The sequence below is a fragment of the Crinia signifera genome, chromosome 2, assembly GCF_055691185.1.
Source record: "Crinia signifera chromosome 2, ASM5569118v1, whole genome shotgun sequence".
Classification (NCBI taxonomy): domain Eukaryota; kingdom Metazoa; phylum Chordata; class Amphibia; order Anura; family Myobatrachidae; genus Crinia; species Crinia signifera.
The window spans coordinates 85,769,128-85,841,216 of NC_139218.1; the positions used below are offsets into that span (position 1 = coordinate 85,769,128).

Here is a 72,089-nt window from a genome sequence, read left to right on the forward strand (position 1 = left end):
TTCATTCCTTGTGAAAATGAAAAATTTTGAGCCAGAACTGCATTTTTGTGTAAAAAATTTTATTTTTCATTTTCACTGCCCAGTTGTACCACAATTGGTGAAATCCCTGGGGGTTTGAAATGTACACTATACCCCTAGATGAATTCCCTGAGGGGTGTAGTTTGCAAAATGGGGTCACTTGTGGGGGGGTTCCTAACTTTTAGCATCTTATGGTGCCTAGAAACCTACATGGTGCCTAAAAAATAATCTCCAAAAAAAGAGGCTCCAAAATCAAGTAGGTGCTCCTTCTATTATGAAGCCTGTGGTTTGGTCAACGTGCACACTAGGGCCACATATAGGATATTTATGAAAACAAAAGAATTGGGGGAATCAATTTTTAGTCACATTTCTCTAGTAAAATCTACTGTGTTCCTTAGAAAAATGTATTAAAATTGAAAATCTGCAAAAAAAATGAAATTTTGAAATTTCACCTACACTTTGTTTTAATTCCTGTGAAACACCTAAAGGGTTAACAAACTTCCAAAATGCTGTTTTGAATACTGTGAGGGGTGCAGTTTTTGAAATGGCATCATTTTTGGGGGTGTCTCACATACAAGTCCCTCAAAGTCACATCAGAACTGAACTGGTCCCTAAAAAAATCAGTGTTTGAAATTTTCTTGAAAATTTGAGAATTTGCTATTCATATTTTAAGCCTCCTAGTGTCCAAAAAAATTAAAAGGAGGTTGAAATAATAATGGAAACACAAAGTATACATATGGTCTATGTTAGTTATTAACTATTTTGAGTGGTATGATTATTTGTCTCACAAGCAGAAAATTTAATATTTTGCAAATTGCAAAATTTTCTATTTTTTTTACGACATTTTGGTGTTTTTCACAAAAAAACACAGACTGTATCGACCAAAATTTACCACTTACTTGAAGTACAATGTGTCACGAGAAAACAATCTCAAAATCACTGGGATAAGTAAAAGCAAAAAAAAGTTATCCCCACTTAAGTGATACATGTCAGATTTGAAAAAAAGGGCTCTGTCAGAAAGGCAAAAACAGGCTGCGGCGGTAAGGGGTTAAACAGTTAGTTTCTATCTCATATTGAGATGCATCAAACAATATTGCATCGCTCATATTTTACTCCAACATTAAATTTTATTATTGATGATACCTTGACTTCTAATGGTTTTATAAATGTTGGTCACCAAATGCATGGTCTTGTTCTCAGGTACAATCTCTGTGGCTTCGTCTTCAGGATTATATTAATAACCAACTGAAAATAACATATTTACTTTAAGGACAACACCAACAAATGATCTAATGGTCAGCATTAATTATTAGTTAAATTGGCAGCTGCCACTAAAATAATATGTTATCCCAATTGTTCACTCCTGGATCTGTTCCCATAACTATATATAACAGAATATTATTTCTATTTCTCATGGACTGGATGGAAGCTATGTTACATTAAAAAAAAAATGGTAGCAACATTTTTTTTTGACACGTGGCTCATTCCACTACTTGGAGACTCTGGGGTGAATCTGGTCTGGAGCTGTAGTGTAATGGAAGCTGGGTTCTATAATCAACTTAGACCACATAAATGTAGACCTTTGATATATGTAGGGTGAGTAGGAGGCCCAAAGGCGTGACTGCTAGCAGGGACAAACGCAGGAATTTCAGAAGGGGGTTTCCAGAGGGGCGGAGCAAAGCAAGGAGATGGACAATTAGATGACCCAGTATATGCGGGCACAGTTAAAGTATTATAGATAGACCAAATGTATATAAATAATAATCCCCCCCCCAAAATGATATATATATATATATACATACATACATACATATATATATATATATATATATATATATATATATATACACACACACACAATGTATTGGGGCCCCTACTGATCCTCCAGCGGTAGGGGTGGGGGAAGCTTTGATGTCCCGACATTTTAATGGAATTAAAAACTAGAGAATTCCACCTACCAAATGGTATTGGGGACTAGGGGATCAGAGTTCAGGAGGCAGAGCAATCTGCCAACTAGCATATAAAACTACATACCAGGTGTGTGGGGCTGGAGCAGTAACCAGCTGCTGGAAGGCTGATATCTTTGGTTCTGGGAACAGTAGAGACAAGCTTCTAGGGTCCCTCAAAGGGGGAGAGTTTTGGAATATACCCTCAGAAAAACTCCAAGTCAGACAGAACCTGAAATATCTGAGTGGGAAGAGCAATAAACAGGCTTGGATGGGGAACACTGCTTTGAAGTTAGATATCTGCGGTTCCCAAGGGCCGATTTTTAAATGATTGTACCTATGGAAAGAGGGGACCCTCAGCTAGGGCCCTTAGACTCCTGGGGGGGGGGGGGTTCTGGGTAATCAGAAACCCCCCCTGCGTGCTCCACTGGCTAGGAGTTCTGGAATTTGGTTTGAACCAATGGAGTACTGGAACCAGGAGGGAAAATGTAAGTGAGACAAAGAATACAATACTGGAGATTCTGGAGTTAGAAATAGGTCCTGACTGATGTTGATCATGGATTGTGGAAGATACACCGAGGAACACTGCAGGTAATTATATGGCTCAGGCAGATACCACTAACATAGGCACAGGAGAGGTCCACTGGTGATGACTACAACCGATGTTTATGCAAAAATGGTGGAAATATTGATGTTGACACTCTCAGATGGTGGCTGGTAAATAGGGTGGTACTGAGAGCAGATAGCAATTGAAGTGAGCAATGAAGAATAAAGCATGATGGTATCATGATGGTAACACGATGGTAAACAGGTAACCAATGTAGGCACAGATAGACTTGGATGGCAATTCCCAGTTTGGACACTGGAGGGAGTCAGGCTGCAGTAGGTGGAAGTGCTGTAGGAAGCAGGATACACTCGGGAGCAACAGGAGACACTGTTACTCTAAAGACATCATTGCACTGACTGTTTAATCTAGCCCATTTCCAGTAAATGTATAGGAAGTGGGTGCATCGGATTGGTTGTTGCAGGATGATGTCAGAATAGCTTGGACCAGATTGGCTGAGAATCTTTCTGTAGGTAAAACCAATATGGCTGCACACATGCTGAGAATTGGAGGAAAGTTTGGCATGCATGTGGTATAGGCCAGAGGCCTGTAACTTGTCTGGGGATGAATACAATGGAGAGTACTATCAGAGAGGCCGCAGGTCATGCCAGTGGCATCTGCCAGGATGACTATTGGGGAGCCATCAGTCACACACAGCTGGTGCTGGATGGAAGCAGATTGTCCACAGGAGAGAGTCTCTGAGCAAGCCTGGAGAAACACCTGGATGGTACTGTAGGTAAGTTTTTCTCAGGCACTGGATCGTGACAGGTACAACCTAGAACTACTTAATAGTGGTCCCTGGTTTTGATATATTATGTTTCTGTTATTAAATTGTTGGATATTACATTTCTATATGCACTATTATTTTGTTCATTGCTGTATTCTGTGGTTCTACCAGTCTTACCGATGGCTACTGCGCATATTGGGGGAAATTTACTAAGCAAAATACGGTTGGATTTGGCATATTCGTATGCAGTCGTATTTTAATAGGTCCTCGTATTTGTATTTTTGAAATTTACTAATGGATAAGTACTTTAGTATTTTGCCTTTTAACGGCCTATAATACCAGTCATATTTGTATTCCTGTTGGTATACGAATATATGTACCATCAATATAATACAACTTGTATTTTCCATTTACTCCATGTAATTTAGAAATTTACTAATAATTTGTAGATGAAAATATGTACGTATATGAGGCATAAACCATGTGATGTACTGTCAGATGGGCCAAATAAGATTATGGGTCATGAAAGTGGACATCAGCAGCCGGTAGTACAGGTAGCTTTGAGGCTGCGTTGGTGTAATTTGTTTGGACATGTGTGTTTAAATACATCTAGTCTGCCCCTTTTACATACATTGGGCCATGCACAGATGTCAACAGGGCTAAGGTAAACACTGTGAAAATGTCAACATGGCAAAGGCTGACAGGGTGAAAAGCTCCACACAAGCATTTTTTGCCATTGGGAATGTGTACAATTGTAAAGGTTAACAACATGTGCTGATGTGTTTATATTTGGACACTAATGTGGACATAATGTACATATACATCCTACTGGTTCCCTGCATCCCCTTGCATGCCTTGCTGTGCTCCCCATGCTTTGGATGCAGGGCCTTCCTCTGATTGGAACACAATTATATTAGCCCTCAACGCCCTAGTGGATGGCAGTGCATTCAATAGGTTCTGTTGCCACATGTCGCTGGACCTTAAATTTGAGCCATGCCAAGCTTGTGTTTCTGTGCACCTCAGCCATGTTGACCTTCAGTGTTGATTAACTAAACATTATTGTTTGAAAATATCAATTGACAATTTCTACTTGTCACAAATGTAAACATTTACATACTCCATACCTACATTTCACATGAGATGTTGCTAAGGACAACCATTAATAATTTATTAGTGTTTATATTACAAACATATACAATATCATGTACGCATTCACGTTGGTTGCTTATAGCAACATCCCATCTGAAATAGAACTCCCATCTTAGTAAATTTCCCCCTATGCCTCACTAACCACTTTAATGGTGGAAAACCCCCAAACCATACCTAATACTATTGAAAACCAAACATTAATGGAATATTTTATGCAAACACAACTTTTGCTAGCATGAGGCAATGGTATGAAAAACACCATACATATGATCCAGCATATTATGTAATTTTATGACACATGCTAATTACAATACACAGACATGATAAATAATACTCACCAGCATGCTGCACATCTGTGTCTATGATGCCAGGGGGGGGCTGACCACGTTGGGAGGAATTAGATCACACATTTGGCGCTCATATGATGTGAATCTGATGGTGGAAGGTGCAGTCCCACCTGTGTGGCGCTGCTGTCTGTTTTGCCTCCCCGGACAGCTTCTTTTTCCCCAGCCGCTTGATATAGTCAAACAAAATGGATTTTTACATTTATCAAGCAACCAGCGCACACTATCAATAACACACTTGATAGGTTCAGCGCTCCACCATCTTCTTTTCTTGTTTTTCTTCGATTTTTGAAACAGGGGACTGAAACTCCCCCCGCCCCCGCCCCCCCAGGTGTGAGCATCTAGCTCTACATCCATCCTACAAGCGCCTGTATTGTTCATCTAGGTGAACAAACCTTTTTTCACAACAAAACCAGGGCACACTGCCCTCCATATTAACAGCAGTCACCAAGGCCTTTTCCCATATGGTGGATTTCCGGCGCACAGAGACCTTCTCTGAACCGAACCAACAGAGGTGCTGGTGGTAGCAGCTCATGATCACACGGAGCAGGGAGCAACTCTCTGCATTGCTAAACTTAACCATGTGGCGTTTCTTGCCTCTGGCTGGAGCTCCCTCACCTGCATCCTCCTCAGCAGAGAAGGCCTCCTCCAGCTCCTCCATCCCCACCTCACTAACCTCACTCTCAGACCTTCAGACAAACAAAACACAAATAAAATGACACACAAACACACAGCACACTCCCACTCAGGGGCACCGATTTATGTATTTTCTGGTGGATGCTCCCACAGACCCCCCCGGGACTCACCCGCTACTCGACGTCGGGTATCCTGGCAGCGGCAGTGCCACAGCGGGGTCATAGCAGTGGATATGCCATCAGCAGCAGGGTCCCTGCGGAAGATGGGAACTAGCAGCGGTATTAATACCACTACTAGTTCCCATCCGCTGCAGGGACCCTGCTGCTAACGGCATATCCGCTGCTGGGACCCCGCTACCGTGGCCTGTGGGTGCTCCTCACTTTCTGTGGGTGCTCAGGACCTGGAGCACCCACGGTTTCGGCGCCTATGCTCCCACTCCTTACTGTGCACACACAAACACACACACACAAACACTCACAATTAAAGACTAGAGACATTTAAAAACCCCCACAAAAGACGAGAAATCAGACAAACTTTTAAATATACTAAACAAACAAGAAGACAAGACACCAAACAGCTCAATACCCAATCAGAAATCGCAAAATACACTACTAACCACCACAAAAATACTCACACACCTCTCCACCACTCCCTGCACCATGCCCAACATTACTCAGGAAAAACGCTCTCATCTCCACAGCACTTGCTTTACGCTGAGCCGACTGCTGATATCTCCTCCAAGCCGCCGATCACATCACTGTCCACGGACGCTGTGGCAGAGCGCCGTGTGATTCTCCAAGCGGAGAAAGAGGCAGGAGAAAGCGGTCACCGTCAGACATCACCACCAGCTGACCGGCGACTCTCGATAAAGCCGAAACAGACGCTGACTCAACAACTGACATACCCTCCAAGCCGCCGATTGCACCACTGTCCACGGACGCTGTGGCAGAGCGCCGTGTGATTTTTCAAGCATAGAAGGAGGCAAGAGAAAGCAGTCACCGCCGGTTATTAATACCAGCTGACCAGCGATACTTATTGTAAAACCGAAGTGGAGGACGGGGAGAGCGGGCACTGTAGTGTTGAGTTTTCCACTCAGTGCAAAACTGAAGAAGAAATACGCCAGCAGATCAACCACTGGTAAGAGCCTGAAAGGGACAGGACGGACACTGTTTCACTGCGCCACACTATTAAACAGAAGTCCTTGCTCCCAATCTCGCTTCAACTGTACTATTGCTTTGCAAAGCTATGTTCGAAAATATTGAGTGTGCACACTAGCGATTTAAATATAAAACCGGTTTCAGTCAAACAACTGAACTTTTAAACCTTCACAAGGAACTGCACCCAGTAGATTCATATATATCTATCTGCCAGACCCCATTATAGGGTAAAGGAGATCAAATCCACATTGGTGGATTACGCCAAGCTAGCATTTGCACCTTAAACAGTTGGATGTGCTGTTATTTATTAATTGCAAAGTTCAATGTAAAACTTATCATCTAATTTGCATTTTTATGTTTTATTTCGTCTTTCTTTACATTTATCATTTTGCATTTAATATTTCCTTCATTTTTATTTTTATTTTTATTTTCTATTTTTATTTTTATTTTCATCTTTTTATTTTTATTTAATTCTAATTTTTTATTTTCATTTTTTAGAGATATTTGGTACCATCTGGTATGTGTTTTTCATGCAATATTGTGTAATAAATTTGTGATACCTTTTAAAAATTGTGTTGATCAATCCTTTTTATCATCCCGATACCTAAAAGCGCCCCACATTTCTGTTTTGGTGTCTGTATTTTTGGAGGTTGGCAACCCTCCTACGTGGTGGCTGCTGGGCATCGAGTTGCATCACAGTCATTCCCAGCGCCTAAGGCAAATCTCCCATGCCCAGCTAAACCCACAAGCAGCTTTGGGCATGTAGGGTGCTTATATATAGCTGGGAGAACACTCCCGATTTTGAAATTTGAAAGTTCAGCCAATACCTACAGATGGAGCGCCTCTCTTCGTGACTGGGGATCGCTAGAATGTCCCCGCTGGCAATCGCCAGCGGAGAGGTGCTCCATCTGACTGGGATGCGCGTGCGTCTCACACGCATGCACATCCCCATTTCAGGATGGCTTCAATGTGGGTCTCTGCCCATCTCCCCTTCAGGGAGGCGGGCAGGGATAGGGGGGACAGCGGGGCAGCGAGGGGCACTGGGGGAAGCAGCGGGGGAGGCGGCAGGGACCCGTAGACAGCTCTATAGCCACAGGACGCACAAGCGTCTCGTGCACTCCCCTGGTGGGAGCCGGCCGCTGGCGGGGCTGGCGATACTATCACCAGCTCCTGCAAGAATGAGGCCGGCTCCATCTGTAAGTTGGTGGTGGTTTGTAAATAATATGGCCGTATTTATGAAATAGGTACATATCTTTAAAAAAAAAAAAACGTATGTAAAACTAGTCATCACTCATGTGTAAATCACTGAACAATATGCACAAAAACAAAAATACGAATACGTATGACAAAATACGACTCCTTACGACACCATACACCATCGAAAAATATGAATTGTAAAAAATACGACAGGTTAGTAAATTTGGGAAAAAAAATATGACTAACAAATACAAATACACTACCGATGACAGTCGAATTCAGTCGTATCCAAAAAACAAATATGACTGAGATGTAGTCGTATTCTTAGTATATTTTGCCCATTATATTTTCCCTGCCTTTATATTTTCCATACCCTATAATCTAGGTGGTTTTCTGCATTGTTAAATATGTATGAACATTACAATGCATATGCTTACTTTTTATGTGCTTTGTGTATGTTGATTTTATATCTGACTGTCTTAATATATATTTGTTAGGAAGAGGTACAGATGTAGCACCTGTCATTCTTGCAGGGGCTGGCATTCGGATCGCCAACCGCCAGCCCCTGGAAGGGGACGCTTGTGCATCCCTTTACAATGGAGCTCCCTGTCGCCTTGCCGCCGGTCCCCGCCGCCCGATCAAACCTCCTCGCTCCCCCCCTAACCCTCCCTGTCTCCCTGAAGTGGAGATGGGCAGGGTTTGCGTCCTCCGCAGTCCGGAAACTTGAATGCGCATCCCAGTCAGATGGCACGCCATCTCACCAGCGGGGGGCATTCTGGCGAGCCCCGGCTGAAAGGTGCTCCATCTGTATATGGGTGTTAGAAAGAGAAATATGAAGTGGAGGAACTTCAATCTGGCAAGGACACATTTCCTATAGTATCAATACATATGTAATCCAGAATTGCCTACCCTCCCGCATTCAGTGGGAGGCTCCCAATTTTTGCTTGAGCCTCCCGCTGCCCCGCAAACCCCCTCATACCTCCCAGTTTTTAAAATTCCTCCATTGAAATTCGGACTGCGCATGCACATGTCCAGAACTGGAGTGGGTCGGGCCTGTATGCAAAAGTCACAGCTGGCCACCACGGGGTTGTGGGTAGCGGTGGCCGAACTGCTGTGCACACAAACCAGAAGTCTGTGCATCAGGAGCAGAGAGCTGGCAGTCAGTGCTTCCCTGAAACTGGCCCCGCCACCACATTCAGAGTGGGCTTCGTGTAACTATCAGGCCAGCTCTTCCTGCTCCACTCCTCTGCTTGTGCTGTGCTGTATCCCGCACCACACGGCTGGCTCCCTGCAGGTCCTTGGAATGAGCAACACAGCCAGGTGAGTGCTTAGTATACTGAGAGAATATACTGAGGTGTAATATCGTGTTTGTGTGTGTACTAGGTGTAATATGGGGGATGTGAATAATGTACTGTGGTGTTATGTGCAATACTGGGTGTAATATGGGGGGGCTATGTATAGTGCACTATGGTACTTGGTGTAATATGGGGGGGCTATGTATAGTGCACTATGCTACTTGGTGTAATATGGGGGAGAGCTGTTTGTAATATACTATGGTGTTGTGTACAATGTGCTTAGTCTATAGGGTGTAATATGGGGGGGGGGGGTTGTATAGTGTACTATGATGTTGTGTGCAATGTTCTGTGTATTATGGGGAGCAGAATTGCCTACCCTCCTACCTTTTGCAGGAGGCTCCTGCTGCCCTGCAAATTGAAGCACAGCTGTATAATGTAGCTGTGATGTCAGGTCGTAGCCCTGCTGTGTAATATAGATGGGATGTCAGGGTGCAGCCAGTACTGCGCTTTGTACTTTAGGACAGTAGTGAGTGACAGAAGACACACCCTTGGGTGGAGATAGACACGCCCCTTTGGTAAAATGTGATATTCCCTCTCAACGGTGCTCCGTACAATGCCTTACAGTGCGATCTATAATCTCCCTGAAACTACTTTTCATAAGTAGGCAAGTATGATGTAATGTGCCTTTAGGAACTTGCTAGGGCAGGGGTGGCCAACCGGTCAGAGGTAAAGAGCCGAAAAATTTCGGTTGTCAAGCTAAAGAGCCGACATCATTTGCGCGCCGAAGATGCATGCGCCAAAAAAAGGGGCGTAGTCTGTTTTGACCCCTTGGGTGGGTGTGATACAAATACAGTATGCCTCCAATAGTGCAGTGCCATATATACATATGCCCCCCAATAGTGCCAGATACACATATGCCCCCCACGATGCCAGGTATGCACCACACGGTGCCGGGTATGCCCCCACAGTGCCAAAAAGCTGGTATGCCCCCACAGTGCCACAAACTGCTATGACCCCACAGTGCCACAAACTGCTATCCCCCCACAGTGCCACAAACTGCTATGCCCCCACAGTGCAAATTTCCCAGCAGCAGCACTCACTGTTGTTGCTGCTGCTGCTGCTAGACGGGGAGAGGACAGTCTGCTGCTGCCATGCAGGGAGAGGACAGTCTGGTGACAGCCTGCAGTCCTCCTGTCATGTCACCAATGGGAGGAGAGCACAGCACACCGCGTGTCTCCTTCCCCCTCACTTCCCTGTGACTGGGCTGCCCACCAATCAAAGCTCGCTGACCGGCTCCTGATTGGCTGCTGGCCCACGAGCTCTGATTGGCGGATGGCCCAGTCACAAGGATGCACAGTAAGGGGTAGGAGAGATGCGCGATGCGCGCTCTCCTCCCCTCAGAAGGAGAAGGGATTCAGGGAACCGGCCGCAGGGGGGGGAATGGGACAGATGGTGGGCGGCGAGCAGCAGTGGGAGCAGGAGCCGCACTTTACAAGGGGGAGAGCCGCATGAGGCTCAAGAGCCACAGGTTGGCCACCACTGTGCTAGGGCATCACAGGCTTATACAGTTATATTACCTATTACTTGACATGTCACTCACTGGTTCCCCCCTCATGCACCTGGCCACAGACATCTGCTGTCTAAATGCCAGAGTTCACTCTCTCATTTACGCTGTTCTACTCACTCTCTTTGTATTTAATGGAAGACACGGGCATTGCCGCATGCTGGGGACAGGACAGCCCATCCAATAACATTATACAGATGGATTTGGTAAAACAGATATACAGTGCAAACGGTAATAGGGTACAATTTTTTGTCATGTTTTAAAATTGCACTAAATCGCATGTGAAAAAATTCACAATATTTAAAAAATTTGCAAATGTAATAGGGTGTGATTTTTTTAGACAAAGTCGGAATTCGCATACGATTTAGTGCGATTTTTAGCAAGGAAAAAGTGGGATTTTTAGACATGTGCAATTTTTTTAGACATGAAAGTGTGCAGTATTTAGTAAAAAAAATGTGTGGGGTCCCCCTCCTGAGCATAACCAGCCCCTGGGCTCATTGAGCCAGACCCGGTTCCTAAAATATGGGGGACAAATAACTTGGTGTCCCCCCTACTTCTGAATCCAGCCCCAGACCCTTTGACCAGTCCTGGTTCCAAAAAATATGGGGGTCCCCCATATTTTGGAACCAGCAACGGGCTCCAACAGCACGTGGTGTCATGCCACAGCCGGGGAACACATTTTACGTAAGGTCCCCTGTCCGTACCATGTGCACTGTGGCTGGTCAGTCCTGGACGGGGTACCTGAAGGAGTGGGGGACCCCCCTCAATAAAGGGGTCCCCCCAGGCTTCACCCATTCAGAGCTGAAGCCCGGGTCTGTCCCCAGCATCCCTACGCTTTTTGTCCCCTGTATTTTTGGAACCCGGTCCGGCTCAATGAGCCCGGGGCTGGTTATGCTCAGGAGGGGGGACCCACGCCATTTTTTTTTATTATAACTTTTACACATCTTTTAAGACAGAACCATGCACAGATCTCAATTTTTGGTAACGTTTAAAAGAAATCGCACCCTATTACATTTGCAAGTTGTATACTTTATAATTTGAAAACATCTGGATGTGTATGACATAAATTGTCATACTTATAGTTGGACCACGCTTATGTTTATAATCAGAGCCCTATTTACTAATGATTAATAGGGCACTACAAATACATATTGGTGGTAGTTGATTATGCCACCAGGTACCAGTAGGCTATACTCCTGCATAATATGAAATCTGGCACCATTGCTAGAGAGCTACTAACAATGTATACCTGCTTAGGAATACCGAAAGATGTCTTAATGGACCAAGGTACCCCTTTTGTTTCTAAACTTATGAGGGACTTATGCAGGTTTTTAAAAGTAGACAGGATTACCTGGTAGTTTGGAGAGAAATGCACACTCTACATGGGGTTGGGGTGAAAGAGGGTGGTTGTATGGGTGCGTTGTGTGTGTAATTGAGAAACTTGACGCTTGGTGTGGTCAAAATAAAATGTATTGTTTTTAAATGGGGTAAATGTGGAAGCCCCAACTGGGGATAAGTGTGTCGTTCCTGAGGGTTAGGGTCTGTGGTTTCCACAGCTTGGCCACCACAGAGTCACACTTGAGGGACTTGGGTGAGGGGAAAGGGGGGTTCTTTAGGGAGCCCTTTATCATAGGATCCTAACCTGGATCCTATGTTCCCCCTGGTGATTGATTGGTGGCCTTATTTATGAGGGGTGGGTCAGTCCAGTTCAATTCATGCCAAAGCCCCTCTACCAGGTGGAAGATTGGGGAAATAGTTCAGATATCAGTGCAAATGTCTAAAAGTGTGTATGCACAGCGGTGTCCCACTTGTATATACTTACCCTTCTTTGTGTTGGTTTTTCAGATTCCATTCTGTTGGTGGGAATGGCGGGTCATCAGTACTTCTTGGCGGTCACCGTTGGCGGTATAGCAGTAAGGGTCTTGCATCCTCTGTCCCCTTCTTGTTGGTAGTACAGTGTGTGACATTCGTGCCAGCCGCTGCTGTCCCAGCATGTGTGCTGGCTTCGCTGATTTCCTTTTCCTGCGCGCACTTCTGGGTTTCACAAGATGCTGGCATACTCTCGCTATGTCACACACCGGCTGTGCTTGTGGACAAACCCTGGAATTGCAGCACCAACCCATCCCATTCAATGCCTAGCTCTGCTCAACTCCACCGATCCCCAGGTAGAGTGCAATACACCAACACCCGAATCATATCCAGACAGGATTACCACCTCAGTGTACCACCTTCAAACAGATGGCTTGGTACAAATGTTTCATCAAACCCTTAAGCAAATGATAAAGAGCACCGTGTCACAAGAAAAACAAGATTTGGATCTGCTCCTACCTTATTTGATGTTCACAGTCACAGAGGTACCCCAATCCTTTACAGGGTTTAGTCCCTTTGAACTCCTCTATGGGAGACAGCCCAGAGGGATTCTGGATCTCTTAAAAGAAGGGTGGGAAGCGCAACCTTGCCAGGACCCTAACATCGTTTGATTTGTGAAATAAATAGAAGAGGATATAATGCACAAATGCAGCCGTTGGGATGGATGTAGAACAAAGGGGTGTTCTTAAGCACTCCTCTAAACAGATAAATTGCAAGGAAAAAAGTGTATAAACCCTTCGCCAGTGCATGCAAGTGTGTTACCTCCCTATTAATGGTATCTGGAGGTCTCTTGAAATTCAATGCAGAAATATCATACAGGTATCCCCATCAAAGCAAAGATACATCTTAAGAAGACAGATGGAGGAACCAGAAGGTTTTTTATAGCACGCTTTTGTTAAGTATAGTGAAAAGAAAAATGAGAAATGAGTGTCGATAAGACTTAACTTTTATTACACTTATAAAAAATAGTCACTTTTTTATATAGAAAATAATAATCAATAGCTATAAAACATAGTCAAAATGTAATCAACAATCAAAATTTTTAATCAACAATATACACTGTTACAGGCAAAAATTATTAAAAGGTGGGTTCAAATTATGGGTTTTATTACCCACAATTAGTATGCAGCCCTACTGATAATCCAAATACTGTATAGAGCTATATCACAAATATTTTTGCATACATTAAACGTGCTGATCACGTATAAATAAATTGAACAATTTTTTCATACATACGATGATACTTTAGGTTATATAACAAAGTCCACTGATGATCTGATGTTGGAAGATAGGGTGTAGTCAAAGGATAGCGGAAATGCTTCTCATTAGAACATCACGTGCTTCTGCTGTCTGGATACAAATACAGCACCGCATATTGCCTAATGGTCCCCCAGAAGGTACCGCTCCGGCCAGTCACTGCTTAGCTGCTGAATGTGGACTGGATAAGGTGGCACAGTGATGTATGGCAGTATTCTTGCAGATAAGAGAGAGCCCCACGATGACACAAGCAGCTAAGTGCCACTTCTGCTGTTCTACGGATATATATGTCCAATGAATGAGAGAGCAGCAGATTGAGGAGTGGATAGAAATTAGCAGGAATAGCCTGGAGGCTGAATAGTATTACAACAACTAGATTGCACACAATGTAGCCAAGATTTGATGAGTTACAAAAACTAGATTATACAGAACATCCACCATATAAAATGCTTAAAGCAGATATTCACACACTGAGTGCTAAACACATTATCTCCTTTCACATGCATTCACAGAGAGAAAACGGTTCTGTATAAGACAGGGTCCCGTCCCATGCACATTTAATGGCAATGCAGTAGGTACCTCCCTATAGCGCATAGCTAGAATTGCTAGTGAAACTTGCGATCCCTCTGGTTGAGGTTGGGAGTGCCAGTGCGAGGTTGGGTATCAAAGGACCTCCTGCCGAGGATCCAGACCAGGTTTTGGAGCAGTAGCAGAAACAAGGATGAGTAATAAGCAACACCTGTGATCTCCTGATTTAAGGGTTTGCAGGGCAAACGGTAAATTCTCTTGATGGTGGATTAGCTGCCCAAGTGTGGAGGAGTATGGCAGAGGCAACATATCTCCACATGAGAGTAATGTTGAGGATCCAGACCAGGTTTTGGAGCAGTAGCAGAAGCAAGCATGAGTAATAAGCAGCACCTGTGATCTCCTGATATAAGGGTTTCCAGGGCAAATGGTAAATGCTCTTGATGGTGGATTAGCTGCCCAAGTGATAGGCTGTGGTGTGGGTTATGGTAGGGACCACTGGACCATTTGAAAGAGTCTATTCTTTTCTGGATTTCCTGTATACTGTTGCTTATAATTATGCTTGCCTATTGCTGTGTACACACGGGGTAATATGATTGCTGGGGATATATTGCTAGCAATATATCCCCAGCAATCATATTGCTCAGTGTCTCCTTTTCATCAGCGATGAAAAGGAGACACTGCTACGGGGCGGAGGGGGAGCGCAGCAGCAGCAGATGCTGCTGCTGTCACTTTGATGGGAGGAGGGAGGGAGCAGCGGCACGGGGCTGGGGAGATCAACGCTGATCTCCCCGGCACTGACCTCCCGGCACAGCGATCGCCAGGGAAAGCCGCTGGTCGCAGGAGCATGCTCCTGCGACCAGCGACCATTAGGCATGCACACGGGAGCACGCAGCTGGCGATTTATCAAATCACTGGCAATATGGTCGCTCAGAGACCATATTCCAGCGATTTCACATGAAATTGCACCCGTGTGTACTCACCTTAAGGAATTAATCTGGTATGCTGTGACCTTCTTTATAAAATAAAGATCAAAGTCTTGATTTCAGTCCCCATGTATGTGATCCTTTTCACACAATATATATATATATATATATATATATATATCCTATATATTTGGCTACATCTGTCACTCAAAGTGGGTGTCTGTGTCTATAACGCTCTGTTCCTGGACTTTCCTCTTAATGTGTGATTGCCTTCATCTGTGCTGAACACCTTTCTGAGAAATTAACCTGTTTAAAACAGGTGATGGCAATCATACATTAAGGGGAAGTCTAGAAACAGAGCATTGTGTCCCTCCTGGAGAGGGTCATGTTGGGAGGTATGTGACAGAGAACCAGCCCAGTGAGCCCACAGACAGTGCCAGACACCCACTGCCTTCCCATGTTGCCCAGCACTGCTACTCCACAGCCACCAGGTGAGCGCCCCCCTCCCGCGATTTGCGGCAAACCCCCCCCCGCGCGCCCCCCCTCCCGCGATTCGCGGCAAAAACACCCGCTCCCCCGCGACCCCCCCTACCGCGATTCGCAGCAAAAACACCCCCGCGACCCCACCTCCCGCGATTCGCTGCAAAAAGAACCCCCCCACGACCCCTCCCGCAATTCGCGGCATAACCACCACCCCGCGACCCCCCCCTCCCGCGAATCGCGGCAAACCCTTCCCCGTGACCCCCCCCGATTCGCGGAAAAAACACCCCCCCCGCGACCTCCCTCCCGCGATTCGCGGCAAAAAGACCCCCCCCCGCGACCCCCCCTTGCACGATTGGCGGCACCCCACTGCGACCCCCCTCCCGCGATTCGCGGCACCCCCCCGTGATTCGCGGCAGCTCCAGAATTAAATTGCACATGGAAAACACTGACATGGCTATGGTCGACAATGAAAAAGGTTGACATGAGTTTTTGAAGATTTATTTTTAATTTTTTTAATTTTTTCATATTCATTGTCATGTGTCGACATGGACACCAATGAAGTGCCACACTTATGTCAACATTTACATGTGTTGACCTTTCTGTGTTGATTTTTTTCTTGTGGCGATTTGCGTCACACCCCCCGCAACCCCCCCTCCGGCGATTCGCGGCACCCCCCTGCGACCCCCCCCCCTCCCGCAATTCGCGGCAACCCCCCACCGGAACCCCCATGAACCCCGCTCTCCCGGGATTCGCGGCACCCACCACCCGCAACCCCCCCCCCGCAAATCGCGGCACCCCCGCGATTCGCGGCAGCCCCAGGATTAAATGGCACATGCAAAACACTGGCACGGCTATGGTCGACAATGAAAAAGGTTGACATGAGTTTTTGAAGATTTATTTCATTTTTTGAATGTTTTCATATTCATTGTCATGTGTCAACATGGACACCAATGAAATGGCACACACACACCCCCCCCGCGATTCTCAGCACCCCACCCCGTAACCCCCCTCCCGTGATTCACGGCACAGCCCCCGCGACCCCCCCTACCATGATTCGCCGCAACCCCCGCCCCCGTAACCCCCCTCCAGCGATTTGCGGCAACCCACCCCGCGACCCCCCTCCCGCGATTCTCTGCAATCCCTCCCCTCCCGCGATTCGCAGCATCCACCCCCCCACAACCCCCCCTCCTGTAATTCGCGGCACCCCCCGCGACCCCCCCTCCTGCAATTCGCGGCACCCTCCGCGACCCCCCCTCCCGCGATTCGCGGACACCTAAGTTGCAATACAGGGCATCTTTCATACAATTCTAACCATATTTCTCATATACAAACGTTCACAAATTAAGGGGGCGCAGCCCCTTACGACGGTGTGAAGAGCGCCCGTAGGGCGCGATGAATCACCTAGTATATATATATATATATATATATTGCTGTGACCTTCTTTATAAAATAAAGATCAAAGTCTTGATTTCAGTCCCCATGTATGTGATCCTTTTCACACAATATATATATATATATATATATATATATATATATATATATATATATATATATGAATACAAACATATAGATTTAACATATGAGTACACAAACTAAGTTCTCAGAATATGCGGATGTGTCAACATTCTTCTGTAAATATACTCTTTCTAGGAGGAAGTTGAATTTCTCATACAAGACACCTGGAAATAAAAAAGAAAATTAGACTGTTGCCAGCCAATCAGTGCTGAGCCCTGCTTTTTCACTGTGCCCACCTGCTGTAGCAGCAGTGTAGAGACAGGAGTTTGTAACAACCACAGGTGAGCAGCAACTGCAGAACATCAGAATACATAATGACATCCTACATCAGGCATGTCCAGCTAATTGGCTTTGAAGAGAGAGCCCTTCCCAGCCAGCATTATGTAAGTACATTTTCTATACATTTCTTATTACTTTATTAACATTTCCTTATCGACAAAGTGATATTTTTCAATGGTATACAGTCGTTAGGTTGACACAGTTAAGGTCGACATACATTGGGTCAACCACTGAAGGTCGACATGGGTTAGGTCAACACCTGAAATAGGTCGAAATGCTCAATGTCGACATGGTTATTAGGTCGACACAAGCATTAGGTCGACAATGTCTAGGTCGATAATCAAAAGGTCAACATGGGACGTGGTGCACAGATGTGGTGTCCATGTCGACCATGTCGTCATTCAGGACAAAAGACCCATGTCGACCTTAAGCATGTTGAACTATTTCAGATGTCGACACCTTCAGTGGTCGACCCAATTTATGTCAACCTTTAGTTTAGGCATGTCCAAACTATGGCCTTCCAGCTACAAGTTCCATCATGCCTTGCCAGTTTTGTTATTAGGGAATGCTAAAACTATGGCAAGGCATGCTGGGATGTGTAGTTTCACAACAGCTGGAGGGCCACAGTTTGGACATGCCTGCTTTAGTTGGTCGATCCAATGACCCTTTACTATTTCAATATAACAGCAGGCTCTTACTATTTGCCCATACCTCCCAACTGTCCTGCTTTCCTTGGGAACGTGCCGTTTATTGGGGACGTTCTCGTGTCCCGTGGTGGGGTGGGGACTCCAGTGGCGTAAATATAAATTTCCCTCCCCCCTGCCATAAAATTTTGTGGCAACCCCCCCCCCATATAAAAAATACAGTGCACTCCGAAAGAAAGACATGTCATCTCACAAGGAATGGGCATGGTCACACAATAGTAATCCCATTCCAAATTACACCACACAGTAGCACAGCAGAACCAGTGGCATAACTAGCCCTGTTCCAGAAAGGGAATTGGTGAGTGCCCCACCACCATACTTAAAATAGGAGAGTGTGCGCCGAAGGCACTCGGCAAAATGTAGGAGCGATGCTTCATGGGGAAGGGGCGTGGCCATATAAAAGTACTAATAACATCGTAATGACCAATATGTATTATGCCACACAGCGTAATGCTCCTTACACAATATGCCGCACACCATATAATATTACGACACACATTATGCTCCTCGCAATGCCCGAGTACACCTACATATGACTACATAATGCCCAGAGTTACCGGCAGTAGTAGCGCTGCTTTTATATATATATATACACATATATATATATATATATATATATATATATATATATATATATATATATATATATATATATATATATATAGCAAAGAACAATGGTCCTGGTATTGCGCTATTAGTATTTGTGAGCTGCAACCCTAAAACGTCTCTCCTGTTAGTGAGAGACACGGAATCATATGGACAAAAAAGGGGGTGGTTTAGAGTGCGCTCAAATGGTACCACTTAGCATGTGCATGCAATCACCATGATTTCACAATCACAATTTCTCTGGAATACAATTCGACTGTTTTCATTAATAAAATGTAGACTTCGTTCTGGTAGAAATTCTTTATTAAAATATTCCAACGCGTTTCGTCAACACGACTTCATCAGGGGCAAACGCAGTTCATAGAATAAATGGTATAAAGAGTGATCTTTACATCAAATAGCAAATATAAAATAAATGAAGGTAGTGGGAACGATCTAACCCCAAGAAAATCATTCAATGGGCCACAGGCAGCAGACAATATGATGCCGTATTACTGGGATAGGATGAACCCACTATAGGGCATTAGCTTAAAATCAGGATTTTCCCCGCAGTGAAAAAGTAGTCCACAATTCGAACAAACAGTCAATTCCACTGCAGATATATACATATATATAAAACGCACACAGTTACTGACAGTAGAAGAGCAACTTATACTGTACATAAGGACCACATCAGTTGCAGACAGCAGTAGCGCTGCTTATACATAATGCCCACACCCGTTCCCGAAGTAGTAGCGCTGCTTATACGTAACACCCAGACCAGTTGCCAACAGAAGTAGTGCTGCCTATACATATGCCCACACCAGTTGCCAACAGTATTACTGCTGCCTATACATATGCCCACACCAATTGCAGACAGCAGTAGCGCTGCCTATACATATGCCCACACCAGTTGCCGACACGAGTAGTGCTGCCTATACGTATGCCCACACCAGTTGCCGACACGAGAAGTGCTGCCTATACATAACATCCACACCAGTTGTTGACAATAGTAGCATTGCCTAAATGTAACACCCACACCAGTTGCCAACAGTAGTGATGCCCATACATATGTCCACACCAGTTACCGACACTAGTAGCACTGCCTATACATATGCCTACACCAGTTGCTGACACTAGTAGCGCTGCTTTTACATATGCCTACACCAGTTGCCGACACTAGTAGCGCTGCCTATACATATGCCCACACCAGTTGCTGACACTAGTAGTGCTGCCTGTACATATATCCACACCAGTCGCCGACACTAGGAGCGCTGATTATACATATGCCCACACCAGTTGTTGACACTAGTAGCGCTGCCTGTACATATGCCCACACCAGTTTCCAACAGTAGTAGCGCTGCCTGTACATATGCCCACACCAGTTGCCGACACTAGTAGCGCCGCATGTAAATATGTCCACACCAGTTGCTGACACTAGTAGCACTGCCTGTACATATGTCCACACCAGTTGCTGAGACTAGGAGCGCTGATTATACATATGCCCACACCAGTTGCCGACAGTAGTAGCGCTGCCTGTACATATGCCTACACCAGTTGCTGAGACTAGTAGCGCTGCCTGTACATATGTCCACACCAGTTGACGACATTAGTAACGCTGCCTATCCATATGACCACACCAGTTGCTGACACTAGTATCGCTGCCTGTATATATGTCTACACCCATTGCCGACACTAGTAGCGCTGCCTCTACATATGTCCACACCAGTTGCCGACACTATTAGCACTGATTATCCATATGCCCACACCAGTTGTTGACACTAGTAGTGCTGCCTTTACATATGTCTACACCAGTTGCTGATACTAGTAGTTTGAAGAAACTCAGGAGCCCGAGGTGTGCTCCCTACCACCAGTGCTGTGCCTAAACACGTGCAAAGGGGGCCGTGCGATCGAATTGGGCCATCTCCTGAAGGAGACGGGCCCCGTTTTTCCCCTAACCCCTCTCAACCATAAGGCCGAAGAGGGGAAAATAGGGAACGGTGGGTCCTCTTCGCCGAAGCTTAGAGAGACCCTCATTCCTCAACCCCCGGAAGGGTTAGGACGGTGGGTCCTCCGCACCCGAAGGTTTGGAGAGACCCTCAGTAGACTTCCCTCCGCCTTGCGGCTCGGGGTCGTCCTCGGGGGGCACGAAGCTCTCCACAAAAGGTGAGAGCTTCGGCACATTGGGGAAATGGAAGGCCCGAAAGGGTCGACCACACTACCCAAAAAAACGTGACAAAACTACAAAAAACAAGGAACGTGAAAAGTGACGAACGTGAGAGGGGAAGAGAAATAAATAATAAAGATACCCTAGCCAGAAGGCCAGGGTGGGGGTGTGAAAAATTGTCCTACCCCATCCAAAAGGACGGGGTAAGGACGTGAAGCGCTACCTGAAGGGAAGTGCGCAGTGCAAGTGCCATACTAGTGCATGGTGATAACAAAAGTGCATGGTGATTTTGGGATCACCCGTGCATGTTTGGCACCCCCGAGTTTCCCCAGGGGCACAGTGCAGCCTCGGACTCCAAGCAACTGACCGATCAGCGTCCGACCAAGGTTTCTCTGTTCCCATCGTAGGGCATTTGCTGATACTAGTAGTGCTGCATTTACATATGTCCACACCAGCTGCTGACACTAGTAGCGCTGCCTGTACATATGTCCACACCAGTTGCAGTACACTCACATTTTACTCAAGTAGATCAGGGCATTTCAGGCTGCCAGCTCATCCTGTCCTTCTTTTTTCCATTAAACAGTCTTCCTTCCTTGTAGCTCTGTCCCCTCTGCCGTTAGCCCCACCCCTTTTCCGGTCCCTGCAGCGGCGCTGACCAGGGTGCTTAGGAACAGGGAGAGAGCCTCTGTGCTGTCAGCGCTGCTGCCTGTAATACAGTGTGACACAGGCGCAGCAGCTGCGGAGGGGAGAGTCATCAATAGGAAGAAGGCTGGTCGGGCCATTGGCGGGTGCTGCAATCGATGATTGTCAGTGTGCTGGTGCCCGGCGCCCACACAGCCCCCGCTGCCACTCGCGCCCTAAAGCGGCAGCAGGGGCTGCCTTGCACAAGCTATGCCACTGGGAGTCCCCCATGTCACCCGCTTAGCAGCAGTCCTACTATAAGGATTCAGAAAGTTGGGAGGTATGATTTGACATGTCGTGTTGCCTTTAAGGAAAGTGTACAAAATGCAAATACTTAAAATATGTAATCTTGCTAGTGTAAGCAGTTACATTTCCTAAGTAATATCAAATTAGAAGTTAATATCGAACTAGAAGCTTGAACATGGTAGAACTTTATGATTGTCCTATAGCTGTGTATATGTGTATATATTAGGGATGTGCACCGGCCACTTTTAGTGTTTCGTGAAACGTGTTTTGGATCTGTAATGCAGGCAGTGTTTTGGATCTGGATCTGTTCCCAAACACCACCCTTCAGTGTTTCGGATCTGTATTTTTTTTAAAAACCATGAAAAATCGCTATAATCGCAGAATTTGTTTATTTTTTTCCTCCTATGCAATTATTAACCTCAATAACAATAATTTACACTCATTTCCAGTCTATCCTGAATATATTTTTTTAAATAACCGGAGTATATGACAAGCAATGGATTGTTAAATTCGTAAATATTTTCGTAGTGTGTAATATAAAGTAAAAGGTGGTCCATAATTTTAATTAAAATCACAATAAAATTTATATATTAAGATTAGTCTTAGTACCAATAATATTTTGGGACATAAGGGTGCCTCCAAACAGAGTTTTCCATTTTTCTCTTGTTTTCTCTTGAACTTAACAGTCTCATATCCTGAATACCTCACACCTCACAATGTTGTTTTTAGGCCAAAAGGTTGCACCCAGGTAGTTGGATGTCTATGCTAAGCGACACAAGTGGGCAGCACAAACATGTGGCCCATCTAGGAGTGGCACTGCAGCTGCAGACAGGATAGCAGTTTGAAAAACTAGGCCCCAAAGAGCACATAATGCCCAAAAAAAGAGGTGCAAGATTGAATTGTCCTTGGGTCCTCCCACCCACCCTTATGTTATGTAAATAGGACATGCACATTGGCTTTAACAAACCAATCATCGCAATTTTGTGAGCCACCGCAAGCATCTCCTGCACGCTTCTGCCACTTTTGAGGAAATGCCGCACCATCAAATTTATACAAAACATAGCACAAGTTGGAAATTGCCCATATGTGATGCCCGCACAATGTTACTGGCGTTGTCCAATACCACAAATCCCCAGGAGAGTCTAAGTGGGGTAAGCCACTACGAGATGACTTCCCTCAGTTTCTCTGAGAGGTTGTTGGCGTTTTGCCTCTTAGTGAAACCGGTTATACACAGCGTAGCCTGCCTTGGAAGGAGCTGGCATTTTGGAGATGCTGCTGCTGATGTTACTGCAGAAAGCGATGCATCTACTCAGTGGGCAGTCACACTCTTATAGTCCTTAGTTTGCCCTGAGCCACTTGTCCACATGTCCTTGGTTAAGTGGACAGTGGGTGCAACCACATTATTCAGGGCAATGAGGACACTTTTTCGGATGTCTCTGTGCATCCTGGGTATTGCCTGCCTAGTGAAGTGGAATCTAGATGGGATTTGGTACCAGGGACACAATACCTCCATCAATCGTCTAAATCCCACTCCACTGGTAGCGGACACCAGACACACGTCTAACACCAACATAGCTGTCAAGGTCGCAGTTATCCACTTTGCCATAGGATGACCGCTGTCGTACATCGTCCTCATCACAAACGACTGTTGGACATTCAATTGCTTAGTGAAAGACGTAGTGGTGTTCCGACTTCTCCTCTGGGATGATGAACGACTCCCAGCAGCAAAAGCAGTAGCAGCAGCAGTAGGCGTAGTGCTGCAGGATCCCCTGGAGGAATCCCGGATAGAAGAAGAGTCAGTCATGCCGGTGACATGGCCTGCAGGACTACCTCCGATCCAGATGGAGAAGGAAATTGATGAGGAGTGACATGCTGGTGTGGTTTTTAGGTGCTTGGATATAACAGGATTAAGGGATTTAGGGGTCCCTGGACTGCTTACGGTCCTAGCCACAGTTTCTGAACTAAACAGTGACTTATGAACGGACTTCGGGTGATGCATAAGCGAGGATGTCCCTAGGTGGCCAACGGCCTTACCCCTGCTTAATGCAGCATTACATAAGCCACATATGGCGAGACAATTGTTGTCCGGATCTGGATAAAAATAATTCCAGACCAAAGAGGTGGATTTTTTGGTCTTCTGCCCAGGAATGGTGACAGCCTTTTGCATCCCACGGACAACAACTGTCTTGCCCGGTGCCTCATATAAGCAAACCACATCACCATCAGCAGCATCCTCCTCAACTTCCTCCTCAGCACCAGCTACATCAATATCCTCCTCCCGGTGTACAACAAAATCAGGAACTGGACTGTGGGTGATCCTTCCAGCATATGCAGAGGGCATGCTGCAAATGGTGGAAGGAGCCACCTCTTCCTATAAAGTGATGGGAAGATCAGGCATCGCAACCGCCAACACCTTTGGACTCTTCTTGGGGATTTGTGATACAGTGCCATGCAGTTAGTAGGCACAGTTGCTTGCTGCTATGTTTTTGATGACAGCTTAACTCACTTAAAATTTCTAAAGGGAGGGGGCGGGCTTAGGTCGTCATATGAAGCTGAACCACTAGTCATGAACATAGGCCAGGGCCTTAGCCATTCCTTCTGTGTTGTAAATGGCATATTGGCAAGCTTACCCTTACTCATCAAATTATTTTTAAAAAAAATTCAAGTTACTGAACTTTGCCATTTTGGATTTTACATGCCTTCTATGCTGACATTGTCCATTGGCAGATGACGTATCTGGCATTTCATGTTCTATGTCATGTCTAGTGGCAGCAGCTTCAGCCAGGCCCAGCAACATGGGGGTCAAAGGGGTTAGCTGACCCAGGCCCCCATTATTTGTGGGGCCCCAGAGCCATCCAACAGCTAAGCTCCCTGTCTTGCAGCCTTCTGCCATCAGGCAGCTCAATCAGCCAGCCACAGGGTGAGGGAGTGTGTTAGTGTGATAGAACACAGGCCGCGGGCGAGGGAGTGCATCAGTATGCTAACACGCAGACCGCGGGGTGAGGGAGCATTTCAATTGACAAAGCACAGGGTGAGACAGTGCATCAGTGTGCTAAAGCGCAGACCGCGGGTTGAGGGAGTGCATCAATGTGATAGAGCACACCACTCCAGTAATGGACATGCGCTTCCAGTTTATGTCCCAGCAAAGGGGGTTGATAGTGTTTGAGGGGGAGGGGGGTCCTCAGAGATACCAATGTATCTGTTGCTGGCCCTGGCTTCAGCACAAGGAGGGAGTGGTTCTTATTCTTTCACTATTTGATCCCCCAAATTTTGGTTCTCCTTTATTTTAATGAAGTATCACTGGACTGGAGTTATGCAGCAATATCACAGGACTTTAATGGCTGTATTACTGGACTTATGCAGCAGTACCAATGGATTTTAATGTCAATGCCACTAGACTGGACTTATGCAGCTGTATCACTGGACATTAACAGCAGTATTACTGGACTTATGCAGCAGTACCAAGGTACACGATGCCCGCGATGGACCCGATTTCCTTTGAAATCAGGTCCATTTTGCCGGCAAAGGCAAAATCGGGGGCATCGCGTCGGCCCCCGGCGCGATGCCCGCAATTTTGCCATAGGCTTCAATGTTAAAATATTTTTTAACATTGAAATCGGGAGCATCGCGTCGGTCTTGTGCCATTATAATGGCACAAGATGAGATGGACTTGATTAAGTCCATCTCACATAGGAAACAATGCGAAATGAGCCAATTTCACATTGTATATGGCCCCGTCGTCACCCCACGATTGACGCCAACCCGAAGCGTGGCGAGCGGCGGCGGTGCGCGTCCTCCGACCTTTTCATACCCCTACTATCCACGTCGGTGTGGAGTTGAGAATATAAAGTGTGGCGAGCGCAGCGAGCCACCGAGCCCGAAGCGTGGCGAGCGCAGTGAGCCCTGCGAGGGGACGCGTATACCTGTGAAGTTATACGCGTCCCCTCGCGTGGCCCGCTGCGCTCGCCACGCTTCGGGCTCGGTGGCTCGCTGCGCTCGCCACACTTTATATTCTCAACTCCACGCCGACGTGGATAGTAGGGGTATGAAAAGGTCGGAGGACGCGCACCGCCGCCCCTCGCGGGCTCGATGCGCTCGCCACGCTTTGGGTTGGCGTCAATCATGGGGTGGCGGCGTTGAGGGGGTAAAATTGGGGGGCTGGGGAATATTTTTCATTGAATCCAATGTAAAATAGGGTCCCAGGGACCCTATTCACATTTGATTCAATGTAAAAATCGGGTCGATCGCGTCGGTCGCATCGCATGCGATTTGGTCGCATGCGATGCGACCGTCGCGATTTTTCCGACACGACCACCCCGATGCAAATCGGTGTGGCCGTGCTAGGAAACAAGTACCAATGGCAATATTACTGGACTTAGCAGTACCAATGAACTTTAACGTCAGTGCCACTGGACTGGACTTATGCAGCAATATCAAAGATAAACAAAGTGCAATATAGCCTTAGAGGGGCTAGATGGTGTATCCCACGGTTATCTGCAGCGCTTAGTGATATATGTAACAGACTTCTGGTAGGATATGCAGGAAAAAAATAATGTATACATTTTTCCCAATATGGGTATTTTCTGGATACACAGTCTCCACAATATCCTTTTTTTTTTTTTTAACATCAATATTTTATTGAAATTTTTGATGGGGGGTTACAGAATAAAGTAGAACAAGGAGTGGGAACAGGGGGGGACAAAGGGGTGGGGGGAGGGTACATAGACTCTGTGCATAAGTAGGCAGGCAAGAAATATCGTCATACGGTACACAATGAGAATTCAGTAAGCCTAAACAGAAACATCAGGTAAAGTATTTAACTATAATAGTAATGTAAGCTATATCTATGTTAGCCAAATACATCTAGCAGTAAAAATAGTTAGATAAACATTAAGTACGTAACGCAACCACGCAAACAGGTTATAGAGTGGAGAATTAAGGGATCAAGAAGAGTCTGTAGATTCTGCTTGTCTCTCGTTAAGGCTGAATTGGAGGGGGTCACATTGGGGTGATTTGGAAATGTGCGATGTACCTGCTCCACTAGTAACATATTCATGCCAAAGCGACCAGCGAGCCATTGAAGCAGATACAGAGCCGGAGTGGGAAGCATATTGTGTTTCCATGGTGAAGTTAAAGTTAATTTTCTGAGTAACTTTTGAAAGTAGAGGAGGGGCGTTTTGTTTCCAGCACTGGGCCAGGGCTGCACGGGCCGCAATGAATATATGGCCTAGAACATAGCGTTTGTTAGGTAAGACCGTGTCGGGAAATATATTAAATAAGGCTATTAATGGAGTGGGTAATAGTGCTGTGTCTAAGACCTGATTTGCTAGGTCAAATACTTCCTTCCAAAACACAGTGAGAAGGGGGCAAGACCAGAATATATGGTATATGTGACCAGTATTGCCACAATGTCTCCAACAGAACTTGGAACATGTGGGCCAGAAGGAGTGTAATTTGGCTGGGGTTAGGTATAATCTGTATATTAACTTTATGTGCATCTCGGTATGGTTCATACATTTTGACATAGCATAGGAGGAGAGAAAAATTTTGCTCCATTGAGCGTCCGAGAGGGTCATATCTAAGTCAGCTTCCCATTTAATCTGTGCATTTGACTTAGGGGAATTTGGAATGTCTATCAATGTTCTATACCAGAATGTAACATCCCCTTTCGAGTTTAGTAGGTTAAGTCGGGAGTAGATATTTGAATCAAGGTATACTATTAGACGGATGGGCAGTATTCCACCAGTGACAGATTTGAAAATAATGCAGTAGTTCAGATTTGGGGAGAGAGAATCTCTGCTGGAGAGGGCAGAGAACGGGAGGATATGCTGGCCTTCCAAAATATCACGTAGTTTAGAAATACCTAGCGTGGTCCATCTGGCAAGATGTAGATTGGGTATTAGTTTGGGTAATGATTTCAATGAAATTAGTGGGAGTTGAGATATGGGGTGGGGGAGTCTAGAAATCAATGCATCCCAGGTTGCAATAGAGGCCCTAGTAGTTGGGAGGAGTGAGGAGAGATCAGGTCGGAGTTGTTTAGGTATTCTAAACAGATCATCGATTGGGGTCGTTGCATGCGATATCTCAGGATCTACCCACCTTGATTCTGAGCGTGCTTCAAAGAAAGTTTTTATCTGGGCCAGTTTGCAGGCATCATGGTATAAACCTAGGTCTGGGAGGTTCAATCCACCTTTGGCTCTAGGGAGGGTCATCTTAGAGCGAGCCAGTTTAGGGGGACCTGAGGACCAGATATATTTGAGCATGATTGAGTTACATTTGGCAAGCTCTTTTTTCGGGAAAGTGTAGGGGATCGTGCGGAAGAGATACATGAGTTTAGGTAATAGGGACATTTTAAAGGCAGCCATGCGTCCCATCCATGAGACATCGAACGCAAGCCAGGATTTGGAAAGAGATTCTAATGAACTAAGAAGGGGTGGTAGGTTAACCTCAAGGACCCTCCCAGTGTCTGATGGGATATTTATACCCAGGTAGCGTATAGACACTTTCTGCCAGTTATATGGAAATTTAGAGGACAGAATTGGGTATGAGTCAGCTAACTTAATGGGTAGGGCATCAGTTTTTGTGGTGTTTAATCTGTAGTATGAGGCTTTACTAAAACTGTCTAGAGTATCGTGTAGGTGGGGTAATGTACGGAAGGGATCAGAAACAAAAAGTAAAATATCATCCGCAAAGAGACTTAGCTTATGCGATGAGGATCCTGATTGGAGACCGGGAAAATCAGGGTCAGCACGAATTTTGGAGGCAAGGGGTTCAATAGATAGCACAAATATTATTGGGGAGAGGGGACAGCCCTGCCTTGTTCCATTGGAAATGGGAAACTGATCTGAGAGAAAGCCATTGCTAAACACCCGGGCCGTGGGGGTACTATATAGTGCCAAAATAGAAGACATAATCTGATTCCTAAACCCAAATTTAGAGAGGACAGTCTGCATATACTCCCAGTTTAAGTGGTCAAAGGCCTTCTCCGCGTCTAAAGACAGCAGCAGAAGGCCCTGATCATCCGTGAGAGAGTCAATTAAATTAAACACTCGACGAGTGTTATCAGACGACTGCCTCCCTGGGACAAACCCCGTCTGGTCCGGGTGTACCAGCATAGGCAAATAATTTTTAATTCTGAATTTGCAAAAATTTTGAAATTGGGAGTTTAATTTGTGCACCTGCACCTTTGACTTTGTATGTAATTCTGAGAGCTATAAGTTTTGCGAACAATTTAGTGTCGCTGTTCAGCAGAGCTATCGGACGATAGTTCTGGCAGTGGGCTGGATCTTTTCCTGGTTTGGGCAGGGTTATTATTTGTGCTTCCAGCATTTCCTTGGGGAGGGAACCTAAAGATGTGATAGTATTAAAAAGATCAGTCAGATAGGGTGTGAGGGTTTCGCGGTAAGTGATGTAAAAATTATTGATAAACCCGTCGGGGCCTGGGGCTTTGCCCCTAGGTAGGGATTTAACAGCAGCATCTACTTCAGACGGAGACCACGGGGCATTTAGGACTTCTAACTGATCATTGGATAAGGAAGGCAAATTAACTCCTTCTAGGAAAGAGGATATAGACATTTTAGAGGGTTGGGGGGTGTCTGGGTCTAGAGATAGGTTATATAGTTGAGAGTAATATTTAGCAAACTGGTTAGATATATCCTTTGGGTTTAGGAGTTTCTCCTTAGATGGGGAATGTATGAGCTTAATCCTATTCTTGGCATGCTGCATTCTCAGTTTACGTGCTAACATTTTCCCAGATTTATTCCCTGATAGATAGAATTTTGTACGGAGTCTGTTCAAGGCCAACTGAGTTTGGGCCAGGAGCATTTTCTGTAATTGACTACGAGCTTCTGAAAGCTCTTTCCTGAGGGCAGCGGAAGGGGAGGTTTGGTTCTTGCAGTCTAAATCCCTAATTTTATTTTCTAAGTCTGTTTGTCTTTGAATTTTTTGTTTCTTGAGGGTAGCCCCGGCCTGAATAGCAGCACCCCTAGTAACCGCCTTGAATGCACACCAATGTGTGAATGTAGACGTGTCTTGCGGGGTATTGTTAGCGAAGTACGAGGATATACTGTCCAAAATAATTTTATTAGGCAGCGGGTCAGTTAGAAGATGAGGAGCTAAGCGCCAAGGTCTGGGAGGGATATTGAAGTTATTTAAAGACCATTTCCACAGTATCGGGGCGTGGTCAGACCAGGTGATGGGGAGGATGTCTATGTCTTTGGAGTGTTGTAGGGTCCATTTGTCACATAAAAGCATGTCAATTCTAGAGTATGAATTGTGGACGTTTGAAAAAAATGTATATTCGCGGCCCGATGGGTTATGAGTTCTCCAGATGTCATATAGGTCGAATTCAGTTAGCATGTTGCGGAATGCTAAGGAAGGTCCGGGGGGGGAGGGAGCCTAGTCGTGAGAGGTTTGTTAGATTTATCTAGATGTGGGTTTAATACCAAGTTGAAATCTCCCATTATTAGTAGTGACCCTTTGGCTACTTTGCGGATTAGAAGAAATAATTTACGTAAGAAGGGGATCTGGTTAGAATTAGGAGCATATACTGAGACCAGGGTAACCAATTTGTCATCTAGCAGTCCAGTCAGGATTAGATAGCGCCCATTTTTGTCCGCAGTAAGGGAGTGCTGGACAAATGTCACTTTATTGCTGAAAAGAATGGCAACACCATTACGTTTAACCTGACCACTAGCATAAAATCCCAGAGGATATCTGTTATCTCTAAATATAGGGGGGTTTACGGAGGAAAAGTGAGTCTCCTGTAGAGCGATCACGTCTCCCCTCTGCTTATGGAAGAAAGTGAGGGCAAGTCTGCGTTTGTTGGGGGAGTTCAGTCCCTTCATTCACATTCAAGGAAAGGATCTTAGTCGTCATAGGATCGCATGGGCAAAATGATGGGTGAAAATGTCAACCAATAGCGTAATGTTTATATGGTATGTAAGGTGTACATATTTTTGAGGTACAAGACAGAGTCTAGTGTGAGGGGGAGGGCTGTAACTTAGGGGGAGAGTAGGGAACAAATTGAAAAGGAAAGGGAAAATATTAAACCAAAACGGTCCATTATATCGGACCGACATGACTACTGCAGGGAGGTAAGGGGAGACAAATGCAGTAGTACGGGAGAAGGTGGGGGCTCTATTGGTGGCCTAGTGCCACCACCCTTGTAGGCCCAATAAGAAAATTGTCCAATAAACAACCCATCTATAAACCAGTGCATAACTTGAAAAATACTGTATGAACATTAACGTAACCTGTCATTTAGCTGCGAGCTAGCGCAAAACAGTTTTATCATCAGGATAGTAGCAAAAGGCATGTTATACCTAAACAAACAATAAGCCTAATAATCAAACGGCTGTTATACTTAGCCAAGAAGTCAGACTCCAGGATGTGAGGAGACAGGGATTGTCCAGATAAAGGACATATGGCTTACATACCCCGAAGGGGTAGTGGATTGGTCTCTCAAGTGTTCCCCCATTCCGCACGCGGAGCTGAACTCCGTTTAGGCATGGATGGGTGTTTCACCGTGATGTCCCATTCTGAAAGGAGCTTGAGTCCTGCTTCAAGGGACGAGATGGTGTGTGTGGAGTCTTCATGGGTAATCAGAAGCTTCACAGGGAAACCCCAACGGTAGGGGATTTCGTTGGCTCGTAGTGCAGTGGTAATCGGGGTCAACGCTCTTCTTTTGGCTAACGTCATTGCAGATAGGTCTGGAAAAATCTGTAGGCCTCCCAATGTACCCTTCTCCCCGGCCGATCTTGCAGCCCTCAGTATGCGCTCCTTGGTGGTGAAGAAGTGTACACGGAGGAGAGTGTCTCTAGGGAGATCAGACGAGACTGAGCGAGGTCTTGGGAGCCGGTGGACCCGGTCGATCAAGAGGTCTCTTTCTTCTACGGAAGGCAGCAGTTTGCGGAACAGCGTGGTGACATAGCCTTCCAGTTCAGGGTTGGATACAGAGTCCGGAATCCCCCTGATTTTTATGTTGTTCCTCCTAGATCTGTCCTCGAGATCTGCCATCTTGTTTTTAACTGCTTCAATTTCAGCCTGTTGTTGGTCATAGGAGGTGAGGAGGTCATTATGAGAGGCCACCAGCTCCTCCATTTTCCTCTCAAGGTGATCTGTTCGGTCCCCAACAGCAATTAGATCGGTCTTGACTTCCCGAATCGCAGTTGTTAAGTCTCTGGTCAGGTCAGATTTGAAGGTGGACAGTATCTGACAGAGTAGCCCAGCTGTTAGTGGGGTGTCTGGGGCACAATCTGCGCCTGCCATTGAGAATGACAGGCCAGAGCTGTGTGCAGGGGTGTCAGATGCTGGCGCTGCCACAGAGGTACCCGGAGATGTTCCCAGGGCCTGCGTGGCCCTCCTAGCAGGAAAAGAGACCCGAGGGGTAGAGACCTCTTTAGATTTCTTAGGGGACATGATAGAGGTTTTCAGAGGAGTATGAAAATAGTGACAGACAGGGCTTCACACACTAGTATAATGGAATGGTGCCTGTTAATGAAATGAGCATGAGATTACGGGTCACATGGGCGGTGACATTGCAGGGCGTAGTGTCACATCATAATGGATTACGCCAACAGATCTTGGGTAGAGGTGAAGATGTCTTCTGGAGCAGCAGGAGGATTTGCGAAAAGTAGCCCACTGTTGTAGAAGGAGCTAACAGGGGGGGCTATCACAGCTTCTAGTGAGAATAAGGAGCTGATTGGGGCTTCCCGGAGAGTGAAGCTCTGAGTCAGGTCCAAAAGAGCTCTGCTGGGCCACAGAGGTAACAGGGGGATGGTATACAGGTGGGGCAACAGACAGCCAGGTCTGGATGTCACAGGTTGTTGCGCGGCACAGGGCTCTGGGCAGGCAGTGAGAGGCTGACCCCTGCCAGACCTGCTAAGCAGGGTGTCAGCTTATACCAGTGGGGGAGAGAGGCTGTTGATATTGTCCAGCTTGCAATGGGGCAGCCCAGGGGTCGCCCAGGAACACAGGCCTCAGATTAGATGTATGGAGGAGTATAGATAGTATGGGGGCCCTGGGTCCCACTGATCCCCCAGGGCACAGAGGGGCAATCTCTCCAGGGGGCTCCTGGGGCACCCCAACAGAGGCTAGTGAAAACCCAGGTGCAGGAGGGCGAACGCAGCAGCAGGAGAGGAGGGGGGGTCACATCCAAGATGGCCGCCGCTGTAACTAGCAGCCGGAGCTGGCAGAGCCTGCAGGCACTTACCCCTCTCTCCAGGGACAGCTGGCACCCCCAGATCAGGTCCTGAGCATCAGCGGAGGCTGGGATAGGGGAGAGGAGGTAGCAGATGTAAAAATCGCGGCTCCAGGCGCCCCCGTTTCCTCCGTCCGCGTCACGGAGCTCGAAACCCGGCTGGCTGTACTAATTGAGGTCCCGGCTTCGGAGGTGGGAAAGGCCGCAACCCGCAAAGACGTTTCCCCACGTCTCCCGGCTCCGCAGCGCACATCCACCGGTGCCCCAGGCCAGCGTCCAGCAGGTACAGGCGGTGGGGAGGCTGGGGGGTAGCAGAATAAGTGGGTAAATGCCCCAAAAACGGAGAATGGGCAGGAGTGCAGGGAAAATGCTGCTGCTCGGTTCAGCAGCTAGGCCACGCCCCCACAATATCCTTTTAAAAAAAAATTGAAAGTTTATTTCTTCACCAACCGACAGATCAAAATAAAAATAATATTATTAAATACACACATAAAAACAGTTCCTTTTAGCAAGAAAAATATCTTTTTTAAGCTCACCGAACCTCCTGGGGACGTGATTTTATCCTCCTTATTCCTCAGATGTTATATCCGCCTTCACACTAGCACTTATCTTCTGGATGCTCCACTGCCACTGCAACTATCCATCAGATTTTCCCTGTGTGTTTTGGGACTGAGTTAGGAGAAAACACTGATGCCTCCTAATCAGGTGTATGGCGTTTTCAGATGTTCTATATCCGTATCACCCTCCCAGCCGATTCTCTGCTTGCGCCTGCAGTATGGTGGGGTCACAGCCACAGATGTTATATAGCCGTGATGCTGCGGGGGAATTCAGTGGGGTTTTAAGATTTTGTCAAACACGTTTGTCGGCTCCGGCACTTCTCCCCTGTGTGCGGTGGCTTCTTCTTACAGGCTCCATTCTCCATCTGCTTCACCAATGCGTTTCTACCTAGGATAGGTCTTTTTCAAGGTCAAGCCCTGCAGATAACCCTGAGATACACCATCTAGACTGTCTTTTGAAAGTAAAATAGGATTGAACTTTCCTATTAGGGTTCAGCAGCTGCAAGTGATTGGAGCGCTTAAGACTGTTTGGACTGACTTCTATTCAAAGCCTTAGAGAGGGTTCCACCTGGGTGTCACCAGCACCCTAGATTAAACTTTGGAAAGGAGGAATTAGAGGAGACCTCTCATTGGGCGCAATACACAATATACATCAATAAAAAAAAAAAAAAAGATTACAGTCCTTATGATGTGTGTGCAGTGTCCTTTTCTTTTCAATAAAGTGTTCCGTGGACAATCAGCGTTCAAATGGTGAATGTTTCTCAAAAGTTGTGCATATAAATGAAAATTAATATATGATTAGAGATGCATTTATATAAAACAAAAGTTAATCTGTGTGATTAGTAAAGATGGGAATACCCGACTCACTCTGAATAGAAGTTTTCTTTTTCTTTTTTTTTCAACATTAAATCTTTATTTCAAATTTTCATAGTAATAACAAGGGGTTAAAAAAAATAGGGGATAACAAAAGGGAAAGGGGAGTGGGGATTGAGGGAGCAGGGCGTACAGAGGTATTGATGATTTAAAGTAATAACAAAGAAAAAGACAAAGGAGGTACTGTAAAATAAGCAAAGTACATTGAATATGTTAGACATCAGAGGCCATTGAAGGCGACTCGTTTAAATCAAAAGGAGAAGGCTGAGACTATGACATGGTATGTGCTGATGGAGCTCCCTTTCCCTCTGTAACATAGACCTGCCATGGGAACCATTTCATAACAGGATAAGAGAGTACTGTGGAGTAAGAGACACCTTTGGTCTCCATTTCAAACTTAAATTGAGTTTTGGAGACCACTTTGTCAAATGGGAGTATGAAAGGAGATTTCCAGTGTTTGGCAATAGCGGCTCTAGTAGAATATGGCCTAAAACATAACGAGCAGACTGTGGTACTGAGCTAGGATACCAATGTAATTTAGCCACAGAGGGGTCCGGAGATAGTGTGAGACCTAGGACTTCAGAGATGAAGGTAAACACTTTAAGCCAAAAAGACTGTATAATAGGGCAATCCCAAAACACATGAAAAATAGTGCCTTCGTGGCTGCACAGGCCATATTTTATGTAATTTAACTGGGGTAAAGTACAATCTATGGAGTAATTTAACATGCATTTCAGCATGATTGGTACATTTAGAGAGGTAAAAAGAAGACCTATGGATAATTTCCCATTGTTTGAGAGTAAAGGTGCGGTGGAGGTCATTCTCCCAATTCTCCCTTTTGAGAAGGGGACTTAACTAGTTAATCCAGAGGGGACAATAAGTCAAACCAAAAGGATATGGCACCACGTGATGAAGCTGTAGTTAATCTCTTCAAAATATGGCTACGGGAGGCATGGAAGGTACAATCAAAATGGCTAGAGTGTCTAAGGTCCTATACTCTCAAGGTGTCAAGAACAGAAGCAGGGGACAGAGGGGAATTAGGTTGAAGTTGTTGGGGTAACCACAGAAGAACAGCAAGTGGAAAACCATGAAAAAGGGTACGCTCCAGGTCAACCCAAGGCTTAGAGTGAGGTGGAAGAGACATATCACATAATTGGGAAAGTAAGGCTGCTTCATGGTATCTATTCAAATCAGGAAGGGAGGAGCGGGTTATACGAGTATAAGCTAATCGGGGGGGGGGGGGGCTTACATTTCCACACATATGTCAGCATAAGTATTCTCATCTGGATCAACAGTTTACTGGGGATGGCATAAGAGATGACACAGAATAAATACATTAATTTCAGAAGTAACATCATTATATATGTCGCTAATCGGCCTAACCAAGAGACCTTGTGGTTCATCCAGGACTCAGCTAAGGTAGTCAGCTGAGTCAACAAGGGAGTATAGTTAACTGTATGAATATTGAATATTTTGAATATTGGAGGGAATAGAAATACCTAAATAGAGCTAGGAGGTCTCTTTCCAGTTAAAGGGAAAGCGTGATTTCAAGTACCTTAGAGTCTGAGGAGGGATATTAAGGGGGAGGGCATCACACTTAGTGGTATTCAGTTTATAAAATGAGGCAGCACTAAAGATATCCAGTATGTTATGAAGCGAAATTAACGAGGTCTCTGGCTCAGTTACAAACAATAAAACATCATCAGCAAACAAACACAGTTTATGACAAGTATCACCAACCAATAAACCAGATAAATTAGAGGATAAATGGATTATTTGGGCAAGGGGTTCAATGGCCATTACAAACATAAGCGGTGAGAGGGGGCACCCCTGTCTAGTTCCATTCGAAATTTGAAAGGGTGAGGAAAGAAAGCCATTACTATAAACTCTTGCGGAAAGGACCGGTGTAAAGGGCAAAGATAGATCTTATAATGTCCCCCTGGAGACCGAACTTGCATAATACCCAGCGCAAATAGTCCCAGTGCAGGCGGTCAAATGACTTGTCAGCATCGAGAGAGAGCAGGAGGAATTGTGACTTGTTGTGTGATGCGACACTTGCTCCTGAGGAAGCCGGACAGCAAACATCCGGGGAAACGCGTTGAGCTGCATTAAATTTCACCACCTTCCATCTCTCCAAGTGATGTCCCCTCTCCCACAGACGTCCATCATCTCCTAATTTCAATATTGGATTACAAATCGTTTATGGGACTTAAGCCAGTTCCTAATCATCCAGCAAAAATAAGGAGAAGACGCCAAATAGGGAGAAGCATTTCTGCACCCCTTTTCAGGGTATTTCAAATGGGACTTCATCATAACCTTTCTTCTGGTGTTTCCATCAATCACACCTGAGTCTACAGATGGTAATATCATTAACTTTTACCTTTATTCCACGAGTGTGGAGCTCCGCAATATCCATCAAGCATCCTGTGCTCATTTTTAATTCCATCATTATTATTTTCATGTGTTTATTATTTTTCTTAATTGTTTTTATATATGTATAATTAAATTTGTAATATTTTTGAGATACCGTCTGGTCTTTATAATTATTCAGCCAGCGCTGGCACATTCCTTTTTTCTTCCTATCATAAATTTTGGGTCTGACAACCCAGTGCCAGCAGCTGTTGATAGCGCACCACTCACTCCCTTTTCTTGTAGTTCCATTCGAAATTTGAAAGGGTGAGGAAAGAAAGCCATTACTATAAACTCTTGCGGAAAGGACCGGTGTAAAGGGCAAAGATAGATCTTATAATGTCCCCCTGGAGACCGAACTTGCATAATACCCAGCGCAAATAGTCCCAGTGCAGGCGGTCAAATGACTTGTCAGCATCGAGAGAGAGCAGGAGGAATTGTGACTTGTTGTGTGATGCCCATTCATTCAAGTCCAAGACAGAACCAACCTGATCTGGATTTATTAATTGTGGGAGTAAGGGATTTATACAGTTGGCTTTTAGTTTGGCATAGATCTTTAAATCAGTATTTAAGAGGGCTATAGACCTATAGGGTGAGATTTAATAGGATGAGAGATTCAGAAAGTGAGATATTTGGTAAGAAATCTCCAGTTTTTTTAAAGCAGCAATCATTTACACTGCAAAATCAAACTGGTTTAGCAGTGTAAATGATCGCCGCTTTAAAAAAACTGGAGATTTCTTACCAAATCTTACAATTTGCACCTCGACCATTTCTGCAGGGAAAGAGCCTTCACTAGATGCTGCAGTATAAAGCTTTAAGAGGAGCAGGGAGAGGAGCTCATCGAAAGTTGAGTAGAAGGAGTTTGTACAGACATCTGGGGCAGGGGCTTTTCCCTTTGGTAACTGTTAAATCACAACTTCAATCTCCTTCATAGACCATGGACTATTCAAAGAGGCTAAGGTTTCCGCATCTAAGGAGGGGAGATGGATAGAGTCCAGGAATGAGGAGATAGTAGCAGCTGATGGTTGTGGGATAGTGTCCTCATGAAGATTGTATAGCGATATCAAGGGGCTTAAGACACTGCAGTACTCTAGTGGGATGGGTCTGGTTCTGAGACTCTAAGGACTGAAGAGTGGACTCTAGATCAGACTGAGTTTTACAAGAGCAAGCTTTAAGCTGGGCCCCCATCTGTATAGACATGACACGAAGTACCGCTTTTAAGGCACACCAATAGGTGAAGATAGAGTTGTCCTCTGGGGAGTTAGTCTGCATATACAACCTCAAAGAGTCAGTGAGGGCACCCAGAGTCTCAGGGTCAGATAGTTGATAATCAGGGGGTCTCCAAGGGCGAGTAAAAGGGCAACGGCAAACCGTATCCTAAGTCCTTTATTGAAGAAAGAAAAGGTGTGTCTATATTGCGATGCACCTCAAGAAGATTAATTGCACAATAAGATGTAACTTTAATGTTGTTTGTTAAAAACTTAAAAATATTAAAAGAACACATACAAACATAAACAGACAAGTGAGACAATGTGCGTGTTAAAACAGCACGTGTGGGAGTATCATGTGTGTTTTTAAACGTCTCTGATGGTTTTATTTATCCAGCAACTGTTGCAGGCTTACAGGGTCTCTATAACCAAAGGGATAATTTTATTTTATTTTTTTGTCTCACTTGTCTGTTTATGTTTGTATGTGTTCTTTTAATATTTTTCGCTAAATTTTTAACAAACAACATTAAAAGTTACATCTTATAGTGCAATTAATCTTCGTGAGGTGCATCGCACTATAGACACACCTTTTCTTTCTTGAATAAATGATTCATATTCAAGTGTCTGCAGTAGCACACCCCTGATTTTGGTTAAAACTATTAAAAATACCACTAAATACAGGCAGAGGGCCAAATTTTGTGTGACATTGAACACTTAAGAAGCATCTAAATCCTGTGCGACTGGTAGCTGTATCTGCGTATCCCAAGTCCATAGGAAGGGGGCATGGTCAGACCAGGTAATAGGGAGGATTTAAATTCTCTTAGTGTATTGGAGGGCAAAATCAATTCTGGAGTAGCGATTGTGTGCAGAGGAAAATAAAGTGGTCTCTCTCCTCAAGGTGGGACGTTCGCCAGGCATCACACAAGTCAAAATCTGCAAGCAACTTCCTAAATGCTAATGAGGGGCCCATATCCCAGGAGGAGGTATGACGATTTTGGGATTGTGACCTATCAGTCTTAGGGTCAAGGACTAGAGTGAAATCGCCCGTCAATATAAGCAGTCCTTGTCATACTTTATATATTTTTTCAAAAGTTTCACGTAAAAAAGGGACCTGATGGGAGTTTGGGGAGCGTAAAGTGAAACAAGAGTAACCAAGGTGTCATCTATTAGACCTGTAAGAATCAAAAAGCGACCACTTTTGTCCTCAACCTTGCAATGTAAAGTGAATGGGGTATTTTTGTGAAACAAGATGTCTACTCAATTGCGTTTAGCTGGGCCATTAGCAGTATAACATACAGGATATCTATGATCTTTAAAAGCAGGGGGTGCAGATGAGGAGAAGTGTGTCTCCTGAAGAGCAACTATATTAGCTCTATATTGGTGAAATGTAGAGAGGGCTAGTCTACGCTTCTGGGGGAAATTGAGCCCCTTCACATTAAGGCAAAACAACGTAACCATTGGGCAATTGAAAAATGGAGCAGGTTAACGAAACCTCAATTATGCCTGTAATAAAACATGGTTGGGGGGGGGGGGGGGCACAAAAAAAGGAGAAGAAAACAAGTATAGGGAATAAAGAACCCAAAAGGCCCAGTATATCGGGCCACAGTAGTTGCCGAAGAAAACAGAATCGGCAACATGGTTAACTGGTGGAGGCGGGCAAAACATGCCTCCAACCCATGAGACCATGCTAAATCACAGAGAAATGAAAGCAAAAAATAAAAAGAAGGCAATTGTACGATGAACAGTGATATGCATAGTTCACATCAACATAGCTGTACAATATTAAGAAATAAGGCATATCATGTCAGTACAATAAAATACAGTAAGAAACTTATTGCTACCTGAAAAATATACAGGCAAGACATCATCATTCAAAACAAGAGAACCATAATAGAAACAGTCAGGATATTAAATGGGGATATATAAAGATTTTTGGATCAGTAAAAGTCTATCAACAAACAAGAATACTTGTGGACCAGCCAACATAGGGCACCACCTGTAAGTGGTTCACGGAAGTGGGAGATCCATATGGAGCATTAGGACAGTCAAGTCAACTGATCCAGGATGGGCGAGGGAATAGAGTCATTCACTGTTACAAGAAAAAGAGTTCCAACTTGAGTATGCAGTGTAGTCAACCCACTTGTGTCTAGTCGGGTTGGATAGGATGTTGAAGCAACAGATACAGGGATGTCCCATTCCTAGAGAAGTTTTACACCAGCCTCCGGAGACGAGATGACAAAAGTAGAGGTGTCCTTCCGCACCAGTAATTTAAATGGGAAACCCCATCGGAATGGTATATCCTGGGCACGAAGCACTGCTGTAATAGGCTGGAAGGTTCTTTGTTTGGTTATGGTATGGATTGAGAAATCTGGGAAAATTTGTAGATTGCCCAAGATGTCTGCATCTTCCACTTGGCGAGAGGCCTTGAGGATGTCTTCCTTGATGTGGAAGAAGTGTAGGTGTAAGAGGGTATCTTGGGGGAGATACTATTAGCAGAGCAGGGTTTGGGGAGTCAGTGTATACGATCAATCAATAGATTCTTATCATCAGCCGAGGGGTACAATTTCTTGAAGAGTGACAGAGCAAAATCACGCAGGCCATCAGCACAGACTCAGGAACTTTCCTTATTTTAACATTGTTCCGGAATGATCGGTCTTCCAGATCCGCCAGTTTATTTTTGACAATGGAAAGCTCTTCTAGGACGGAGTTATGAGAGGAGAGGAGGTCATTATGAGAAGAGAATAGTTCTTGCATTTTAGTCTCCAGATTGTTGGTACGATCTCCAATAGCCAACACCTCACCACTAATTTGAGTAATGGAGGATTGCAGATCAGTGGAGAGGTCTGAACAGAGTGCTTGAAGCATCTGATGGAGTGTGTGGACTGTTAGCAGAGCGTTGGCAGGAGGTCCAGGGCTGGATTCAGCAGTAGCTGGCAAGGCCATTGAAGAGGCAGAAGGCAGGCAAGGTTTTATGGTCTGTGCTGTCTCAGGGGTGCGATGGAGGGCAAATTTAATAGGGGTTCCAGAGCAGAGATTTAGCTTTTTTTACCAGGCATGATGGCCCTCCAAGGAATGATACAATAGGTAGTGGTGCCAGGCAGGAAGATCACTTAAGGATCCAGAGTAGGTAGTTTAAATCAAAAAGGTCTCTTGGGTGTGGAGGATCTCACATAGTCATTATGGATACATTAGAGATGCAGGGTGGACCCCGGGTAATACCCAGTGGTGAGCAGTGGGGAGGGGTAGCAGAGTAACTGCGGTTATTTATGAATTTATTTAGGTGCTTTTTATTGTCAGCTTTTTTTTTATTGGTGTATTTTTTATTATTATTTATTATTATTTATTCAGCCGCAAAAACATCCACTGGGGACTCACTGTCCATGGTGCTCACCCCCCGGACCTCCTCAATAGCAATACAATCTGTGGCCAACCCCAGTGGTGTGGCTGTGTTCCCAACGTGCGGTCATTTTCTTCTTGAGGTTGCATTTGAAGTCATGCCACCTGCAACCAAAATTTAAATATTATTACATCTCACACCTGATGTTTGAATTAGCATGCATTGTTCTATGCTACAGATTTTTAAGTCTGCTTCATTCAACATAACTTACATTAGGTTAAAGTTTAAAATAATCACCTTGAACATACATTCACAGTCACCGTCTAATATATATTGAATAAGTGACATGGCAATCATGTCTGTTGCTCCTAGCAACGTGACCTGCCATTTACCAATTCCATCTACCTTCTTATAAACACATTACTGGTATTGTTAAACTCGAATAATACACACTTGAACTTGCCTTTTCTTTACACACTCTGTCTCACGAACTTGTGGAGCAACCGCATTAATCTCCACAGTTATGTCCTCCCAAATCTTCCATCTCATTGTGGGTGTCACCTCGCCTGTGTCAACTCCTGTGCACGGGGTACCAGAATTTGAAGTTCCTCCAGTTGGAATGCCTTGTTCTTGGTGGTTGGTTCCTCTGTTGGCCTCTTCCGGCCACACCCATGGCCACGGCCACGGCCACGGCTACCAGTTGCTGTATTTGAAGTGGTGGCCTGGCTACTCTCTTGTGAAGCCACCTGCTGTGTCCCCAATGATTCTGCTGAGGTCGAAGGTGGCCCTGCAGAAGATGGCCCTGCAGAAGATGGCCCTGCAGCCTGTTCACCTCCCAATGTCTGATTTGTGCTCAGGTGCACATTGGAGGTGATGGAGTCCAGCTGAGCTAAGAGGAGCTAATGCTCATGAGCTCCGTCTGATTCTGACCCAGACATGTTTGCAGCACAATCTAGTTCTTCTTGCACACCTATATATACCCATTTATCTAATTAGCGTACATCACCCCCACCCTGCGTTCTGTGCGGCAGCGTACCGTACGGCTGTGTACACCGTGGTGTTTGTGCAGCGCAAATGCCACGCCCATACCAGCGGGAAAAAATACTTTACAAAAAATGTCTTCCATTCCAAGCAGAAATTTTCCAGCAATGATCAGCTACAACTTTTCACAGGCATACATGCAATATGTGCAGGGCCGGATTAACAATGGACCTGATGGAGCTACAGCACAATCTAGTTCTTCTTGCACACCTATATATACCCATTTATCTAATTAGCGTACATCACCCCCACCCTGCGTTCTGTGCGGCAGCGTACCGTACGGCTGTGTACACCGTGGTGTTTGTGCAGCGCAAATGCCACGCCCATACCAGCGGGAAAAAATACTTTACAAAAAATGTCTTCCATTCCAAGCAGAAATTTTCCAGCAATGATCAGCTACAACTTTTCACAGGCATACATGCAATATGTGCAGGGCCGGATTAACAATGGACCTGATGGAGCTACAGCTCCAGGCCCACTCTCCAAATAGGCCTATTTTGTAGCTGAGGACCAGGGCTTTCCAACAAGACCAGCCTCGCATCGGTAGCCCCCTGGGAACCGGAGATACCGCCAGGCAAACCTGGAACGTTTTCCCCTTAGGATAACATGGGACCCGCTAATTCTGACCTCCACCCAGTTCCAACAGCTGCTAGTTCCCCCTCCAGCATCACAGAAGCTCGAGGTTCTCAGTTGAACCCAAATCGCTGGGCCTTCAATCTGATACCAGGCTCGTCCATATGGGTTCATTGGTTCTAGAAATATAGCGGGTAAACCATTTTTTTTTTTCATTTCTGAAATGTAATTTCATGGCTGTTCATGTTGTTTGAGCACAGATTTTTCATGAATCAAACGGCCCAGTTTGATGGGACCAAAATCATTCGAAGCCTACATGTAAATGGGTTAGTTGGTTCTTAAGATATAGCTGGTTGTTTAAAGGGGAGCGGGGGTGGTTTTCTCTCCCTCTCACACCAGAAAATGCAGGGACTAGGCTGGTGTAAAAGGGGCCAGTCCGGGAATGTCCCTGCATGAACCTGGGACCATAATCCCGGGTAAATCCCTGCATTTTCTGGTGTGAAAGGGGTATTATTTCAAATAGCCGGGACATGCAGTGCTCTAAATACAGCCGGGCAGCCCCCTGCTCTCTGCCCGGCTGTCATTTCTGCCTGGCGGCAGCTGTCCCCCAGTTACCGCAAGCATATATTCCCCCTTGGCAATGAGCATGTAATCCCACATGGCAATGAGCATGGAACCCCTGGCAATGAGCATGGAACCCCTGGCAATGAGCATAGAACCCCTGGCAGTGAACATGTAGGCAACCAACACTTATGTAGCATTAATTTTAATAGGCATTATGCTGTTTGGCAAAATACATAATTGAGATTATGGTGTGTGGTTTAACATGTAATGGGCATTATGGTGTAAATTTTTAATGCATACTTTTGGCGCACAATGCCCCGTTTATGAAGCATATTGTACATTATTGCTCAATCTGTTTGGTATAGTGCAGGCATGTCTAAACTATGGCCCTCCAGCTGTTGTGAAACTTCAAGTCCCATCATGCCTTGCCAGTTTTGCTATTACGGAATGCTAAAACTATGTCAAGGCATGCTGGGACGTGTAGTTTCAGAACAGCTGAAGGGAAAATGTTTGGACATACCTGGTATAGTGTGTATTTTGGCTCAATCCCTGTGCCATAGTGTGAATTTTGGCTCAATCTGTGTGAATTTTGGCTTATTCCATGTGGCACAATGTGTAAGAGGCAAATACAGTATAAGGGGGTTACTATTGCGTTGCTTGATTTGTATAAGGGTGTGGTAAATTTAGGTGACCACATAAAAGGTGCTGAAATGTTGTCTACCAAGTTTCGGCATTCAGTATTTTTTTTATGACTGGAGTGCCGCCACACCCCGCAAGTATTTTAGGACATCGGCACCCTGCGGGTGCACCTTTGGAGTGCACCCGCCAATATGTCTCCCTGTATTTTTCCTATGCCAGACCCCTGCCTTTTCCAGGCATATATAATTAGTTGAAAGTATTTACACAAATACAGACACACCCATGTGCAGACCACCCAAACAGAACACTGGCCACGCCACCCACATTATTAGGTGCTGGCCACAACCCCTATTATTGCGCATAATAGGCCCTTGATAATTTTGTACCAAATAACACTGTTAACAACCAATTACAGGACATGATTGCTTGTAATGCGCCATTGCTAAGATGGCGGCCTATGGAAGAGCAGCTCCATTTTCGCCTGCGGAGCTCAGGACCCTGGTCTCCGTCATGGAGAGTAGGCTGGGCCCTGCTGGGCCCTTCATCTCTAATAGCGAAAAGCGCCGGGCGTATGTAGCTGCCCGGCGCAGAATATTCGCCCGCACCCAGGTGCAGAGGATCGTCGCGCAGCTGGAGAGGCGATGGTCGGACCTCCTGAGGCGACAGCCCGACCTTCTCCAGCGCATAAGGCTCAATGTTAGTGTTTGCGCAAAAAATACATATTTAACATTGAATGATTAAATTAACTAATTTAAGTAAATGAGGTTAAATGGCTGTTAATGAGTTTAAAATGGCATACACTATATGTGTGATACTTCCTCTTTGACATGCAATCATGTGGTTATAATATGTAATTGTATATGATTCTTGATTGTGATTCATACAATAATGACCCTTAATTGACACTTATCCATTTTGTTATTTTTTTCCATAGCACGGGAACGAGCAAGACAGGCCCGTGAGGAGGCGGATCATGAGGAGGCGGCCCATGAGGAGGTGGCCAATGAGGAGGCGGCCCATGAAGAGGTGGCCCATGAGTAGGTGGCCCATGAGGAGGTGGCCCATGAGGAGGCGGCCAACTCCCACTCCCCTGCCCTTACCCATGACTCTACCCCAAGCCACTCCCCTCCCCCTACCCACTCTCCAACCTCCTCATTCTCCCTCCCTTCTACACCCAGCTACACTGGGTCCAATGAGGGAAACGTCCCCCCACCGGACCATACACCACCCACAAACCTGGAGGGAGAAATGGATGTGGAGGTGGCTGAAAGTGGTACGTATACATAATGCATCATTATTTAATTATTTTGGTTCAGTTTGTTATGTAGCACAGCTGATTCAATTGTGGTTTACAATAGTAAACAGTAAGAAAACAAAGTGGGTAACAACAGACAGACTTGGGGGTTAGATAGGGTGACCAAGTCATCCCTTTAATCTGGGACACATATTAATTACACAGGTTCTGGGGCTGGCTTTCACCTGGTTTTAAACTGCCACAGAACCTGTGTAATTAATCTGGGTCCTGGATTAAAGGGGTGACTTGCTCACCTTAGGGTTACAGGGCCCTGCTGCAAGCGTACAATCTGTAGCCTCATGTAGGTGATTAGAGTTTATAGTTGATTTTTATTTCTAAACAAGAATAACTATGGCATAAATGGAGTATGGACAGGGCTGGATTATAATGGAGTCACAATTCATCAGTGCCCCTGGGCCTCCCTCTAGCTAGGGGCCCCCTGTGGTTGGCATGTATTTTTGTCCCAAAAATTGTTGGTTTTTCTTTAAATTATAATGTTTTTGTGCATGGGAGTGGGTTAGTGCTGCAGCTTCACCTATCTGGCAATGTGACAATGATTAATGGAGCAGAACATTGCCAGCCAAGCCACCGTGATTGCACAAGTGTACTGTGCATTACTGGGAGTTGACTAAGTCCCATGACACATTGCAGCAGAGAACAGAGGCTGAGAGGTTTTTGATGAGCTGTGAATGGTGGAGCTCATTACATGCTTCTCAAGTCCATGGACAACAGCAGCAGCAGCTTAGTCATGGGTAGGTTTGGATTCAGAGGGAGCACTATGACTGTGAGGTCTCCTACAGAGTAAGGGTTAGAGGGACAAACCCAGGCTTTTCATGTGGTATGTATGTATGTATGTATGTATGTATGTATGTGTGTGATATATATATATATATATATATATATATATATACTGCAGTTAACTATTGTGCAGTGACATGAAGGATTATATTTATGCAAAAATGAGAAAAGTTATAGTGGATGTAGCTTTCTAGTACATTGGTGAGTGGTAAGCCATGACAAGTCTGAATGAGGCTCAAGTGTTGGTGTGCTTTGGAAACATACATTGACAATGTTATAAGTAACATATTGTATAGTGTAAACCACTGTGTGTATGTCACCGTCATAGTATTTCTTTTCATTTGGGAAACGGAAGCCTATGTAATTTTGTGTATGTATGATTTATCATGCTGTAGGTACTTTGGATTGAATTTTTGAATCACAATGTAAAATGTCAACATTAGTATTATTAAAGTTTACCCCCCTTTAACATGCCCACAGATGACCAGAGGGAACTTCATGAAGGCATCCGTGGGGCCCTCCGCCGCATGAGGGAGCACCTGCTACTTCTGGCGGCTCATCTTCAGGACCTAACCGACCTGCTCCTTTAAAAAAAAAATTGGTTTTGTTTAAATATAAATTGTTCATACCAGTTAGAAGTTGTCTGTGTTTTTTTGAAATTTTACAGTATATGTGTAAATATTTTAAAATATTTATCACTTGCAAAAGGTAGATACTGTATATAGATGTGTGTGATGCCCCTTTCCCACTGCAGGCTTTACACGGTAAAATGCCGTTTTTTTAGCCTTTTTAAACGGCTAGAGCTGCAGTGAGAAAGCTCCAGGTTGCTTTACACGGGTAACAAATACCGGTTTTTGTTACCCGTGTAAAAAGCAGTGTTTTTAACGTGTAAGAGCCGTTTTTTCGGCAGTGGGAAAGGGGTAGCCCTTTACACGTTAAAAAAAAAACGGCATGGGGTCCCCCCCCACTGCCGTAACCAGCACCAGGCTGAAGGAGCCGGGGCTGGTATTAAAAAAATCAGGAAACCCGACAAATAGGGGTTCCCTGATTTTTTACAACCAGCCCCAGGCTCCAGGTCCGGGGCTGGTTCCCAAAATACGGGGGACAAAATGACTAGGGGTCCCCCGTATTTTAAGAACCAACCCCAGGCACAACCATCCAGCAGGGTAATGCCACAGCCGGGGGACACTTATTATATAAGTTCCCGCGGCCAAAGCATTAACCCTACCGACCAGTCAGCCTGGCCAGGGGCCCTGGGGGAGTGGGGACCCCCCAATAAAGGGGTCCCCCCCTCCAGGACTTACCTGACCAGGCTGAAGCCTGGTGCTGTCCTCGATGCCCCTGGGCGGTGGGCATCGAACTGATGGTATGGTGTAAAAAATAGAATAAAAACCATTGTCTTTTACTGGTGAACTATGAGTCCCAGCAAGCCTCCCCCGCAAGCTGGGACTTGGAGAACCACAAGTCCCAGCCTGCGGGGCATTAAAGGGCCCGCTGGGTCTTGTAGTTCCACAGTAAAAGAAAGAGTTAAATAAACACACTGACACACGTGAAAAATAAAAGTTTAATACATACATAACACATACATACTGATACTTACCTATCTTGAGCCCGTAGGTAGCCCTGGTCCTGATGTCCTGGTCCGTGTCGGCGTCTGTATCCATGTCGGCATCCCTGTCGGCGTCGGCGGTCCGGAGTCCGAAGAAATCCATTTGGGAAGCTGTGGAAGGAAACCATACTCACCTGTCCCAGCGCGACGTAGTCCAGGTAAGGTCTTTGCAAAAAAAACAAACCGAACACCCGAACCAAGCGAACAGGCAGAGAGCCGCACTGTGTTTGTTTACATCGTGCGGCTCCGCCCCCGAATGCCGCTATTGGCCGCCTTGCGGCCTAGCGGCCAATCAGGAGCCGCTAGGCCGCAAGGCGGCCAATAGCGGCATTCGGGAGGCGGAGCCGCACGATGTACACAGAGTACCGTGTCTCCCTGTCCGGCTGGTTTCGGGGTGTCGGTTTGTTTTTTTGCCAAGACACTTACCTGGACTACGTCGCGCTGGGACAGGTGAGTATGGTTTCCTTCCACTGCTTCCTCCATGGATTTCGTCGGACTCCGGACCGCCGACAGCGAGGACAACATGGATCCAGAAGACGTCGACATGGACCAGAAGACGACACAGGACCAGGGATACCTACGGAAAGAAGATAGGTAAGTATTAGTATGTGTGGGCTTTGTATGTATTAAAGTTTTATTTTAAAAGTGTGTCAGTGTGTTTTGTGTACTATTTTTTTAACTGTGGAACTACAAGTGCCAGCGGGCCCTTTAATGCCCAGCAGGCTGGGACTTGTGGTTCTCCAAGTTCCAGCTTGCTGGGGAGGCTTGCTGGCACTTGTAGTGCCACAGTAAAAAACAATAGATTAGTCTTTTTTTTACACCATAATCAGCCCGATGCCCACCGCCCAGGGGCATCGGGGACAGTACCAGGCTTCAGCCTGGTCAGGTAAGTCCTGGAGGGGGGGGACCCCTTCATTGGGGGTCCCCACTCCCCCAGGGCCCCTGGCCAGGCTGACCGGTCAGGGGGTTAATGTTTTGGCCGGGGGGACTTGTATAAAAAGTCTCCCCCCGGCTGTGACATTACCCTGCTGGCTGGTTGTGCCTGGGACTGGTTCTTGAAATACGGGGGACCCCTAGTCATTTTGTCCCCCGTATTTTGGGAACCAGCCCCGGACCTGGAGCCTGGGGCTGGTTGTTAAAAATCGGGGAACCCCTATTTGTCGGGTTCCCTGATTTTTAATTACCGGCTCCAGGCTCTGTCAGCCTGGTGCTGGTTACAGCTGTGGGGGGGACCCCACGCCATTTTTTTTTAAAAAATTATTTATTTTTCTATTTTTTTTTACACTCTGCAGCCTGCACGGATCTGACTGATCCGTGCAGACTGCTACAAATAATTCGTATTAGCGGCCGTATATATGTGCCGCTAATACGAATCATTACACCATTGGAGGGTTACAAAGCAGTCGTATCTGACTGCTTTGTAATTTCCCCTCCGGAACACGACTTTGCATACGACTTAAACAGTCGTATGCAACCGTAGGGGAAATACCAATACGAAAAACTAGGTTTTTCATATTGGTAAATTTCCCCCATTGTGTCCAAATAAACAGAGGTCATCTGAAACAGGAAGCCACATGCCGATATTATAGGCCTCCCTAAAATAAATGCAATTATGGACTTTGGGCAAGGTATAAATCAAAGGGACAACAGGAAAGGGGGGTATTAATAATTCAAATGCTTAAATCGTAAGAAGCTTAGCATCTTTTGGCAACAATAAATCTTCTCTTAATGCTTGGGGAATGTTCATGTTGGATCTCCACTAAGTTTCGTATATACTGTACACCCCAGGTTCACTTAATTGCCATTCAATTTTTTACCTATAGTCACTGATATCCCGAAGCACAATTGTCTCCCCCCTTCCTTATCCGCAGGGCGGATAATGAGGGACTCATTGTATTATAAATTCTTTAAAGCTTTTCTTTCTTGAAAAGTGAGGTTATGATGTTGTTTATCCAGACTGTTGGTAATTTCCCTCACGTTGCTATCAATAAGTCTCATAAAGGTCTTGATGCTTGCATTGTTGGAGAGAGGATCAAACCTTGAGAGCGCTTTAAATTGTTGAAGTTTCTCTGGAATATCTACAACACTTGAAGACAAAGTGTTTTGGTATTTGTGTATTATCATGGCGCCCAATTTCATCTAAATCGCATCCGATATCGCATCCGATATATCGTCCGATTTACGGCAGATTTGATCTGCGATGTGATTTTGCGTCCGATTTGCGGCCGATTTTCGGCCGATTTTTTACAGATTTTCGTCCATTTCCTGCTGATTTGCATGTTATTCCATCCTTGCACACCCCCAGGTACTATGCGATGGTATGCGATGTGATTTTCGGGAAAATGCCCCTGATTGTACAATTAAATATCGCATAGCAACGCATGCCAGCAAGTGGCATGCGATGCGATGTGATTCTCAATGTTAAATGCACCCCCATTGCTAACGCCACCCCCACTATCAATGCCAACCCGAAGCGTGGCGAGCGCAGCGAGCCCGCGAGGGGCGGCGGTACGCGTCCTCCGACTTTTTCATACCCCCACTATCCACGTCGGCGCGGAGTTGATTTTAGATAGTGTGGCGGGCGCAGTGAGCCACCGAGCCCGAAGCGTGGTGAGCGCAGCGAGCCCCCGCGAGGGGACGCAGATTACTTTACATGTATTCCGCGTCCCCTCGCGGGGCTCGCCACACTATCTAAAATCAACTCCATGCCGACGTGGATAGTGGGGGTATGAAAAGGTCGGAGGACGCGTACCGCCGCCCCACGCGGGCTCACTACGCTCGCCACGCTTCAGGTTGGCGTTGATAGTGGGGGTGGGGTTAACAATTGCGCTGCATTTAACATTGTAAGCACCCATCAGGGTGATTATACAATTCCAATCGAATCGCTTCACATGCATCGCATGGCAAGCATCACATGCCACTATATTGCATGCGATGCACTACGATGGAAATCGGGGGTGTGCAAGGTGTGCAATGATGGAACAGCATGCAAATCGGCCGGAAAAAGTGAAAAATCAGTCGAAATTCGTCCGGAAATCGGCCGAAAAGCGGCCAAAAATCAGCCAACAATCGCATCCGATTTTTCCATGCGATTTTCGGCCGATTTTCGGCCGATTTCGTGGGCGCCGTGATAATACACAAGTACCAGTGTTTTTTTTTTTTTTATACAAAATATTCCTTCAATTTAAGCTTGCGCTGTAGTTGTTTTTCAGCCAAACAGTGTAGGTCCTCAAAATTCTGGGTAGGGACAAGCAATAATCCTTTAGAGAGTAATCGCTTTTCACTTTTGCTTAGTTTGTACTTTGTTAGGCACCACAGAACCCTTTTGACGCCATATAAATCTAGGATACTAATAAATATGTTGTATTCTGTTAAGGCTCATTACTGTTTTTTTAATTTACTATTTATACATGTTCATTGTAAAGTGGCAGGATCTTACAGAAAAACTTGTGTACAGGAAATATACTGAAATCGTTGAATTCCACGTGAGTTAGTTTTTTTCCATATAGACTGCACCTGGTAACTGGTCTTGTTATATTAAACAAAACCTTACTAATTCCATTTCATTTAATGTAGTTGAATAAAACAAAAGCTGTATTTCTGTACTACATCTACTGTGGTGCAAAATAAAGGTTTTTATATGGACTTTAATCTTTAAATAAATTCATTTTACATTTTATTAGGTCTTTTTGTTTCTTGTGTTTTTATTTTAGAGTCATTTCTTCACAAATATCAGCAACTGCTATTTTTTATAATATTTAAGGGATTCCTAATAAAAAAATGATAAGCTGAGGTAGTTAGCGGCACTTAATTGTCTAACAGCTTGTACATATATGTAAGTGATCTCCATGTATTTTATTTTCAAGACAAAAAGTTTTATTAGTATTTATTTTAAGTTTACAAAAACAATAGGTACATTGCAAAAGGTACACATAGGGCCTTATTCTGGTTTGAGCGGCCGGGCCGTACGCGTACGTCCCGGGGTTTTTCATGATCTGCGCATGTGCAGATACGCTAATGCGCCGGCGCGAACACTCCACAACGCTTACGGCCGGGGTCTCAACGTGCGAAAAAACCTGTATGCGAGTGTACGGGTAATGGGGCGGCATAGGGGCGTGTTGATGGGAGCGGCCGAAATAATGAGGGAAAATGGGCGTAAATATGGGCGTACACGGGGGTGTGCACCAAAAATGAGCGGTGCTACTACCGCACGATCGACTAAGGCACCGTTCATTTCGGACACCAAACAGGCGGCCGCCAACCGCCAGCTCAAACCACCCCTACAGATACCGCATGCCAGCGTGCGCCTGGGTTTGCTAATTAACGCTGATTACTACTCAAACACATACACCTGAATGTAATAAGCAATGCTGCAGTCTATTAACTCCAAACCATGATTTCACTGCCTGCAAGCCACACACACAGCACGCAAACACATTGGAAGCTTATGTTTCTATACTTCTCCACATTTAAAGGTTTGTTTAATTTAAGGTAAGAATCTTTTTATACGCTAAGGTAGGTATTTGCTAAACAGTTAGACACATTCACTACGTGCTTTCATAGACTTTACGCAGTAGCACACTCAATCTACACAAGTCGACATGTGTCAACGTGTTCACTCTAATACTAACATAGGTTTTGTATTTAGGATACAATAACATAAACCACATCTAACACCTACAAAGGATGTTTCAGCAATGTTTGAAGCCCATGACCACTATTTTCCACACAATCTTTGTATAGTACCCAAAATAATGACCTGTACCACTATCTCATCTGCTATGATTTGGATTTGACTACACTCTGGATGTAAGATGCTACCAATCACATTATTGCACTCTCATCTCTCTAACAAAGGATTCCTACATCTGCTTATGACACTGTAAAATCATATATATTTAAAAAGTTATGCATGTTTGTTCACAAGCTAATTTATCATGTTTGGCCCATTCACACATCTTTTTTTAGGGAGGACACATATGCATTCCTACACAAATGTACCTTTTGACCCTTGTTTGTCTGCCTCACCCACTCCATGAGGAAAGCATTGTTCTGGACCTGCTTTTACCTACTACTGTAGGAGCTACCTCACCTGTACACAAACTGCTTTCTCACCTATTAAGTTGCTCTGCACATGTGCTGACACAAACTAATTAGCAGGGAAAAGTTGGATAGGAACATGGGAATGGCCATGGAGAGGGTTACACATGGGAAACTTCGACCACACTTCAACAAATGTTCAAAAATACCCTGGTCAGTAAGTACACATAAATCTAGTATTTGTTTCACACAAGAAATGACACATACCACAATTTAGATTTAATTTGTAAAATAAATTTATTTGCTGTTCAGCATCACAGCTTGACACTTTAATGTGAGAAATCAAATAAACAAATAAAATAGACACACAAATAATAAAACAGCCAGAACAAGAGGTTGCATATCTCCAAACATGTGTTACCCTGCAAATGCAATGGTGAAAGAAATGGGGACACCAGATTACGTACTGCAACAACCAGGGTGAATACTAAGCAAGATACACACCACCAAAAAAAAATATCCTGCATTTGTAGAGGTCAAAATACGAACTTTCATGCCCATGGCACACAAATGGATCGATGGCCAACTCAGGAAGCGGATGTCCAGTGCAATTTAAACCTTTGGGCTCCAACCACAGAGGAAGTGAACCAGGTCTCATTTGGGCCCTTTTTTGCCCCTTTTAGATGGGGCCTTGGGGACAGGGGCCTTTGGCTCAGCTGGCTTTCGGCGTCTTCCCCTAGTCGACACAGGAGGGTCAGCCGAGGTGGAAGGTTGGGGAGCAGCTTGGGGTGGGGCAGCAGATGGGGGATTGTCCCTTAGGGACCTGGCGGTGGACAGCTGCTCCGCAAGAAGTTCATTCTGGCGGCTGAGGTGTTGGCCAATGCTTACTATGCCAGCCGCCAGAGTTTCATTAATGCGGTTCAACGCCTCAACCTGCAGGTTGTTTGTGGCCTTCCACTCCGCCAGAAAATCCGCCACCTGCTGCTGACGGATCGCAGCATCCACCCCTTGCTGCTCGATCCTCTCCAGCGTCACCAACAGGCTCTCATCCCATGTCTCCTGTGGCTGGGGCTGGGGGCGACGTCTTGGTGGAGGCTGGACCACTTGCTCCACCTGTGGCTCTGCAGAGGAAGATGCTGCCGGTACATCCTGGCTTTCTGCTTCTGCTAGGATAAGAATTGAAAACAATGTCACCATCACATACGCAATAAAAAATATATTTCTAAATACAATGCATTACTGTGACTTACCATCAAAAGGAGCATCAAAGACCTCCGCCGGGAGCTCACTGTCCATATTGGAGATCCCCCTGATCTCCCCCACATCAATCACGTCCACGGAGTCCTGCTCCAGGGGGGGGTACTCCAAATGGTCAGGCATAGGACCGCTCCCGGTGGACATGCTGTGGTTGTACCGGTCAGTCATCTTCCTTTTCAGTGAACTTTTGAAGTCAGTCCACCTACAAGTTTAAAAATACAAATATCACCATGAGATATGTGCACCACTGTGCTACGTGTAGGGTTACCACCTAGTCCCTTCAATTCCGGACACATGTTAATTACACAGGTTCTGTGGCAGTTTAAAATTAGGTGAAGTGGAGTCTTGAAGTCAGCCAGCCACAGAACCTGTGTAATTAATATGTGTCCGGAATTAAAGGGACTATGTGGTACCCCTAGCTACGCGACATTTCCTAGTGTGGGTGCTCTTATGTTTTTTTGCCATATGTGTCCCACACACACATTCATGTCTAAATTAGGAGGCATTTCAGTGTCTCATCTCATTCATTAGGCCACTAAATGCACATACATACATCACTATGCAGAAATGACATCATCCATGGCCAAATTAGGCACCTCCACCTGGTGTGAAACTACACATTCCACCATAGCTTGACAATGTGGTTATTATGGAGTAATTTAACTATGGAATGGCATACTGGGATGTGTAGTTTCTCACCAGCTACATGTGCACAGTTTGCTCATTCTTGTTTCAGTAGCATCATATGGAACATGTTACAACAACTCTTTCAAAAACACACTTTCTCTTGTCCCATCACATACTTCACATGAGCAGAACTGTGCCCATAACCTCACATCACACCAATGGTGCATGTTTCATATATCAATGTGGGTTATTAGACATGGTTGTGTTCACATGTGACATTGAAGTGTAGCACTATCTACAAACACACCTTTCTATTAGTCTCAAAACATACATGTAACATATGTACACACATATGACATCAGGGGGACAAAGACCAGGGCAATTTTTCAGCAGTCTCCAGCAGGAACTGAGGCCCTTATTCTAGTTCACTCTTTCTGCCCAAATATTTCTTTGATGGACAAAACCATGTGCACTGCAGGTGAGGCAGGTGTAAAACCCCACCCAAATCTGATTATCTCTGCACAAGTAACACCTGCCTCACCTGCAGTGCACATGGTTTTGTCCATCTAAGAAATATTTGGCCAGAAAGAGTGAACTAGAATAAGGGCCTCAGTTCCTGCTGGAGACTGCTGAAAAATTGCCCTGACAAACACACTAACCTTTTCTTCACCGCGTCCCAATTTCTGACCACTGGTGACACCTGGTTCACTTCCACTGTGATCTTATCCCAAAGGTTTCTCCTTGCACTGGCACCCGGCTTCCTGGTTGCCAATTCAATCCATTCGCGTGCCCTGGGCACTAGAATTCGCATTTCGGCCTCTACAAATGCAGGGTTTCTCTTTCTGGTGGTGGTATCCTGCTCAGTCCTCACCCTAGATGTTGCAGCTTGTTTTCTGGTGGCCCCAGTTCTCTCACCATGCACCTGCTGGGTCACACCTGTTTGGAGAGATGCAACCTCTTGTTCTGGCTGGTTGCTTGGCCCTTGTGGAGCTGGTGGAGGTTCACCAGGGCCTGTTACTGAGGGGCCCGCAGGCGACTCCTCTCTTGGGCCCTCCTTCTCCGCTCCTGTTCCCTCTTGTTCAGTGCATCAAGCAGGGATTGTGCTGTAGCTCTCTGCAGAGCGTCCTCAGCTGCAGAATCGTCTGAGTCAGACATGTTTGCAGCAATTGTGGGCTGCATCTGACTGAATATTTATATGTTAATCTCCCGCCATGAACAAGGGGGCGTATATATTTTCCCGCAATGTAGATGCAAATTTACGCCGATATTTCCCGCCGATAATTCCCGCTTAAATTACACAGGTCTCAACTCACCTGATCAATCACCTGTATATGCACATACACAGGTTGTGGAGCATTGTGGGCTACATCGTGAAATGTGTGCACCTGTCATTCCAATGATGAGTGTTGTCAGCTGGTATCTGTTGGAGTTCGTGTATGCCTTGTGAGTCACATTTCAAAACATCACGTTACAATGCTTTCCTTACATATATAATGTGTAGGAAATTGTCATACAGCAACATGTCGCATTGTGGCCCTTTAAGCAGCGTAGTTATGACTAGAGGGTTGCGTGTATTATTTTCCGCACACTGTAAATACAGTACTCCTCTCCATGGATATCGGAGTATCGTGCCCCCTTTAAGCAGCGTAGTTGTAAGTAAAGGGTTGCGTGTATTATTTTCCGCACACTGTAAATACAGTACTTCACTCTTCATTGAATGCATGCTGTTGGTTGTGGTGTGTGTATATCGGAACGGTCCGCGTAAGTTTCTATTCGCATCCAGTTTGTTAATGTAAGAGGGATTAATAAAGTTAATACCAAACAAACAATTTTTTACACCAATCAGCAAGCACCAAAAGTGATATATGTACCTGCAATTAATAACTGCGCCATTGCCAATATGACTTCCAACAGAGCTAGGCCATTTTCCACCCCTGAGCTGTTGGCCCTGGTCGACGTCATGGACCGTCACCTGGGGCCCAGGGGCCCATATGTTAGAAATGCGGACAAGCGGCGGGCGTATAATGCTGCCCGCCGCCTGATCTTCGCGACGACCGGCGTCCGCAGAAGCCTGGGGCAGATTGAGCGGCGCTGGTCAGACCTGCGCCGGCGGCAGCCAGTTTTCCTGAGCTCCCTTCGCCGCCATATTGCCCGATGTAAGTTTTGATTACTAGTATGTCAGCGTTTTTTAGCAATGTTTTGTGTACTTTTTATAAATATGTTGCTGAGTATGGGGGTGTATATGGGGGTGTATATGGGTGTATATGGGGTGTATATGGGGGGTATATGGGTGTATATGGGGTGTATATGGGGGGTATATGGGTGTATATGGGGGTGTATATGGGTGTATATGGGGGGTATATGGGGGTGTATATGGGGGTATATGGGGGGTATATGGGTGTATATGGGGGTGTATATGGGGGGTATATGGGTGTATATGGGGGTGTATATGGGTGTATATGGGGGGTATATGGGTGTATATGGGGGTGTATATGGGTGTATATGGGGTGTATATGGGGGGTATATGGGTGTATATGGGGGTGTATATGGGTGTATATGGGGGGTATATGGGGGTGTATATGGGTGTATATGGGGGGTATATGGGGGGTATATGGGTGTATATGGGGGTGTATATGGGGGGTATATGGGTGTATATGGGGGGTATATGGGGGGTATATGGGTGTATATGGGGGTGTATATGGGTGTATATGGGGTGTATATGGGGGTGTATATGGGTGTATATGGGGGGTATATGGGGTGTATATGGGTGTATATGGGGGTGTATATGGGTGTATATGGGGGGTATATGGGGGTGTATATGGGTGTGTATGGGGGTGTATATGGGGTGTATATGGGTGTATATGGGGTGTATATGGGTGTATATGGGGGTGTATATGGGTGTATATGGGGGGTATATGGGGGTGTATATGGGTGTATATGGGGGTGTATATGGGGTGTATATGGGTGTATATGGGGTGTATATGGGGGGTATATGGGTGTATATGGGGGTGTATATGGGTGTATATGGGTGTATAGGGGGTGTATAGGGGGGGTTTAAGTAGTTGATCAGTTTTTGGGTGTAGGATATCAAATAGTTTGCATGATAAATGTCTGAAATATCACAGCAATGATAATTTTGAAGGTTATGAGCATGACTAATGTGAATTTTTCTTTCCCCCTTTTTTATGAAACCCAATCTTCGATTTCTATGCCATCAACATGAACATTTCAGCATGGGCAAGAGCCGCCAGAGAAGCCCGGGAGCAGGCACGCCGGGACCAGGCAGCCCAGGAGCAGCCGGAAGAGGAGGAGGAGGAAGAGGAGGAGGAGGAAGAGGAAGAGGAAGAGGAGGAGGAGGAAGAGGAGGAGGAGGAAGAGGAGGAGGAGGAGAAGAAAGAGGAGGAGGAAGAGGAGGAGGAGGAAGAAGAGGAGGAGGAAGAAGAGGAGACACTGGGTGCAACTTGGACCCACACAATTTCCACATCCCCTTCCCCCTCCACAACCCCCACCCCCTCCACAACCCCCACCCCCTCCACAACCCCCTCCCCAACCCACACCCCCTCCCCCTCCCCAACACTGGAGACACTGGGTGCAGCTTGGACCCACACAATTTCCCCATCCCCTTCCCCCTCCACAACCCCCACCACCTCCACAACCCCCACCCCCTCCCCAACCCCACCCCCCCCTCCCCACCCCATTTCCAACCCCCCTACACCTCTCCACCACCCACCCCCAAACCTCTCCACTCCCCACTCACACCCACTACCTCGGTCCAAACTCCAGGACCATCCCCCTTGCTCCTGACCCCCCCAACCACTGCACAGCCAACCAGCGGCGACCAGGATGGCTCAAGTAGCCGTAAGTAAATAATGTGTCTAATGTTGACCTACACATTTCTACACATAAACAATCACAACAACCACATATGTGTATCCAACATCAACATTAGTTGCAACATATCACTGCAGGCCGACCATGAGGTGTGTCCTGTCCTTCTCCAGGAACAAGGCTCCCCTTGGTGGTTTTTTTGAGTGTGGCCATGCCTCACCCCTTGAATAATTGACATAACAGTACATCCAATGAGATATCCGACATTAGTGGTGTGGTAGTTATGTGGCTCCAGGTGTTGGGTAACTCCAGTTCCCAGCATGATGTGCAACTGCAACTTAAATGTAGAGATTGTTTTGTTCATAGTGTGTGAGGCCATGCGGATGCATGCTTTACAAACATAGCTGTAGGCCTATAATTTGTACAGCAATGTCCTAAATGTAAAATACTAAGGAGTGCTTAAGCCACAACAATGTCATAACCCTTAACCCCTTCCTGACAGAGCCAGTTTTTGCGTTCCTGACAGAGCCCTTTTTTCAAATCTGACATGTCTCACTTAAGTGGGGATAACTTTTTTTTGCTTTTACTTATCCCAGTGATTTTGAGATTGTTTTTTCGTGACACATTGTACTTCAAATTAGTGGTAAATTTGGGTCGATACAGTCTGTGTTTTTTTGTGAAAAATACCAAAATATCGTGAAAAAATGGAAAATTTAGCGATTTGCAAAATGTTAAATTTTCTGCTTGTGAGACAAATAATCTTACCACTCAAAATAGTGAATAACTAACATAGACCATATGTCTACTTTATGTTGACATCATTATTTCAACTTCCTTTTAATTTTTTGGGACACTAGGAGGCTTACAATATGAATAGCAAATTCTCAAATTTTCAAGAAAATTTCAAACACTGATTTTTTTAGGGACCAGTTCAGTTCTGATGTGACTTTGAGGGACTTGTATGTGAGACACCCCCATAAATGATGCCATTTCAAAAACTGCACCCCTCACAGTATTCAAAACAGCATTTTGGAAGTTTGTTAACCCTTTAGGTGTTTCACAGGAATTAAAACAAAGTGTAGGTGAAATTTCAAAATTTCTTTTTTTTTGCAGATTTGCAATTTTAATACATTTTTCTAAGGAACACAGTACATTTTACTAGAGAAATGTGACTAAAAATTGATTCCCCCAATTCTTTTGTTTTCATAAATATCCTATATGTGGCCCTAGTGTGCACGGTGACCAAACCACAGGCTTCATAATAGAAGGAGCACCTACTTGATTTTGGAGCCTCCTTTTTATGAGATTATTTTTTAGGCACCATGTAGGTTTCTAGGCACCATAAGATGCTAAAAGTTAGGAACCCCCCCACAAGTGACCCCATTTTGCAAACTACACCCCTCAGGGAATTCATCTAGGGGTATAGTGTACATTTCAAACCCCCAGGGGTTTCACCAATTGTGGTACAACTGGGCAGTGAAAATGAAAAATTATTTTTTTTACACAAAAATGCAGTTCTGGCTCAAAATTTGTCATTTTCAGAAGGTATGAAGGAGACAAAGCACCCCAAAATCTGTGCCCCAATTTCTCCCGAGTACGGCAATGCCTCACATGTGACCAAAAAATACCAGTTGGGTGCATGGCAGGACTCAGAAGGGAAGGAGTGATTTTTGGATTTTGCAGCTCAGATTCTGGTGGAATTTTGGTGGGTGCTATGTTGCATTAGCAAGACCCCCAAAGCACCAATACAGTGGAACCCCCCCACAAGTGACGCCATTTTGCAAACTACACCCCTCAGGGAATTCATCTAGGGGTATAGTGTACATTTCAAACCCCCAGGGGTTTCACCAATTTTGATACAAGTGGGCAGTGAAAATGAAATATTACATTTTTTTACACAAAAATGCAGTTCTGGCTCAAAATTTTTCATTTTCAGAAGGTATGAAGGAGAAAAAGCACCCCAACATCTGTGCCCCAATTTCTCCCGAGTACGGCAATGCCTCACATGTGACCAAAAAATACCAGTTGGGTGCATGGCAGGACTCAGAAGGGAAGGAGTGATTTTTGGATTTTGCAGCACAGATTCTGGTGGAATGAATGGTGGGTGCTATGTTGCACCAATACAGTGGAACCCCCCCACAAGTCACCCCATTTTGCAAAGTACACCCCTCAGGGAATTCATCTAGGGGTATAGTGTACATTTCAAACCCCCAGGGGTTTCACCAATTTTGATACAAGTGGGCAGTGAAAATGAAAAATTACATTTTTTTACACAAAAATGCAGTTCTGGCTCAAAATTTTTCATTTTCAGAAGGTATGAAGGAGAAAAAGCACCCCAAAATATGTGCCCCAATTTCTCCCGAGTACGGAAATGCCTCACATGTGACCAAAAAATACCAGTTGGGTGCATGGCAGGACTCAGAACGGAAGGAGTGATTTTTGGATTTTGCGGCTCAGATTCTGGTGGAATTTTGGTGGGTGCTATGTCGCATTAGCAAGACCCCCCAAGCACCAATACAGTGGAACCCCCCCACAAGTCACCCCATTTTGAAAACTACACCCCTCAGGGAATTCATCTAGGGGTATAGTGTACATTTCAAACCCCCAGGGGTTTCACCAATTTTGATACAAGTGGGCAGTGAAAATGAAATATTACATTTTTTACACAAAAATGCAGTTCTGGCTCGAAATTTTTCATTTTCAGAAGGTATGAAGGAGACAAAGCACCCCAAAATCTGTGCCCCAATTTCTCCCGAGTACGGCAATGCCTCATATGTGACCAAAAAATACCATTTGGGTGCATGGCAGGACTCAGAAGGGAAGGAGTGATTTTTGGATTTTGCAGCTCAGATTCTGGTGGAATTTTGGTGGGTGCTATGTTGCATTAGCAAGACCCCCCAAGCACCAATACAGTGGAACCCCCCCACAAGTGACCCCATTTTGCAAACTACACCCCTCAGGGAATTCATCTAGGGGTATAGTGTACATTTCAAACCCCCAGGGGTTTCACCAATTTTGATACAAGTGGGCAGTGAACATGAAAAATTACATTTTTTACACAAAAATGCAGTTCTGGCTCAAAATTTTTCATTTTCAGAAGGTATGAAGGAGAAAAAGCACCCCAAAATCTGTGCCCCAATTTCTCCCGAGTACGGCAATGCCTCACATGTGACCAAAAAATACCAGTTGGGTGCATGGCAGGACTCAGAAGGGAAGGAGTGATTTTTGGATTTTGCGGCTCAGATTCTGGTGGAATGAATGGTGGGTGCTATGTTGCACCAATACAGTGGAACCCCCCCACAAGTCACCCCATTTTGCAAACTACACCCCTCAGGGAATTCATCTAGGGGTATAGTGTACATTTCAAACCCCCAGGGGTTTCACCAATTTTGATACAAGTGGGCAGTGAAAATGAAAAATTACATTTTTTTACACAAAAATGCAGTTCTGGCTCAAAATTTTTCATTTTCAGAAGGTATGAAGGAGACAAAGCACCCCAAAATCTGTGTCCCAATTTCTCCCGAGTACGGCAATGCCTCACATGTGACCAAAAAATACCATTTGGGTGCATGGCAGGACTCAGAAGGGAAGGAGTGATTTTTGGATTTTGCAGCTCAGATTCTGGTGGAATTTTGGTGGGTGCTATGTTGCATTAGCAAGACCCCCCAAGCACCAATACAGTGGAACCCCCCCACAAGTGACCCCATTTTGCAAACTACACCCCTCAGGGAATTCATCTAGGGGTATAGTGTACATTTCAAACCCCCAGGGGTTTCACCAATTTTGATACAAGTGGGCAGTGAACATGAAAAATTACATTTTTTTACACAAAAATGCAGTTCTGGCTCAAAATTTTTCATTTTCAGAAGGTATGAAGGAGAAAAAGCACCCCAAAATCTGTGCCCCAATTTCTCCCGAGTACGGCAATGCCTCACATGTGACCAAAAAATATCAGTTGGGTGCATGGCAGGACTCAAAAGGGAAGGAGTGATTTTTGGATTTTGCAGCTCAGATTCTGGTGGAATTTTGGTGGGTGCTATGTCGCATTAGCAAGACCCCCCAAGCACCAATACAGTGGAACCCCCCCACAAGTGACCCCATTTTGCAAACTACACCCCTCAGGGAATTCATCTAGGGGTATAGTGTACATTTAAACCCCCAGGGGTTTCACCAATTTTGATACAAGTGGGCAGTGAAAATGAAAAATTACATTTTTTACACAAAAATGCAGTTCTGGCTCAAAATTTTTCATTTTCAGAAGGTATGAAGGAGAAAAAGCACCCCAAAATCTGTGCCCCAATTTCTCCCGAGTACGGCAATGCCTCACATGTGACCAAAAAATACCAGTTGGGTGCATGGCAGGACTCAGAAGGGAAGGAGTGATTTTTGGATTTTGCGGCTCAGATTCTGGTGGAATGAATGGTGGGTGCTATGTTGCACCAATACAGTGGAACCCCCCCACAAGTCACCCCATTTTGCAAACTACACCCCTCAGGGAATTCATCTAGGGGTATAGTGTACATTTCAAACCCCCAGGGGTTTCACCAATTTTGATACAAGTGGGCAGTGAAAATGAAAAATTACATTTTTTTACACAAAAATGCAGTTCTGGCTCAAAATTTTTCATTTTCAGAAGGAATGAAGGAGACAAAGCACCCCAAAATCTGTGCCCCAATTTCTCCCGAGTACGGCAATGCCTCATGTGTGACCAAAAAGTGGCAGGACTCAGAAGGGAAGGAGTGATATTTGGATTTTGCAGCACAAATTCTGGTGGAATGATGGTGGGTGCTATGTCGCATTAGCAAGACCCCCAAAGCACCAATACAGTGGAACCCCCCCACAAGTGACCCCATTTTGCAAACTACACCCCTCAGGGAATTCATCTAGGGGTATAGTGTACATTTCAAACCCCCAGGGGTTTCACCAATTTTGATAAAACTGGGCAGTGAACATGAAAAATTACATTTTTTTACACAAAAATGCAGTTCTGGCTCAAAATTTTTCATTTTCACAAGGAATGAAGGAGACAAAGCACCCCAAAATCTGTGCCCCAATTTCTCCCGAGTACGGCAATGCCTCACATGTGACCAAAAAATACCAGTTGGGTGCATGGCAGGACTCAGAAGGGAAGGAGTGATTTTTGGATTTTGCGGCTCAGATTCTGGTGGAATGAATGGTGGGTGCTATGTGGCATTAGCAAGACCCCCGAAGCACGGTGAAATTATGAACCTAATATTCCATAGATGTGTGGTATATTTTAAAACACTCCTTTATACATAGGCCGGGTTTGTCGGGGCAAGTGTCACACTGGAAAATAGTTTGCTTTCTTATTCCCTTTTTATAGCAAACTTTGCACCTTTTTTGTGTCCTGCCCTTTTTTCCAGTGGAGGGGATTTCATCAGGAAAATGCTGCCCTGGTACAATACGGGGGCCAGTACTAGAAGTACTGGGGCCCTCTGCCTGCTGGTTCCCAAATATTAGGCCCTTTATGACTTCCTCTTGAAAGTGCATAAATGTCCCCCTCTGGCCGGTAGAACGGAATAGCACGTAAGCGTTATACAGTGCCATCTGGATGATATACACGGCCACCTTCTTGTACCAGATTTTTGTTTTCCGCAGGGCACTGTACGGCTTCAGTACCTGATCTGAAAGATCCACTCCGCCCATGTACCTATTGTAATCCAGGATACAATTAGGTTTTGAGGTGTGGGTACTGGTACCTCGTACAGGGACGGAGGTGGTACTGTCTCCGTGAATTGTTGTCAGTATAAGGACATCCCTCTTGTCCTTATATTTGACCAACAACATATTTTCGTTGCATATTCCCCTGCTTTCACCCCTTCTCATTACTTGGGCAATGTGCGTTTTTGGGAGGCCTCTTTGGTTCTTGCGCACAGTACCGCAAGCTGCTGTACCTCTTGAACCAAGGGCCTTAAACAGGGGGATGCTAGTGTAAAAGTTATCCACATAGAGGTGATAACCTTTATCCAGGAAGGGGTGCACTAAATCCCAGACAATTTTCCCACTAACACCTACGAGGGAGGGGGGGCATTCTGGCGGTTCAATTCTTGAATCCTTCCCTTCATAAACCCTAAACCTGTGGGTGTACCCTGAGGTGCTTTCACACAGTTTATACATTTTTATGCCATACCTTGCCCTCTTACTGGGAAGGTACTGGCGGAATTTAACCCTTCCTTTAAAATGTATAAGGGACTCGTCGATACAAATAAATTTTTCAGGGATGTACACCTCTTCAAATTTGGCACTGAAATGATCAATGACCGGCCTGACTTTGAATAGCCGGTCAAAGGTGGGATCATCTCTGGGTGGGCCAGGGCCGGTGCAAGGTTTCATGACACCCTAGGCAAAATTCTGCCTTCTGCGCCCCCCCCCCCCCCGCCACCTGCCCTAACCACCCTTAGTCAAAATTGTGAATGTGGCAAAGTGAAAGACAATTCTGCCAGCCCGCTGAGCTGTCAATAACCGGCAGCTCTAGTGCACGTGTATGAGTGGTTGGTGGATCACTTGTGTATACAGCATGGTGCACCGATATATCGGCTATCCATGATGTTGTACAGGCAACGCAATAGGTCTGCCAACTACACCATTGACAGACATATTGATGGTACACACTGACTGATGGTCCAATATATCGGCCAGTACATATGAATATATACTGGCCGATATATCGATGGACCAGCAGGACTGAGACTCATATAAAGAACCTGGCACACACACATGTATGTACAGTATGTGAAATATATATATATATATATATATATAGCAAGAAGCAAGTGTGTAGCTGCTTTATTGAAGGGAAGTCCGCCGAGTGCCGGTCCTATGTGGACATGCTGTATGCTATTGAAGCGGACAGGGCACCCCGGCAGCTGTGAAAGGAGAGGAGAGTGCCTGTTACTCGCAAGTATGTATATATATATATATATATACATATACACATACACACACACACACACACACACACACATATACATACATATATACACACATATACATACACACACAGTATACACCACGTTAGATGGATGTGCTAGAAGTTATTGTTTCCACAGCTCTATTTCTACAGCATATATAAGTTCTAGCACATCCATCTAATGTGATTACAGGCAGTGTCAGCATTCTAGTTGTTACAATACCTTTTCTTGCAGAGGTGTAGGACCAGAACACAGTGCTCTACAGTGCACAGGAGCCGGGCTGTCAGTCACTGCTTTTCTGCAGTCTGCCTTGGTTGCATGTCACGTGGGGGAGGCCGGCCTGTGCGGAACAGGAAGTCGAGAAGGATCATGTAGGTGTCACATAAGTTTTTATCAAAACAAAAGCCCCAGCCACTTCAGACTAATACATAAATACCCCCCATCTCCCTCTCACACATATGTGCTTCTGCCCCAGCTACCTTCCTCTTTCTTACATATATCGCAGTCATGTCAGAATGAATTACACACACCTGCACCCATCACCCTCCATCACACACCCATACCCCAGCCCTGCACCCAGCACCCTCCCTCACACACCCGTACCACAGCCCTGCACCCAGCACCCTCTCTCACACACCAATACCTGCACCTAGCACCCTCCATCACACACCCATACCCCAGCCCTCCACCCAGCACCCTCCATCACACACCCGTACCTCAGCCCTGCACCCAGCACCCTCCCTCACACACCCGTACCTCAGCCCTGCACCCTCTCTCACACACCAATACCTGCACCCATCACCCTCCCTCACACACCCATACCCCAGCGCTGCACCCAGCACCCTCCATCACACACCCATACCCCAGCCCTGCACCCAGGACCCACCCTCCCCTATACCTGCACCTACTGTAGCACCCCCCTCACACACCAATACCTGCACCCAGCATCCTCCCTCACCTATACCTGCACCTAGCACCCGCCCCCCCACACGCCAATACCTGTACCTAGCACCCTCCTTCACACATCCATAACCCAGCCCTGCACCCAGCACCCTCCCTCCCCTATACCTGTCCTGCACCCTCACTCACACACCCATACCCCAGCCCTGCACCCTCACTCACACACCCATACCCCAGCACCCTCACTCACACACCCATACCCCAGCCCTGCACCGCAATAAAATTTTTGGCAGGGGGAGCAAAATTTATAGTTACGCCACTGCACACACCCATTCCCCAGCCCTGCACCCTCCATCACACACCCATACCCCAGCCCTGCACCCAGGACCCTCCCTCCCCTTTACCTGCACCTAGCACCCCCCTCACACACCAATACCTGCACCCAGAATCCTCCCTCACCTATACCTGCACCTAGCACCCCCCCCCACCCACACACCAATACCTGCACCCCCCCCCACCCACACACCAATACCTGCACCCAGCACCCTCCCTCACACATCCATAACCCATCCCTGCACCCAGCACCCTCCCTCCCCTATACCTGTCCTGCACCCTCACACACCCATACCCCAGCCCTGCACCCTCACTCACACACCCATACCCCAGCACCCTCACTCACACACCCATACCCCAGCCATGCACCCTCACTCACATACCCATACCCCAGCACCCTCACTCACATACCCATACCCCAGCACCCTCACTCACATACCCATACCCCAGCACCCTCACTCACACACAAATACCCCAGCCCTGCACCCAGGACCCTCCCTCCCCTATACCTGCACCTAGCACCCCCCTCACCTATACCTACACCTAGCACCCTCCCCCACGCACCAATACTTGCACCCAGCACCCTCCCTCACACATCTATAACCCAGCCCTGCACCCAGCACCCTCCCTCACACATCCATAAGGGACTAAGTAAAAACCGGACCCGGATAAGACACCGGAACGCCGGACCAGACATCAAACTCTGCATTCCGGAGCTTATAGTGTCTGGTCCGAGGGGTGTCCCATGCGGGGGGTGTCTTGTCCGGGGGGATGCCTGTGATTGCTCACACCAGGGACATGGGGAAGGGGAGATTACAGCCTCCCCGTGTGGTCTGGACCGTTCCAGTTTTTATTACACCCCCGGACCATGCGGTGAGGCTGTATTCTCCCCCCTCTCTTCTACCAGGTGACAGGTGCGAGAGCAGCCTCATCAGATGGAGCACCCCCGGACAGGACACACCCGGACCGGATACTACAAGCTCCGGAATGCAGAGTTTGATGTCCAGTCCGGCATTCCGGTGTCTTATCCGATTCCGGATTTTACCCATACCCCATCCATAACCCAGCCCTGCACCCAGCACCCTCACTCACACATCCATAACCCAGCCCTGCACCCAGCACCTTCACTCACACATCCATACCCCAGCCCTGCACCCAGCACCCTCCCTCATACCTGCACCCAGCACCCTCACTCACACACCCATACCCCAGCACCCTCACTCACACACCCATACCCCAGCCCTGCACCCAGCACCCTCACTCACACACCCATACCCCAGCCCTGAACCCAGCACCCTCACTCACACACCCATACCCCAGCACCCTCACTCACACACCCATACCCCAGCCCTGCACCCAGCACCCTCACTCACACACCCATACCCCAGCCCTGAACCCAGCACCCTCTCTCACACACCCATACCTGCACCCATCACCCTCAATCACACACCCATACCCCAGCCCTGCACCCATCACCCTCAATCACACACCCATACCCCAGCCCTGCACCCTCTCACACATCCATACCCCAGCCCTGCACCCATCACCCTCAATCACACACCCATACCCCAGCCCTGCACCCTCATATCCATACCCCAGCCCTGCACCCATCACCCTCAATCACACACCCATACCCCAGCCCTGCACCCATCACCCTCAATCACACACCCATACCCCAGCCCTGCACCCTCTCTCACACATCCATACCCCAGCCCTGCACCCATCACCCTCAATCACACACCCATACCCCAGCCCTGCACCCTCTCTCACACATCCATACCCCAGCCCTGCACCCAGCATCCTCTCACACATCCATACCCCTGCACTGCACCTCCCCCACACACCCATATACACCAATCCAGCACCCTCCCTCTCCCTCACACACACAGCCAAAGCCCAGCCCTACCCTAGTAACCTGTTTTCTCTTACTTCTGGCAGCAATATGGTGGCTGGTGGAGTCTTCCTGGGCCGAGTATTCCTGAGCTAGAGGTGTGTACTGGCAGGGGGCGGGCTGCAGGCCAGTGTGTTACTGCAGAGCACTGGGCAGCAGCAGCTACTGTATGTGAGGCTGAGGCTCTGCTACTGGATGGAATAAGCCTGTGTAGCTGTTCCTGCACCCGGAGGAGAGGCTGTCATTGTTGAGGACAGGACGAACACTTCCTCCTCACAGGGGATGACAGGCTGCTGGGGGGAGCGCTCTCTGTCTCTGCCTTCTCCTCTCCTATGAGCCTCCTGCACGCAGCACATGAAAAAAAGTGATTTTATCGGCAGCCTGTAGTGCCGCCCTCTAGTGGCCGGCGCCCTAGGCAATTGCCTAAAGCTGCCTAGTGGTGGCGCCGGCCCTGGGGTGGGCACTGTGCATTATCGGTGTAATGTATAAATTTAAGAATTGTCTCAAATCGAGTCCGGGTCATGGCCATACGGTAAAATGGAGTACTGTACAGAACATCTGTACTCCAATATTGCCTAATTTCTGGCTTTTTTACTATGCCCATATGAAACACCAGACCCCAAAACGTCATCATCTCTACTGCATCTACAGGGGTCCACCTAGCAAATGATGACGTGGGGTTTTGAGCAATAAACTGCTGGGCATATAAATTAGTTTGGTCCACCATTAAATTTACAAAATCATCAGAGAAAAATAATTTGAAAAAGTCAATTTCTCTGAGACCTGTGGAATCAAATTGGATTCCTGGCATGGCCAAAAACTCAGGAACCTGGGGCTCAAAATTGTCTGGTGGTGGGGTCCATACGAGATCAATTGTTGGGGGGGGGGTCTCAGCTGCTCTACGGGGGCGTCTTTGAGGGGGTCCCTCATCATCAGAGGAGGAAGAGGAGCTTAAGGCGAATCCTTCAAATTCCCCGCTTGCATCACTGGCTGTGTCAGAGTCAGAAGCAAGCAGGGCATATGCCTCCTCCGCTGAATACATTCTTCTGGATGACTGTGATGACATTTGGGAGGACATTTGGGAGGACATTTGGGATGCCATTTTTATTTTTGTGTTACTGGTAGTGAAATGTTTCAACACGTGTATAGTGTAGGGGGGGGGGGTACAAACTTTATTTCAACCCGGGGGATATGTAGTGTGTATGTAGTGCAGAAAAAAAAAAAATACTTTATACCAATAATAAAAAAAAAAAAATGAAGGGGTTAAAAATAAAAAATTGAAGGGGTTAAAAAAAAAAAAAAAAAAAAAAAAAGGTCCTGCGTCAAAAATTGAGCACAGATGTTGGTCAGTAACGTCTGTCACTGAACAGCGCTCAAAGGCAACAGGAATTTGATCAAAAAAAAAAAAAAAATAGATCAACCCTGTGCCGAAAAAGCTGATCAGTGATGTACGTCACTGATCAGCGCACAGTGGCCACAGGACACCCACAAAATCACAGTGTGTGTGTAAAAAAAAAATTAAAAAAAGACCCCACAGCACTCACAAAAAAAAAAAAAGGTGATCAGTGATGCGACACTGATTACCAGTGAGGTGCAGCAGGTGCACAACCTTTGGTGCAACTGACAGGTATATATATAAAAAAAAAAAAACCTCTGCACCCCCAAAAAAGTTGCTGATCACCTCAGATATAGTGATCAGCACAAAAGGCGGGGGCAGCAGACACAAAATTTAGCACTCTCTGTCACTCTCTATCACTCTCTGTCACTATCTCTCACTATCTCTCACTATCTCTCACTATCTCTCACTATCTATCACTCTAGGACACTAAAAAACCTGCACCCCCAAAAAGGGGGGGTAGCAGACACAAAATATACACTCTCTATCACTCTCTGTCACTATCTCTCTCTATCTCTCTCTATCTCTCACTATCTATCACTATCTATCACTATCTATCACTCTATGACACTACAGCAGCAGCACTGACAGGTATATCTATATATAAAAAAAAACCTGCGCCCCCAAAAAGTTGCTGATCAGTTAATTTATACTGATCAGCACAAAAGGAGGGGGCAGCAGTCAGTTATATCAAAAATATATAGCACAATCTGTCACTACAGTATCTCTCTCTATCTCTCTCTCTCTCTCTATCTCTCTCTATCTCTCTATAACTATCACACTGCAGCAGCACAAAATATAGCACTCTGTCACTAGGCCTCTCTATCTATCTCTCTCTCTCTATCTCTCTCTATCTCTCTATCTCTCTCTCTCTATCTATAACTATATCACACTGCAGCAGCACAAAATATAGCACTCTCTGACACTATCTCTCTCTATCTCTCTCTATCTCTCTCTATCTCTCTCTCTCTATCTCTCTATCTAGCTATTACACTGCAGCAGCACAATTTCACAGCACAGGAAGGCACAAGTAGCAACAGGATCCAGGAAGCATCCAGCACACTACTAGGCAGATCAAGCAGTGATCAAGCAGCGATGAAGCAGTGATCAGGTAAGTATGGAGCAAGGTTCTGGTCAGTATATGGCGGCAGGTGGCACGGTGACCGCACTGCACGCTATTCCAGACCGGAATGGCGTCTGCAGTGCAGTCACCGTTAGTTTAAACCCCCCTCCATGGCTGTGATTGGTCCGTCGGTCCGACGAACCAATCACGGCCTTTGGGGGCGGGCGGGCGGGGTGCGGTGGGGTGACACCAGTGTCACCCTTACACCCCGCGGTGATTGGTGCTGTACTTTACAGCACCAATCACCTCCGATCCCGTGTCACCGGCGAACGTTATTCGCCGGTGACACAGGAAAACGCTGTAATTGGCTGTTCACACTGAACAGCCAATCACAGCGATCGCCGACGGGGGGGCGGCATCGCAGCCCCCCCTGGGCATGCACGGACATGTCTGCTGTCAGGGACAGCAGACATGTTGAAACTGTCACCGCGTCTATAGACGCGGTGACAGTTTAAATCCATGACGTACATTTACGCCATGTGTCGGGAAGTGCTTCCCGACCATGACGTAAATGTACGTCAAATGTCGGGAAGGGGTTAAATAGCACAGGCTAATTGTGAGGTTAGAGGACAGTCCCCCAAAACCAAAGTACCAATTGGGATACAGCATACATTCATTGATGAAGGAGTAATTGAATTAATGTTATTTACTATGTACAGTATGTGTGTGTTAACATATTATTTTTTAGTACTGTGTTTACAGCAGACCCATCTTCAATGTAGTTTACAAATGTATGTGGCCTTCACACATAACTCTGAACTTTTTATTATGTACAAATACAACAAA

At 45.9% G+C, this 72,089-nt stretch overlaps 1 long non-coding RNA gene across 1 annotated transcript; it reads left to right on the forward strand.

The window, feature by feature from the left end:
* The first annotated feature begins 17,456 nt into the window (after nucleotides 1-17,456).
* LOC146058778 (uncharacterized) lies at nucleotides 17,457-46,962 on the forward strand. The gene is made up of 3 exons (XR_014469951.1): nucleotides 17,457-17,595; nucleotides 45,210-45,548; nucleotides 46,848-46,962. It is a non-coding gene; the product is annotated as an uncharacterized LOC146058778 (long non-coding RNA).
* Nucleotides 46,963-72,089: the final 25,127 nt, after the last annotated feature.